Source organism: Schistocerca cancellata, chromosome 1 (genome assembly GCF_023864275.1).
Source record: "Schistocerca cancellata isolate TAMUIC-IGC-003103 chromosome 1, iqSchCanc2.1, whole genome shotgun sequence".
NCBI lineage: Eukaryota > Metazoa > Arthropoda > Insecta > Orthoptera > Acrididae > Schistocerca > Schistocerca cancellata.
Window position 1 is genome coordinate 711,846,519 of NC_064626.1, and position 72,089 is coordinate 711,918,607.

Sequence of the window (72,089 nt, forward strand, 5' to 3'; positions counted from 1 at the left end):
CATATTTCCTTGCAAAAGTGGGGCTACCTCCTCCGAATAGAAGACATGCCTGTCACCACGGTGCGAATTACCGGAGGGAGCGTAGACGTTAATGAGGCGGACTGCGCCAAGTGTGAGTGCGATGCCTCGCCCGTTCGGCAAGTACGTCGCGTCCGTCGCGTCTATGCCATCTCGGAGAAGGATGGCCGTTCCTCCTGCGCCATCACCTACGGGTAGGCTGTAGGTGGTGTAGCCATATAGATCTAAACGCAGCTCGGGACGGACCTCCTGGAGAAGGGCAATGTACAAGTCTGCCGCTCTGATCATGTCGTGTAACATGCGGGTCTTGACAGTGGAGTGGACACCATTTACATTGACTGTTCCCACACGGTATGACTGAGACATATCAAGTGGCGGAGGCATTGTGCCGGTGCAAGCCCACAGTGATCTCACACACCACACAGCCATCCATCTGCATGCTGTGCATTACTGTGCCGTATGAGTCCCTGACTGGCAGAGCCCTCCGGGCTCAATGTCAGCCATGGGCTCTGGTGGAGATAGCGATGTTTGCTGTGCATCATCTGCCTCCATATCGTCTGCCCAATCACCAAGAGACGATTGTGATGTCATTGGGGGCTGGTCGCTTTCACAGGAGCCCACATTTTGGGAGTCGACGCAATGCGCCTCGTTTTCTGGGCCACCAGATTTAGGAGAGTGTTCCTTGTCGTCAGGCACCTTCTGGAGAATGATGCCACTGGAGTCCGTTGCAATTGTGGGCGAGTCAACGAAGTCGATGTCTTCATCCCTGTCCTGTTCTTCAGCTGACAATCGCCTCTTGTGTCGCTTGGGTGATCTTTGCTTTCGGGTCCAAGATTCGACATCCACTGGAGAGCGGGGCTCGACACAATCTCGGTCGCTAGGAACCCCTGTGTCCGATCCCGACAGTGACGGTGGCTGGGTGCCCACGACGCTGCGGTGGGCAGAGGCTGTAGGAACCTCTGCACCGTTGGGCTGCGGCGTCGTCGACGGCGCTGACTCTCCAACGGAGCTGGCAGCGGCTCGAGGAGGTAGCAGGTTTTGATCATCCATCACATCATGTCGTGCCGCCTCCACATATGTTAGCGGGAGAGAGGTCATAGTGGATGGTTGGGGAAGTTCATTGCGGGGCACCAGAACGAAGCGGGGCTGCAGACACTCAGTTCTAACATGGCCCTCCTGGCCGCAACCCGAGCAGGTCGTCGGTTGTCCACCATATATAACAATTGCGCGGCAGCCACCAACGAAAACATATGATGGAACGTGCTTCTTAAGTTCTATGCGCACTTGTCGTACCCCGTTAAGGACAGGGTACGTTTCGAATGTGTTCCATTTCGCCTCTGTGTGGCTCAGAACTGTACCGTATGGCCGCAGCGCATCAACGACTAGGTTGGCAGGAACTTCGAACGGTAATTCAAAGATGCGCACGGTACGCACCCCTAGACCAGCATGGTCAACTCCTACCACGCTCACGTTACCGTCTGCGTGACAGAAGCGAAAGCCGTTTGCAGAACGTTGGAGTAATCTGTCGCAGGCCGCTTCGTCGATCAGTTTGAGGTACACTGTGCTGGTTACAATAGACAGATGAATTCCTATCAGTTCTTGTGGTTCTATGTGCATGATGTCTCGTAGAAACCGTTCAATTTCATGGGCCTTCGGTCTCGTGTACGATGCGTCGAACGTTAGTTTGATTGTAGCTTTTCGATATCAGAACGCCATGTCGGGTCGGTACAGGTACTATATGGCAATACAACGACGCGACCGCGCGCTAGCGGGTAAACAACACCTGCGGAGCACTGCCCGGCGCGCCGAGCCCGTCCGCACGGTATCATGACTGAAAGCCGACTGCCACTCGGCTGCCGCCGCTTCATGGTAAAAACGGCCACGCACAGGTATATATTTGACCACCGAAATTATCTTTCGAATTTCTCAATGACGCTTGAGAAGTACGCGCTACTGCTTACACAATTTGTTGTCCTAATGGAGTACTACGAGTGTACGAAGCTTGAAGTAAATCCGCGTTCCGAATGTCATGGCCTCCCCTTGTGAGTTTTCCAGGCTAGCAAATGAGAAGTAATACTCAAAATGGTCCTGAAGTCAGCCAGTAGTGTGTGTAATGTTACGAAACAATGTTTGTATAGTGTGTGTAGTGTGTTTAGTGACAGCTAGTAAGAAATGAACGAAAGTGTAGCGTTAGTCTTTCAAATTACTGTATTAAATGACTTATTTGTAAAACTGTATGCTAGGGATAAACCGAAAGAGATAGCACTGTTTCAAAAAGATTGGTTTTGAATTCGTGAAGATGGAGGTTCCAATCTTTATCTAGCCACCCTGATTTAGGTTTCTCGTGGTTTCCCTAAATTACTTCAGGCAAACGTCAGGATGTTTTGTCATTAGTGGACTTTTAAGTATGTAAATGCCTGTATATGTAAATTATTTTATTTTTGTTGTTAGTTAGTTATTATACCAAAACATGTCGAATATTCTTATAAAGAGATCTATGGTTGAATAAAACTGCTACTAATACTTCTACTTGCCTTTGCATGGGTGGAATATTCTTTGCAGGCTCATTTACGTGGGCAGGCCCTCATGCAAGCAACTGAGAAAAATCCTGTATTAAACATACCTCGCAATTTCTTGATTTCCTTGCCATTTCTAGGCTTGAAAGTTAGATGAGAAATTTAGAAACTGACATATGTAAAAATGTCAGCCCTTTTAGTGAAATGTTTATATTTATTTATCTATTTATTTTTTGAGGGAGGGGGAAGTAATTACGTGATCGCTAAGCCTCCCTCCCCTCACCCCTCTCCTGGATTCGCCCCTGCCCTCAATAACAGGCAACGTGCATCCACAGCATTGCAGCTCCTAGCCTCCACTTCCCTCCGTCACCCCGCCAGCTGATGCCACGAGGCGTTTTCTAGCGATGAGTCGTGAAGCGGCAATGAACGACCCACGTCGCTGCAAAGGTTACGTCCCAATTCCTGCTCCCGCTGTTCAGGTCAGCGTTGCGTGTGCCTGCCGGCGACAGCTGACGTAAATCACGGCGTGCTCGTGACGCAGGCCGCGCTGACATCACGTCTCAGCAACGCCCTCCAGCGCAGCTCCGCAGAGGACGCAACGACCGTGGTTCTCCCCATCTTAAGCTACTAGACTCGCCTCCAACGGAAGCATCTTTGTGCAGCAGTGGTACGAAAGTACAAATATGCTTTTAAACCCTATTCCATTATTGTTGTTGTTGTTGTGGTCTCCAGTCCTGAGACTGGTTTGATGCAGCTCTCCATGTTGCTCTAGCCTGTGCAAGCTTCTTCATCTACCAGTACCTACTGCAGCCTACATCCTTCTGAATCTGCTTAGTGTATTCATCTCTTGGTCTCCCTCTACGAATTTTACCCTCCACGCTGCCCTCCAATACTAAATTGGTGATGCCTCGATGTCTCAGAACATGTCCTACCAACCGATCCCTTCTTCTAGTCAATTTGTGCCACAAGCTCCTCTTCTCCCCAATTCTATTCAACACCTCCTCATTAGTTATGTGATTTACCCATCTAATCTTCAGCATTCTTCTGTAGCACCACATTTCGAAAGCTTCTATTCTGTTCTTGTCTAAGTTATTTATCGTCCACGTTTCACTTCCATACGTGGCTACACTCCAAACAAATACTTTCAGAAACGACTTCCTGACACTTAAATCTATACTCGATGTTAACAAATTTCTCTTCTTCAGAAACGCTTCCCTTGCCATTGCCAGTCTACATTTTATATCCTCTCTACTTCGACCATCATCAGTTATTTTGCTCCCCAAACAGCAAAACTCCTTTACTACTACTTTAAGTGTCTCATTTCCTAATCTAATTCCCTCAGCATCACCCGATTTAATTCGACTACATTCCATTATCCTCGTTATGCTTTTGTTGATTTTCATCCTATACCGATCTTTCAAGACACTGTCCATTCCGTTCAACTGCTCTTCCAAGTCCTTTGCTGTCTCTGACAGAATTACAATGTCATCGGCGAACCTCAAAGTTTTTATTTCTTCTCCGTGGATTTTAATACCTACTCCGAACTTTTCTTTTGTTTCCTTTATCACCAATTTATAACAGCGGAAAGAAATGTTCACTCATCTTCTAAATAAAAGCACGGTTTCCGGGCTTTCATTTGCCATTAGGAAGCAAGTCAAAGCTCTAAGTGCTGGATGAGGAGAAAGTCGCAGAGCGGCGTTTCAGGACTATGAGGAAGTTGATCAATATGCTCTAGCGAGATTTTCTGGCTTTCTGTAGTTAGAGGAAACGTGTTATCGTCGAGAGAAGGAAAAAATTATGTCAGAACCTTCTGTAGTCCGTTTTGACGAGGAAATCAAAGTTTTGGAAGCGTGTCGTTATCACCATCCTGCGTCTTATTGGTTCAAGACTGATAAAATATAATAATTCATGCACGTTTCTGTTCTCAGAATATTATTGCAATGCTTTTCACTTGAAATCGCGTGTAATTAACATATCTGAGACGATAGGAGGCGGAGTTAAATGAACAACAAGGATGCCCCTGGTTGAACCGTGGTCGGGACTTGTTACTGAAGCACAAAATCTATTTTTTCTTAGCAGTGGTGACATAGGATCTCATTTACATTTCCTTTCCGCGTAGAGCATTGCTAAATCGCGCGCAGATGTCACACACTGTTCTTTTTATATGTTTGTCAACATTTCAGGCGCCAATGGAGCACAAAGATCACGGTGTTCACTTTGTATCATCACAGTATTGAACAACGTCTCCCTGATACGTCTTGACGTTTTGTGTGAAAATACGTGATTTTCCTCACATCGCCTTCACTCGGCTAGGTGTTATGCAGCTTTCATCGTAAGCAGTTGAATTATTTTCCTAAATTCAATGCATGTCGAACCTTCTCTTAACTGATTGCGATAGGACTTTATATTTAACAAATTCCCTTTGAATTATGGTGCCTTCCGTAGAGAATGACGGTTACATCTCTGACCCCACAATTACACTGGTGTTACGTTTCATTCACACTCATCATAACTGACTGTGACATAAACAAAAAGATACAGAAGACTCGTTGCATTACGAAAGTTGCAAGGTATACGTACCAGTTGAATAAATTAAGAATATGCTCTGTAGTAAGTACTAGCAATATCTCACTCTGGCTCTAGCCAGTACCACGAAATTATTCGCATTTGGGAAAGGAAAAATTGATGTGCAGTGGAGTTCATAAACGCTGTATTACGTTTTCGGCTCTTCTGCAAGTTCTCATTCGAATAATAAACTACCTCTGACGTGAGCGAAGGAGAGTGGAACGTGAGCGAAAGACAGTGGAATGAAGTGGGTCACAAACGCCTTGGCGGTGCTGAAGGCCGCATGAAAGTGCCGTGGAGTGTGAACCATCCGCGATTTGTCTGTTGGCAATGAAAATGAATCTCAGTTGAAAACTGGTGATATGTATAAGAATTAATGAATTTTTTTCAGCTCTTTGTATAAACGCATGCAGCAATACCTCATACTCTCTATAGTTCTCTAGGTATACTTTCCTTCTTGGCGAAACGAGACGTCGAATTAACAAATCTGTTGGGCTACTAAGTTTTTCAGGACGAAATCCTTACCAATGATGACGTAGGAACTCATTTATGTTTCCTTTCCGTGTAGCCGGCCGGAGTGACCGAGCGGTTCTAGGCGCTACAAGCTGGAACCGCACGACCGCTACGGTCGCAGGTTCGAATCCTGCCTCGGGCATGGATGCGTGTGATGTCCTTAGGTTAGCTAGGTTTAAATAGTTCTAAGTTCTAGGGGACTGATGTCCACAACAGTTAAGTCCCATAGTGCTTAGAGCCATTTGAACCTTTCTGTGTAGGGAATCTCCGGAAAACGTGCAGGTATCAACCTCTGTTCTGAAACTTCCTGGCAGATTAAAACTGTGTGCCGGACCGAGACTCGAACTCAGGACCTTTGGCTTGCGCGGGCAAGTGCTCTACCAACTGAGCCACTCAAGCACGACTCACGCCCCGTCCTCACAGCTTTACTTCTGCCAGTACCTCGTCTCCTACCTTCCAAACTTTACAAAAGCTCTCCTGCGAATCTTGCAGAACTAGCACTCCTGAAAGAAAGGATATTGCGGAGACATGGCTTAGCCACAGCCTGGGGGATGTTTCCAGAATGAGACGAGGTAGGAGACGAGGTACTGGCAGAAGTAAAGCTGTGAGGACGGGGCGTGAGTCGTGCTGGAGTAGCTCAGTTGGTAGAGCACTTGTCCGCGCAAGCCAAAGGTCCTGAGTTCGAGTCTCGGTCTGGCACACAGTTTTAATCTGCCAGGAAGTTTCATATCAGCGCACACTCCACTGCAGAGTGAAAATCTCGTTCTGGAACCTCTGTTCTCTTTGTACGTCCATCAACATTTCAGACACCAACAGCATACAAATATCGTAGTGTTCTAGCGAATGAGTACAATATTGAACAACGTGCCCCCGAAACGTCTAGAAATTTTGGGCAAAAATCGACACACAATGACCGAGTCTCTAGATTTTATCAAACAATGTAATACACCTATCAATAACCACCTTTACCGTAATATTCCTTCTGATGCATTTGAACTAAGTTTGTTTTGGCAATGCGGATTACTGCTGGATTTGATAGTTTATTCGAAGGTGATTCATCTTCTGTTTATAACGCTCTTCGTTCTCGTTATTTGTTTAATTCGAGGCCGCGCGGGGTAGCCGCGTGGTCTGGGCGCCTTGTCACGGTCCGCGCGCCTTCCCCCGCCGGAGGTTCGAGTCCTCCCTCAGGCATGGGTGTGTGTGTTGTCCATAGTGTAAGTCAGTTTAAGTTAGATTAAGTAGTGTATAGGCTTAGGGACTGATGACCTTTGCAGTTTGGTCCCATAAAACCTTACCACAAATTTCCAAATTTCCAATTTTAATTCGAGTCTTAGTCAGACCCTTGCTCATCAATGAGTGATGGAGACCGAAAGTTCTTCATGATTGCTATCCTGGGCAAGGTCCTAGTCGAAGTGCTCTGTCGTTTCCCTAGTCTTACCTGCTACACAGTACATGTCATAGATGGATACCTGTATCTTATAGGTGGTTATGACAAATATTTGTGCTGTGTAACATTGTGATTGGGTGTTCCTATGGATGAGAAATGGAATGAAGACAAGCGTGCCAACTAATGTTGGCATCGGCCTACGTCTATCAGATAGCATCTCAAAGCTGCGGAGATTAGCGTCCCCATCCGGCGGACGAATCACCATCAATGCTTTATGAAAATGCCTACTGACACATCTGAAATTTAACCTGGGAAATTTACTCACATTCTAGTGGTCAAATATTGTGCGTTGCACCCCTCCAACCTTTCCGAGCAAATACAGGCGATGCAAATTTCGTCCATCGTTAGCGAACTAGGCGGTTAGCTCCTGATCGATGGCTGTCGCACCACCTCGCTGAAACGTCCTGGGTGAGGGGCACACCTTTGTTTTGCTATGGCGTGATAAATACTTCATTAATCTGTAAATTATGAAACTGCTTAAGGTAATAGACCTCTGTGTTCATTTTCGCTTCAATCTCGCAACATAAAGGAGAGTTAGAATTTAGCGTGTTTTTGACAATGAAGTTCAAATGGTTCAAATGGCTCTAAGCACTATGGGACTTAACATTGAGGTCATCAGTCCGCTAGACTTAGAACTATTTGAACCTAACTAACCTAAGGACATCACACACATCCTTGCCCGGGCGGCCGTAGCAGCAGCGCGGTTCCAGGCTGAAGCGCGTAGAACCGCTCGGTCACAGAGGCCGGCGATAATGAAGCCAATAAAGACGTAGCAATGGTTGGAACAGGACGGGGAAAGTACTGAAGCGTATGTGTGATTGATAGAGATGTCTTAAATCCCAAATTAGCGTAACCAGAATGGAATATAGCCCCGGCACTAGCTAATACAAGAAGGTTACAAAAGTCAAAGGATACATCATAATTTTTTGTCGGACCTCCTTCTGCACGGCGTAGTGCAGCAACTCGACGTGGTGTGGACTCAACAAGTCGTTGGAAGTCCACTGCAGAAATATTGACCTATGATACGTCTGCAGCCGTCCTTAATTGCAAAAATGTTGCTAGTGCAGGATTTTGTGCACGAACTGGCCTCTCGATTATGTCCCTTAAATGTTCGATGGGATTCATGTCGGACGATCTGGGTGGTCAAATCATTTGATCGAGTTGTTCAGAATGTTCTTCAAACCAACCGCGAACAATTGTAGTCTGGTGACTTGCACACTGTCATCCAAAAAAATTCCATCGTTGTTTAGGAACATGAAATCCATGAAGGGCTGCAGATGATCCCCGAGTAACCGAACCAACCATTTCCAGTCAATTATCGATTCAGCTGGGTCAGAGGATCCAGTCCATTCCATGAAAACACACGCACCATCAGCTTGCACAGTGCCTTGTGGACGACTTGGCTCCGTGGCTTCGTGGGGTCTGCGCCACACTCGAACCCTAATATCCGCTCTTACCAACTGCAATTGAGTCTCATCTGACAAGAGCACGGTTTTCCAGTCGTCTAGGATCCAATCTATATTGTCACGAGCCCAGGAGAGGCGGCCGGCCGGGGTAGCGGCGCGGTCTAGAACGCCCTGTCGCAGTCCGCGCGGCTTCCCCCGTCGGAGATGCGAGTCCTCCCTCAGGCATGGGTGTGTGTGTTGTCTGTGTTGTCCTTAGCGTAAGTTAGTTAGATTAAGTAATGCGTAAGCTTAGGGGGGACTGATGACCTCAGCAGTTTGGTCCCATAAGACCTTGCCACAAATTTCCAATTTTTCCCAGTCATCTGCTGCCACAGTCCATTACCGGAAAATTTCGTCGCACTGCCCCAACGGAAATTTCGTCTTACGTCTCACATGATTTCTGCGGTTATTTCACGCCGTTGCGTGTCTGTTAGCACTGACACCTCTACGCAAATGGCGCTGCTCTCGGTCGTTAAGTGATGGCCGTCCACCACTGCGTTGTTCGCGATGGGAGGTAATGCCTGAAATTTAGTATTCTCGACACACTCTTGACAGTGTGGATCTCGGAATATTGAATTCCTTAACGATTTCCCAAATAGAATGTCCCATTTTTCTAGCTTCAACTACACTCAGCGTTCAAAGTTTGATAATTTCCGTCATGTGGCCATAATCACGTCGGAAACCTCTGCACATAAATCACCTGAGTACAAATGACAACGCGGCCAGTGCACTGCCTTTTTATACCTTGTATACGCGATACTGCAGCCATCTGTATATGTGCATATCGCCCTACTATGACGTACGTCACCCAGGTGTATGAGGTCTATGCCTTAACATATGTACCACCGAACAAAACGTTATTGTCTGTTCCTTTGAGCATTAATGATAGTCGATACGGAAGGTAGAGCGAGAATGTTGGAGAGAGGGGGATGGGTTGTCAGGCCCTTATTCAGTTCTGCTTGATCGATCACATGAACAGCTCGTTCGTAGTTGCGTTCACAACATGTGTTTCGCTGTGTGTGCTTTACACAAGGCAAAGCGAACTTTTCCCAGGCGAGAGTTATGTGGAGGTATTTCCCTTAACCTCACACCAACAACAAAGCGAATTGTGGCCTAGAAGCCAATGTCGCCATTGACTGAAACTTATGTCATGCCTTTTCTTACAGAAGGCGGCAGGAGTGTTTTCATTACCGTCGTATGCCTAATTCCAGGTCAGCCGACTACTTCCGCTGATATGGTCGTGCAACTAAACGCGCAACGCGCTAGCTTGTGAGTCAGGCAGGTGGGTCAGATCCGGGTTGAATCGGCGCGATGCAGTAACTCCCTGCTGTTGTCCACTGGAGAGCCTGCGTGTGGTTTTTAGGCGGCTTTCCACGCTCGCTAAGCAGATGTTGCGCTGCTTCTCAATCTCTAAATCTAAAAATGTGACACAAACAATTAATATACGATAACACAGAACAAAATTTACGTGATTCACAGACAGATGACACATTGGACTTCCTTTCCTTAGGCTTACTGACGGGTGCTGCTACATGAGGGCATCCGATGACAAAGTTAAAATAAAATAAATTTTCAGAATCATGAACAACTACTGACTTGGTAGTATGGGACAAACGTTACGATACAAAGAACCAACTGCTTTCGCTGACACAAACCATAAGCGTTTTCGTTTGGTAACGAAAGAGTAATGTAGACAAGTGTAACGTGCTGCGAATACACAGAAAGATAGATCCTTTATCATTTAGCTACAAAATAGCAGGTCAGCAACTGGAAGCAGTTAATACCATAAATTATCTGGGAGTACGCATTAGGAGTGATTTAAAATGGAATGATCATATAATGTTGATTGTCGGTAAAGCAGATGCCAGACTGAGATTCATAGGAAGAATCCTAAGGAAATGTAATCCGAAAACAAAGGAAGTAGGTTACAGTACGCTTGTTCGCCCACTGCTTGAATACTGCTCAGCAGCGTGGGATCCGTACCAGATAGGGTTGATAGAAGAGATAGAGAGGATCCAACGGAGAGCAGCGCGCTTCGTTACAGGATCATTTAGTAATCGCGAAAGCGTTACGGAGATGATAGATAAACTCCAGTGGAAGACTCTGCAGGAGAGACGCTCAGTAGCTCGGTACGGGCTTTTGTCAAAGTTTCGAGAACTTACCTTCACCGAAGAGTCAAGCAGTATATTGCTCCCTCCTACGTATATCTCGCGAAGAGACAATGAGGATAAAATCAGAGAGATTAGAGCCCACACAGAGGCATACCGACAATCCTTCTTTCCACGAACAATACGAGACTGGAATAGAAGGGAGAACCGATAGAGGTACTGAAGGTACCCTCCGCCACACACCGTCAGGTGGCTTGCGGAGTATGGATGTAGATGTAGTTTAATATCGCACACACGTCGCGTGGACGAGAACATTCTGTCATTAATTTCATAAATAGTCTGCCTTTCGAAAATCAAAATGTTTTCTTTTTCTTTATTATTTCCACGTACTTGCTTCGACACTTATTCGTCAACTTCCGACAGTGTTATTTTAATTTCTGAAGTTACATGATTTATTGCAAGGGTTTTCAGAGGGTCGCATCCTGTTATGCATTCAATAGCTTGACGGAACGTCGAGTTTTTGGTAATGTTGTGCATTCGTGGGATGTTATTATCCACACGGCTTAACACTTTTTTTCCACTTCACTGTTATCTGGTATAACAAGTGTTCATTTACAAAACCAATCTGGAGAGTCTTATGGCGCCACAATCATCGAATGATATACGACTGTGTTTCAGCAGCTGCATAACATTTGTCGACAAGTGTGGCTCCATATGGGCAGAGTTGTATAAAAACCAAATTTAAAAAAATTGCAAATCATACGTTCCTGCTTTTTTTACAAAATTAGAGAAAAATCATTCGCTGGATTACAAATGTTTTATATTTAGCGCCAAATGAACGGAGAAGGAATAAGACTCAGAGTCTCTTCACATTGTGGGCCATTCGTTGTACTGGGTGGTTGTAATCAAAGTGCAGCTGTTCACAGAGTCCCAGTGTGGACTTCAATTGTCGTGTGGCTGCGCAACTTGATAGATATTCTAATGCATTAATGCGAAACCGACTTACGCTGGAAAAAAAATAGTTTCTATTTTGGCCACCAGGTGCGGATCTGGTGCTGTGAAGCGACAAAGACATATAGAAAACTTCCTATATACAATGGATTAGGAACGGTGCGTAGGCAGGAAAGGTAAAACAGGTGAGAAAGACATGATATTAATATTATTAACCGCCACGAGCACAATCTGTTCAGTGTGAGCACTGGAGACGTCGAGTAGATGCTGTACAGCACCAGATCTGCGCTTCGTGGGCAAAATTGTAACCAACTTTTTTCCATCGTAAATCGGTTCTACAGCGACGCATTAGAATACCTACCAATTTTCGCTGCCGTAAGCTAATTACAGCCCCCATCTGACCTCTGTGGGTAGATGCACTTTCATTATAATCTTCGCTATTTGATAGTCACAAGCATATGTAAAGGGGGTGGTTGGAGGAGGGCTGTCGAAATGGTTCAAATGGCTCTGAGCACTATGGGACTTAACATCTATGGTCATCAGTCCCCTAGAACTTAGAACTACTTAAACCTAACTAACCTAAGGACAGCACACAACACCCAGTCATCACGAGGCAGAGAAAATCCCTGACAACGCCGGGAATCGAACCCGGGAACCCGGGCGTGGGAAGCGAGAACGCTACCGCAGGAGGGCTGTCCATCGTCGGGGCTTCCTGGGTAACGTCACGAGCAACGCTTTTATACTTTGCTGCTCAAATGGTAAAACGGTTAACGTAAAATGGCAGAGATCCGTGATAATTGACATTCCTGCTTGAAATAAGACACCTTTTAAATTGTGGTTTCCTAAGGGGCTGCGTAGACCGCCTGTACAGTATAAGCGTCCCTGTTCATCCTTTTTCAGGATTTCAGTAAATTCAAAAAATTCTTCTTTAACCTCGTACTTAAGGTACTACTGCTACTCATGGAGCAGGTAAGACATTTTATTAGGTAAAATATTGTACTGTGGCTTAATCCGCGCTTTGTTAAGTGTAAATAAAGCGAGCTCCTGTTCCGCGTTCAGACTCCATGTCCGTAGATGTATTCTGCTCACGCTTGACAGACTGGCACCTCCGAAATACTCTCCTGAACGCAATGGTGTCGCCTGGGTCTCAGGTGGCGACTTATTTGGAATGCCACAGTAAATAACAATCTCTTCACAACTGACTGAAACATATAACCCACACGTCAAAAGAAAGGAACAACGCTACTTAACAATTTACGAGTACATCAGTCTTCAAGGGACCATTGAAACTTAACGTACCAGAGCAAAGCCGGAACCGAATAACGTAGTAGGGAGTAGGAGACATGGGTTGACTCTGAACCGCGCGCGCCGCCGAGTTGTGCAAACGCTGCCCGCGTGTGACATCACGCAGCCTTCGCGTCACTTGGACGATAAGGCATGAAATGTATTGCATAACGCAGCCCCTGGTGTCTCGAGTCTGTTATCGCTGTAAACACAAGGCGACTGCAGCAATGGGAAGGACGCGCCGTGTGGTGAACTCGTGCGTTCGACTTGTCAGTGAATTACATGATTGCGTGCTGCCTGTTCTTTCGCACAAGTCTGAAAGAAAAGACTACCGAGCGGAATCCGCAGCTGTGTCGCATACGTAAACTGAAGGTCCTACATAACAGACACCACGCATTTATATAACTAGGTTAGGTTGGGTTAGGTTAGGTTGATTCGCCTCGATGGCAACGAATGCACCACCTTCAATGCTGGTGCACGATTACGTCTGACCTCCTGCGGGAATCTCAGAGTAGCGAGTGTGAAGGACATATGGAGGGACTGCGGATAGGCGGGGCAAGGGGGGAATGTGGGTCGGCAGAGATGCGTGCCGATATAGTCCGCGTAATTGCGAGAAACACTGTGATGCAGTGGTTGACGTAACTGCATAGTAAGCAAGAGATCCCAGATTCGATTCCCGGTCCGGTACACAGTTTCAGTCGTTACCGCTGATTCCGCGTCAAGTCCCAATGCATGTGACATCAATAGTCTTCTAATGGTTCAAATGGCTCTGAGCACTATGGGACTTAACATCTATGATCATCAGTCCCCTAGAACTTAGAACTACTTAAACCTAACTAACCTAAGGACAGCACACAACACCCAGTCATCACGAGGCGGAGAAAATCCCTGACCCCGCCGGGAATCGAACCCGGGAACCCGGGCGTGGGAAGCGAGAACGCTACCGCACGACCACGAGCTGCGGACCATTAGTCTTCTCCTTTGCTTTCTCCCCCTCCTCCTTCAATTTACATATCATTGTCAGTGACTGTTCACCGGCCAAAAAAACAAGAAAACAGGAGTGGTGGTTCCTCTAGACAAAAAGTAAATGTTGTTCCTGTTGTGGTATTTAGTCAGAAGATTGTTTTGACGCTGCTCTATACGTTAGTCTATCTGTGAAAGCCGCGCCGGCCGCTGCGGCCGAGCGGTTCTAGGCACTTTAGCCTGGAACCGCGCGACCACTACGGTCGCAGGTTCGAATCCTGCCTCGGGCATGGATGTGTGTGATGTTCTTAGGTTAGTTAGGTTTAGGGGACTGATGACCTCAGAAGTTAAGTCCCATAGTGCTCAGAGCCATTCGAACCATTTTAACCCTCTGCTGCGTTCAATTCGCTGCCGCCAGTGTGCTGGGGGCCGCAGCAGCTGACGTTTGGTAGAGCGTCCTACTTCATCCCAAAGTAAGGCTTTAAACACTTAGCGGCCGGCCGTTGTGACCGAGTGGTTCTAGGCGCTTGACTCTGGAACCGCGCTGCTGCCATATTCGCAGGTTTGAATCCTACCTCGGGCATGGGTGTGTGTCATGTCCTTAGGTTAGTTAGGTTTAAATAGTTCTAAGTCTAGGGGACTGATGTGCTTAGAGCCATTTGAACCATTTTTAAACATTTCGCAATAATTAATGTGCATGAAGTCAATTTGCTCATTAAGCGCTACAGGTGTTGCACTAATCAGGATTAAAAATAAAAAAAGTTTATAAAGCTGTAGCAGACTGGTATACGGTCGCTTAGATTATGACAGTGAACTTTCAGTTCACTATTCGCCGGGTTACTCTATAAGTGTAACAACTGTTGTATTTCTTAAGAATTTTGAACTTTCTAAACATAAATCTTAAACCATTGGTAATTTGAACCAATTATAATCTAATTTTTTGTAGTAGATCTGAAGACGAGCAGCTGGCCATGAACAGATCATGTGGAAATAAAGGAAAGCGATCTGAAGTCTCAATTTGGACAGTTTTATATATGTAACGATTGCGGACACTCCCTGAGCCGGCCGTGGTGGCCGAGCGGTTCTAGGCGCTACAGTCTGGAACCGCGCGACTGCTACGGTCGCAGGTTCTAATCCTGCCTCGGGCATGGATGTTTGTGATGTCCTTAGGTTAGTTAGGTTTAAGTAGTTCTAAGTTCTAGGGGACTGATGACCTTAGAAGTTAAGTCCCATAGTGCTCAGAGCCATTTTTGAACACTCCCTGAAGACGATGCGTCAAGTTTTGATAAACAAGTCGTAAAACCCGTGAACATGAGCCGTCTGTGACGGCAGTTCACAGGTCAGGCACGGTCGTGCCCGCCTGGAGGCTTAACTGCGCCGCCTCTTCCGGCTGACCGGAAGGGAGACAAAGGGCGGTATTCACTACGCTAGGTATTGTGCAGCGGCGAGCAAGGTTACTGTTGCCCGTGTAAACCACTATGACAGTTCGCCGGCTTTGGTGAATGACGTATTGGACAATTTTATAATTTTTATTTGATTGTCTTGATCGCTAAGTTTTTGATTAAAAATACCCGTTTCGACTAAGCTATACTCATGTTCAGAATCTACCGTAAAAATAAGAGAAAGTTCATATTAGCTACTACATTAAGAGATTAAAAACAAACGCCAGTAGCTATAACAAAAATACTATACACCTCTCATTCTGCTTCACAGCAACAAGTCATAAGATGTAAAAATAACACAAGTCAAAATTGCCATACATGCTTCAACCAGTTATATATAGAATCCAAAGCAATCCTAGACGTCGTTGATACATACATAACGTACCAATTTTATGTCAAATTCTGTCTAAAAATTATCTCAAAAAAGAAAGAGTTCATACAGATGAGGAGAGACACTCGCACAGCTTTTAGCGGGATTCTTGTGTAATGTGTACTACACTACTGGCCATTAAAATTGCTACACCACGAAGATGACGTGCTACAGACGCGAAATTTAACCGACAGGAAGAAGATGCTGTAATATGGAAATGATTAGCTTTTCAGAGCATCCACACAAGGTTGGCGCCGGTGGAGACACCTACAACGTGCTGACATGAAAGTTTCCAACCGATTTCTAATACACAAACAGCAGTTGACCGGCGTTGCCTGGTGAAACGTTGTTGTGATGCCTCGTGTAAAGAGAAGAAATGCGTACCATCACGTTTCCGACTTTGATAAAGGTCGGATTGAAGCCTATCGCGAATGCGGTTTATCGTATCGCGACATTGCTGCTCTTTTTGGTCGAGATCCAATGACTGTTAGCAGAATATGGAATTGGTGGGTTCAGGAGCGTAACACGGAACGCCGTGCTGGATCCCAACGGCCTCGTATCACTAGCAGTCGAGATGACAAGCATCTTATCCGCATGGCTGTAACGGATCGTGCAACCACGTCTCGATCCCTGAGTCAACAGATGGGGACGTTTACAAGACAACAACCATCTGCACGAACAGTTCGACGACGTTTGTAGCAGCATGGACTATCAGCTCGGAGACCATGGCTGCGGTTACCCTTGACGCTGCATCACAGACAGGAGCGGCTGCGATGGTGTACTCAGCGACAAACCTGAGTGCATGAATAGCAAAACGTCATTTTTTTCGGATGAATCCAGGTTCTGTTTACAGCATCATCATGGTCGCATCCGTGTTTGGCGACATCGCGGTGAACGCACATTGGAAGCGTGTATTCACATTGTCATACTGGCGTGTACCCGGTGTGATGGTATGGGGTACCATTGGTTACACATCTCGGTCACTTGTTCGCATCGACGGCACTTTGAACAGTGGACGTTACATTTCAGATTTGTTACGACACGTGGCTCTACCCTTCATTCGATCCCTGCGAAACCCTGCATTTCAGCAGGATAATGCACGACCGCATGTTGCAGGTCCTCTACGGGCCTTCCTGGACACAGAAAATGTTAGACTGCTGCCCTGAACAGCACATTCTCCAGATCTCTCACCAACTGAAAACGTCTGGTCAGTGGTGGCCGAGCAACTGGCTCGTCACAATACGCCAGTCACTACTCTTGATGAACTGTGGTATCGTGTTGAAGCTGCATGGGCAGTTGTACCTGTACACGCCATCGTAGCACTGTTTGACTCAATGCTCAGGCGTATCAACGCCGTTATTATGGCCAGAGGTGGTTGTTCTGGGCACTGATTTCTCAGGATCTATGCACCCAAATTGCGTGAAAATGTAATCACATGTCAGTTCTAGTATAATATATTTGTCCAATGAATACCTGTTTATCATCTGCATTTCTTCTTGGTGTAGCAATTTTAATTGGCAGTAGTGTACTTTACATGAGAGTGACACACATTTTTTCACTTAATTAACAAACTGCTGCAAAAAGAAATATAATGTGCAAATATCCGACACTTGAGAGCGAGCATGACATATGTTTACTTCTCCCAATCGGTTTATCACATCTGTCTGATGTAGAGTGGCAATGTTCTGTTGAAGAATGATTTCTGGTAGCAAACGCAGAACATCTTAACGCTGGAGATGAAAAATAGCTCCAGGTGCCAACTGTTAGAATTCTATGATTTTGTAGCATATTTAGATAGAATGTAACTTGGCCACTGTAGCTAAAGACGAGTGGTGCGCCGACTACGGAATTCATCGAGAAGCCGCTCATGTTCAACTTTGGGCTATCGAATTCAAACCGATTCATGGCGCGCGAGTTGCCATTTCTTAAAACTCGCCAATGCGACTCATCACATGACATAAGACGCGAATTATAATTTAATATGTAGAAATTATTGTGGAGAAGTCTCTCTTAGGATGTTGGATGAGTTGTCTAGGACATCACGAACCGTGCATTTCTGGATACTCATCTGTCCTGACGACATGAGTAAGAGTTTCTTCGTAACGTCTCCAATACAGGTCGATGCCATTCTGGATTACCTCTGATTTCATCATTCCCCTGTTGTGGTTCAACGCCGGCCGGAGTGGCCGTGCGGTTCTAGGCGCTACAGTCTGGAGCCGAGCAACCGCTACGGTCGCAGGTTCGAATCCTGCCTCGGGCATGGATGTGTGTCATGTCCTTAGGTTAGTTAGGTTTAATTAGTTCTAAGTTCTAGGCGACTGATGACCTCATCATTTGAATCATTTTTTTGTGGTTCAACACTTCATGTCTACAGAGGTCGCTGGTCCCAGTAAAGTACGCTGTTGTCAGTAGAAACAGCTGTACCAAGTTCAGGCCGAAAACGACGTTGACACTATCTGGTCGATTTCATTTCGCAAGCACAGCACGCATTGCTCTTTCCTCTGAAAAGAAAACGATCTCATTCGACGCTTATTTTAGGCAACCGAAGCGAACACCCACTTCGCTTATTACTCTTGTACGAATGCCTACACAATACGTTAATGTAGGCTACATACTAGCAAAACCTTTTGAATTATTGTTTTCAGCTACCGTGATTACAAAGAACTAGACCTTCAACATAATTTATCTACGTTTTTTTGTTTATGTTTTGGAATTTCTATCATCCTTGAACTTGAATTTATGTCGCTGTTTTTAAGAATGTATGAAGTAGTCTTTAAGTCCAAGTAGCCCAAAAGGTGGGTGAAGTGGAAGTATGGTGTGTGTGTGTGTGTGTGAGAGAGAGAGAGAGAGAGAAAGAGAGAGAGAGAGAGAGAGAGAAACAGAGGCACAGGAAAAGCAGTGGTAGCTCAAAGTGACCCTGGGTGCAGGTGGTATAACTTCTATATGTGTCGTAGATAGGAATCAGTCTACAAATTGTCGGGCTTGGTGATCTTGGACAGGGCACTGAATTGGATGTGGGCGGGATGAAGGAGGTTGTTGCCAGGGACGACTGAAAGTCATAAATACACAGAAAAGAATGTCATTATTGCATTTTCGGTGTACAATGGGATCCTCCAGGAAGGATGAAGTTGTTCCTTCTGCCGGTCTTGCGGCCGTCGGGGGCGAGTGCCGAAAGTTAACAGATATTCGAAAGGAACAGTGATATTACAAGGCGAAGGCTGAATAACGTCTGTTTGCGAGCAAAACTAGGCCACAAGAGTGACATATGAGACGTTAAATACAAGAGAACGTAATACAGGAACGCCTCTCTGCATGCAGACGCGGAAGGCGATCACATGGTGTCTTACTCCCGCTTTCTGATTCGTCACTGAAAGAATGCTGGGCTGTGCTCTGCCTTCGTACGGGCTCTGTGTTGTTCTTGGACCTCGGTTCATCAATTCAGCACTCATGTAGCGGCAGGCGTACTTGGGTAGAACGATTGGATGTTGAATGTTAACATCTTAACAAGACACGAAAGTATAATACAAATTGTTAATTTGCTGGGATACACGTTACGGCTGACAGGCTGAGGTTATCCAGTCTAGTGGTAAAGCGCGTGCTTGGAAACCGAACTGGTCGCGATATCGAACCCCGATCGGTTCCAGAATGTTTCGTTTGCCTTTGACCTCGCCTTCACCTCTCAGTGATATAAAGATTCGCCAGGAAACTCATGTGGGCCGGATATCACGTTAAACCGTTGCTCCACTTTCTCTAGTGTGATTACTGGGATAGGTCAGGGACACGCATGTCGCCGAAGTGGGGTCCAATAGAATTCTTATAACTACTCTACTGACTTGTCGTTTTAAGATGTTGCTGTGCCCGAACAAAATGTGTTAAATATGGACGAAATATTGGTCATTTTCTACAGAGATTGCACACTTCCTAATTATAAAAACGAGTTTTTTAAGTTGTAACAGACAGACATCAAAGACAGAATGTCGTTATTCGACAATTACAGGTCTGTAGTTTATTCACTTCTGGATCAACTCCGTCAGGAACGTGCATGAGCAAAAACGTGAGTCCGTGACTCACATATCGTCTTTCTATAGGATGTGCCAGCGAAAGGAGTCTCACAGCATTGTAGCACAACAAGCGTCACAACTAGCGACCAAAGTGGTCGAGGGACGATCTGCCGCTGCCGAAGCTGTTCCTCACAGTGGTCCCTAATATCGCGTGCTAAGTGTACTGGAACCCCTTTGTGCTTAAACCACAAGGTACTTCAAATTATTGCCGGCATTCGTTGCTGAAAGTTTTGAACGACATGTTGAAGTAATGTTCCGTTGACGTACCTCTTCAGTCACTCAAGAGGTACGACTCGTACACTGGAAACCATCATTTCTTTATACTAATAGCACACACTGTGCCACCGTAGAAAGTTTTTCAGTAGGGTATCTATTCGCTGAATATGTCGCTTAGTGGCTCCCATAAAGCCTTCCAGAAGTTAAGTACACGTGGGTCTCGTATTTCTTCCAACGCTGGCGCGAATGTGCCGGTCATAGGATTCCATGTAGCCCATCGTCGACATCTACCGTAAGAGTACAACGCCGTTTGCGTTAGTTGAACCTCTTTTACACAGCCTGTAAATTATAGAAATACGAACCAATTGCAACTTCAACCTAATTGTGCAATAGTTCAAATGTTCTCTATCGCACCACCGTTCGACAGAAATGTTGCCTCTGAGAGAAGGGACTGCAAGCCTAGGACTACGAGACGTACAGCGAAACCACACTAGCGCTACTGCTACAAGAGAGTCCAAAATACATTCGCCATTCTTTATTTATTTTCGGCTGCAACTTTAAAAAAGGTGAACTAACTAGAAAATTTGATTCACTGCAATGGTAAGATTGCGCTTGCACACGGTTTGTCCATACGCAGGTACCCTTTGATATCTCAAAAGAGTGCGAAAATCAGCCCTGCCGAATATGCTTTACAGTCAGTGATTCATTTGTTAAGTACAAAAGGGACAATGCCGCAGACCTTTGTGCCATTTATCTACCCTTCAACAGCCGTATTCAGTAAAATTGCAATGAACTGTTACTGTGAAATCTACGGGAGAAGCGTGCCAAAGACGTTAGCAAATTCTCATTCTACACAAAAAATTAAAACATTTGCATTCATTGACGGAGGGCTGAAGATAATTTTTCCTCTCATATCGCGTCTAGTGATGAAACGGTATTTACGTCAAAGTTAAAAAATAGTGGAGTGATGAAAAGCCCATATGTGGACTGGATCAAACCGCAGATGGAGCTCTGCAGAGAATATAAAGGCGCTTGTTCTACCGCACTTAATAGTGTTCTGTGAATACTGGCAAGTACTTAGAAAAACAAGAGAAATGTGTTAATAGGTAGATTTCATGATAAACTTCTGTTGTTAATCTTGTATGATCTGAACTCGGATTTTGTATTTGGATGAACACCACTACGGTAGGGTGGTAGCCGATTTTCTTCCAGATTCTTGTCCCTTTCAAGCTAACACTGCGTATCCAATGAGGCTGTTGTCCACGGGATGTCACAAGCTTATCTTCCTAGAGGGTGTTTCGAGAAGAAACTGAAATCAACATCATTATAATGTTCTGAACTGATGTAGTGTCCCATTATCCGGCTTTCGAGGAACTGGAGGCTGATCTTCGGATGGCGGATTTATAAGAGCTTTACTGTTTTAGAGCACGTGCAGTTGTCCCCGAATTCGTAAGGTATATTGCAAATACAATTTGGGGAGGGGGGGGGGGGCGCTCAGAATGTTGTGAAAACGGCACTACGACAGTAGTCATTTTCATCCTCTTGAAGACTCGGCGCTTATGTGCATCTGTACTCTTGCGTAAAACTTAAGGACGAAAACGACTTTTTCATGATGTGTCACTGCCAAATAACACTTCTCGATGAAATCTCTCCATGCTACTCTATCCTGTGCAAGGTCCTTCATCTCCCAGTACCTACTGCAGCCTACATTCTTCTGAATCTGCTTAGTGTATTCATCTCTTGGTCTCCCTCTACGAATTTTACCCTCCACGCTGCCCTCCAGTACTAAATTGGTGATCCCTTGATGCCTCAGAACATGTCCTACAAACCGATCCCTTCTTCTTGTCAAGTTGTGCCACAAACTCCTCTTCTCCCCAATTCTATTCAATACCTCCTCATTAGTTATGTGATCTACCCATCTAATCTTCAGCATTCTTCTGTAGCACCACATTTCAAAAGCTTCTATTCTCTTCTTGTCTAAACTATTTATCGTCCATGTTTCACTTCCATACATGGCTACACTCCATACAAATACTTTGAGAAACGACTTCTTGACACTTAAATCAATACTCGATATTAACAAATTTCTCTTCTTGACAAACGCTTTCCTTGCCATTGCCAGTCTACATTTTATATACTCTCTACTTCGACCATCATCAGTTATTTTGATCCCCAAATAGCAAAACTCCTTTACTACTTTAAGTGTCTCACTTCCTAATCAAATTCCCTCAGCATCACCCGACTTAATTCGACTACATTCCATTATCCTCGTTTTGCTTTTGTTGATGTTCATCTTATACCCTCCTTTCAAGACACTGTCCATTCCGTTCAACTGCTCTTCCAAGTCCTTTGCTGTCTCTGACAGAATTACAATGTCATCGGCAAACCTCAAAGTTTTTATTTCTTCTCCATTGATTTTAATAACTACTCCGAATTTTTCTTTTGTTTCCTTTACTGCTTGCTCAATATACAAATTGAATAACATCTGGGATATACTACAGCCCTGTCTCACCCCCTTCTCAACCACTGCTTCCCCTTCATGCCCCTCGACTCTTACAACTGCCATCTGCTTTCTGTACAAATTGTTAATAGCCTTTCGCTCCCTGTATTTTATCCCTGCCACCTTTAGAATTTGAAAGAGAGTATTCCAGTCAACATTGTCAAAAGCTTTCTCTAAGTCTACAAATGCTAGAAACATAGGCTTGCCTTTCCTTAATCTATTTTCTAAGATAAGCCGTAAGGTCAGTATTGCCTCACGTGTCCCAGTATTTCTACGGAATCCAAACTGATCTTCCCCGAGGTCGGCTTCTACTAGTTTTTCCATTCGTCTGTAAATAATTCGTGTTAGTATTTTGCAGCTGTGGCTTATTAAACTGATAGTTCGGTAATTTTCACACCTGTCAACACCTGCTTTCTTTGGGATTGGAATTATTATATTCTACTTGAAGTCTGAGGGTATTTCGCCTGTCTCATACATCTTGCTCACCAGATGGTAGAGTTTTGTCAAGACTGGCTCTCCCAAGGCCGTCAGTGGTTCCAATGGAATGTTATCTACTCCCGGGGCCTTGTTTCGACTCAGGTCTTTCAATGCTCTCTCAAACTCTTCACGCAGTATCGTATATCCCATTTCATCTTCATCTACATCCTCTTCCATTTCCATAATATTGTCCTCAAGAAACCCCCCCCCCCCCTTGTATAGACCCTCTATATACTCCTTCCACCTTTCTGCTTTCCCTTATTTGCTTAGAACTGGGTTTCCATCTGAGCTCTTGATATTCATACAAGTGGCTCTCTTTTCTCCAAAGATCTCTTTAATTTTCCTGTAGGCAGTATCTACGTTACCCCTAGTGAGATAAGCCTCTACATACTTACATTTGTCCTCTAGCCATCCCTACATAGCCATTTTGCACTTCCTGTCGATCTCATTTTTGAGACGTTTGTATTCCTTTTTGCCTGCTTCATTTACTGCATTTTTATATTTTCTCCTTTCATCAGTTAATTTCAGTATCTCTTCTGTTACCCAAGGATTTCTACTAGCCCTGGCCTTTTTACCTACTTGATCCTCTGCTGCCTTCACTATTTCATTCCTCAAAGCTACCCATTCTTCTTCTACTGCGTTTCTTTCACCCATTCCTGCCAATTGTTCCCTTATGCTCTCCCTGATTGTCTCTACAACCACTGGTTCTTTCAGTTTATCCAGGTCCCATCACCTTAAATTCCCACCTTTTCGCAGTTTATTCAGTTTTAATCTACAGTTCATAACCAAAGGATTGTGGTCAGAGTCCACATCTGCACCTGGAAATGTCTTACAATTTAAAATCTGGTTCCTAAATCTCTGTCTTACCATTATATAATCTATCTGTAACCTTTTAGTATCTCCAGGGTTCTTCCATGTATACAACCTTCTTTTACGATTCTTGAACCAAGTGTTAGCTATGATAAAGTTATGCTCTGTGCAAAATTGTACCAGGCGGCTTCCTCTTTCATTTGTTAGCCCCGATCCATATTCACCTACTACGTTTCCTTCTCTTCCTTTTCCTACTGTCGAATTCCAGTCACCAATGACTATTAAATTTTCGTCTTCCTTCACTAGCTGAATAATTTCTTTTATCTCATCATACATTTCATCAATTCCTTCATTATCAGCAGAGCTAGTTGGCATATAAACTTGTACTACTGTGGTCCATAAACCACGGACCTTGCCGTTGGTGGGGAGGCTTGCGTGCCTCAACGACACAGATTGCGCAACCACAACGGAGGGGTATCTGTTGAGAGGCCAGACAAACGTGTGGTTCCTGAAGAGGGGCAGCAGCCTTTTCAGTAGTTGCAGGGGCAACAGTCTGGATGAGTGATCTGGCCTTGTAACACTAACCAAAACGGCCTTGTTGTGCTGATACTGCGAACGGCTGAAAGCAAGGGGAAACTACAGCCGTAATTTTTACCGAGGGCATGCAGCTTTACTGTATGATTAAATGATGATGGCGTTCTCTTGGGTAAAATATTCCGGAGGTAAAATAGTTCCCCATTCGGATCTCCGGGCGGGGACTACTCAGGAGGACGTCGTTATCAGGAGAAAGAAAACTGGTGTTCTACGAATCGGAGCGTGGAATGTCAGATCCCTTAATCGGGCAGGTAGGTTAGAAAATTTAAAAATGGAAATGGATAGGTTAAAGTTAGATATAGTGGGAATAGTGAAGTTCGGTGGCAGGAGGAACAAGACTTTTGGTCAGGTGAATACAGGGTTATAATTACAAAATCAAACAGGGGTAATGCAGAAGTAGGTTTAATAATGAATAAAAAAATAGGAGTGCGGGTAAACTACTACTAACAGCATAGTGAACGCATTATTGTGGCCAAGATAGACACGAAGCCCACGCCTACTACAGTAGTACAAGTTTATATGCCATCTAGTACGGTATAAGGTAACTAAAAGAAATACGCAAGGAGACGAACACATTTACTCAAAGACGAAAACTACCCTGAAGTCAGCGCGATTTGTGGTAGTCTTCTGGACATTAAAGAAGACGGTAGATGGTTCTTAATAGGACGAGTGATTAACGCATACGGGAGACGTGTACCCGTACGAGCCACAAAACTGGTAAGGAGTTCTTGTGCTACAGCACAGTAAAGCACAAATCCAACTTCGCCACTTCTCAATCGTTGGGGTATAGGTTGTTTCGGTCAAAGATGCTACATATAGCAATGATTTTAAAGCATTTAATGTTAGAGAGTACTACGAGGTGTAATGACACTAGATGTTTGGATAGACATTCTAAAACGTGAATGCAGTTATAGCAGATATTATATTTTCGATTAACCCGACTTCACCACATCGCAATCGTTGGGGTATAGGTTGTTTCGGTCAAAGATGCTACACATAGCAATGATTTTCGAACAGTTAACAGTAACAGAATACTACGAGTTGTAATGTCATTAGATGTTTGGATAGACATTCTAAAACGTGAATGCAGTTATAGCAAATACATTTTCGATTAACAGTTAAAAGAGACGGGTCATGCATGTTTAAAGATCGCACATTTTGCCTTTAGACAGATAATACTCTACAGCAATGACAAATCGAGCAGTCTCATTCCCGTCTAGGAACAGACTCAGTAGATCATTCACAAATTCACACCAGTAGCAGGTAGTATAAAGAGCATACAAAATGACTGCATTTGTTCCTTCTAAAACAGTAGTTAGGCACAGAGGCAATTTAGACAGTACCATATGTATTGGTGTAGAAGCAATAAGCAAGCGGCCATCAAAAAGTAATGACGTCCCGCAACTTAAAAAAGAGTTAATATTCGTGTTTGATAACATGTAAGTTCAAGTATTTCTACCAGCAACACAATTCCAGTGGCTAGTTACACGTTATCTAAAATCTAAGACTTCTTTTCCTACCACATATCTGACAATAGACCCACAGTTGGAGAAAACCGACAGATGTAACAGTGAGTCAACCCAGACTGTTAGAAAGCAAGTGGTCGTAACCTCTCCCCAAAGAATCGTCATTTACACAATTGTATTGTTCTGCGCCGCAGTGGATAAAATAAACCTTCTTTCCCGGTCTTTTTCTTTTCGTGATCTCTTCCAGATAAGATTAACAGCTCACCGGCCCCAGAAGGGGAACGACCAGTGCTCAGCATATACACTCCTGGAAATGGAAAAAAGAACACATTGACACCGGTGTGTCAGACCCACCATACTTGCTCCGGACACTGTGAGAGGGCTTGTACAAGCAACGATCACACGCACGGCACAGCGGACACACCAGGAACCGCGGTGTTGGCCGTCGAATGGCGCTAGCTGCGCAGCATTTGTGCACCGCCGCCGTCAGTGTCAGCCAGTTTGCCGTGGCATACGGAGCTCCATCGCAGTCTTTAACACTGGTAGCATGCCGCGACAGCGTGGACGTGAACCGTATGTGCAGTTGACGGACTTTGAGCGAGGGCGTATAGTGGGCATGCGGGAGGCCGGGTGGACGTACCGCCGAATTGGTCAACACGTGGTTCGTGAGGTCTCCACAGTACATCGATGTTGTCGCCAGTGGTCGGCGAAAGGTGCACGTGCCCGTCGACCTGGGACCGGACCGCAGCGACGCACGGATGCACGCCAAGACCGTAGGATCCTACGCAGTGCCGTAGGGGACCGCACCGCCACTTCCCAGCAAATTAGGGACACTGTTGCTCCTGGGGTATCGGCGAGGACCATTCGCAACTGTCTCCATGAAGCTGGGCTACGGTCCCGCACACCGTTAGGCCGTCTTCCGCTCACGCCCCAACATCGTGCAGCCCGCCTCCAGTGGTGTCGCGACAGGCGTGAATGGAGGGACGAATGGAGACGTGTCGTCTTCAGCGATGAGAGTCGCTTCTGCCTTGGTGCCAATGATGGTCGTATGCGTGTTTGGCGCCGTGCAGGTGAGCGCCACAATCAGGACTGCATACGACCGAGGCACACAGGGCCAACACCCGGCATCATGGTGTGGGGAGCGATCTCCTACACTGGCCGTACACCAGTGGTGATCGTCGAGGGGACACTGAATAGTGCACGGTACATCCAAACCGTCATCGAACCCATCGTTCTACCATTCCTAGACCGGCAAGGGAACTTGCTGTTCCAACAGGACAATGCACGTCCGCATGTATCCCGTGCCACCCAACGTGCTCTAGAAGGTGTAAGTCAACTACCCTGGCCAGCAAGATCTCCGGATCTGTCCCCCATTGAGCATGTTTGGGACTGGATGAAGCGTCGTCTCACGCGGTCTGCACGTCCAGCACGAAAGCTGGTCCAACTGAGGCGCCAGGTGGAAATGGCATGGCAAGCCGTTCCACAGGACTACATCCAGCATCTCTACGATGGTCTCCATGGGAGAATAGCAGCCTGCATTGCTGCGAAAGGTGGATATACACTGTACTAGTGCCGACATTGTGCATGCTCTGTTGCCTGTGTCTATGTGCCTGTGGTTCTGTCAGTGTGATCATGTGATGTATCTGACCCCAGGAATGTGTCAATAAAGTTTCCCCTTCCTGGGACAATGAATTCACGGTGTTCTTATTTCAATTTCCAGGAATGTATTAATCTAATTACAACCTTTTTTTCCTTGTCTTTAGAGTAATATATGTGCGAGTACTGTCTTAAACATATTTTCATGAATACAAAGTTTCTAATTTTTGAGATGGTTTCTAAATATTTACCAATATCAACGAAAGTTGTTAGATAGTGGCAGTACTGTGATAGCGTGGAAAACTGGTTATGAATGTCTACGTTTTAAAATAATTTTGCTGTTGGTAATGAACTGATGTATGTAATTTCTTTGTTTCTGTTTTTATAACTGTATAGATGGTGTATATATTGGGAGCTTGGTCATGACGTAAACAGCTGAGGTGTCTAACACCTCACGATACCGTTCTGCGTGAAATACGGTCAATGAATACCTGTCGATTGTGACAACACATAACACAGATTTAGAGGATGTTTTAGGATGCTGCATTTGGATATGACACTATGTGTTACATTAGTTGTAGTTTTAAAATATGACACAAGATTGCTGTGAAATGGGTATTATTTTAGTTTTCTGCTATTAGATCTGAAAATGACAAACTGTGGTAGCAATCGGTCGGCTATGAAGAAACAGAATTGATTATGTACAAAAAAAAAAAAAAATTCTTACATTTTATATAGCCTGTGGGCCTTTGCCTTTGATAGTCGCTCACGTTAGTATCTGTACCAGTTTGTTTTTTGTTCCAAATAGTCTTAAGCAGATCATGTTAGTGCTATAAAAAAGGTAGATTTTATGTTGTCGGTCAGGTTGGATCCTGCCTCGGGAAAAGATAACACCTGCGCGAATGATGGCTGGAAGACATGGAGATCTCTCAAACAGATCAAATAGGGATGGGCGAGAATGGAAGACAGCTTAACACTTTGCCGTCAGCACGTCTCGTACAAATTTATTCGCTTGGCGCCGGCAGCGCTAATCCGGATTACTTAGCTTGTCGCCGGCCGTTCTTGACATTATCGGGAGATTATAAATTGTTAAGTTTTACTAATCTCACCGTTAATTCTTATAAGTTCACAACCCTGTTCCCCTACTTTCATAATATTTCGAAGATTTACATGCGTAAATAAACACAACATTTCTTTGTTTCATATATTTGTTTATTTGCATTGTCTTTGGTACTTAGCACTTCTCTTTCGTATGATATGCAGCAAAACAGTCTCCAAGATGTAACGCAACTCCACAAGACTTGCACATTAAGTTTGTTGTTCTTTTTTTGTTTTTGGAACATACATGACAGTTCCTTCGTTTTCGTTTATTGTTTCAGAAATAAGTATTAGCTGGTGTTGCTTTATGTGACCGGAAAGTCTGTCAACCGGATCATGATGAGACGTACGCGATGTAGTGGCAAACCCCAAGTTTTGCTCAGAAGCAAGCCCATGGTCTTTTATCCACGAATCAGGGAATTTCAAATACTGCCATGTACGGAACGCATTAAATAATGCTCAATTAAAGAGGTACATGCAAGCCTTTTCATAGTTTTTCTGTGTGTTGGATAATAACTCAAATACTGGTCTGCCCGATCCACTCTTTTCATGTATTTGTTGTAGTCTAATACACTTCCAGGTTTTTTTATTGCGTAATTGGTTTTTCTAAATTTTCTTTGAGTGTCAGTCAAAGTAGTATTATGTTTTGTAGAGATCATCCGTATCGTGCGAGTACTTCACCTTTCCGTTGATGACAAGCTTCAAACGCATTGATTTCACGCGCTTTAATTTTTCCGGAAATCCTCTATTTTGCTGTATCGTTCCACAAACTCGAATTTTCTTCTCAAGTAACTTCTCTGCAAATTCTACAGTGTTATAATAATTATCCATGTATAGGTGACGCCACTTTCCATAAGAAGGTGTCAATAGTTCCATAGTTCCATCACTGTTTTTGCTAAAGGTTGTCCAGCGCCGGAATATATCTTGACTGAGGAAATGTATCCCGTACATGAATCACACAGCATCCGAAAGAGTATGCCATATTTCGTAATTTTCCACGAATTGTAAACTTTAAAATTTAACCGTCAACGCCAGAGTATCATTCCTTCATCAATTGAGATGTTTTGACTTGGATTAAAGGTTTCTTTAAACTTTTTGGAAAAATAATCAGTTACGAATTGCACCTTGAAAAGCCGGACGGCAATATCCGGTTTATTGATGTTGTCGGAAAAATGTAAAAAACGGTAATATTTGTCTGAATCGGTTGCGGGACATCGTTTTGCGAAATATCGGTGTGTCTATCAAGGGATTCGTTGACCAATAATCATCGATCCTTGCTTTTTTTACAGTTCCCATAAGGATAGCAAATCCAAACCATTTTCTAAATTCGGGCCCCCTAACGTTGGCAAATTTGGCATTTTTTTATCCAGTTTCCTTCTATTGCAATTTTGACTGTAGTACTTGTTGGTTTGGTTGCTAATATATTAAAACAGATCATTCCCAATATACACTACTGGCCATCAAAATTGCTACACCAAGAAGAAATGCAGATGATAAACGGGTATTCATTGGACAAATATATTATACTAGAACCGACATGTGATTACGTTTTCACGCAATTTGGGTGCATAGATCCTGAGAAATCAGTACCCAGAACAACCAACTCTGGCCTTAATAACGGCCTTGATACCCCTGGGCATTGAGTCAAACAGAGCTAGGATGGCGTTTACAGATACAGCTGCCCATGCAGCTTCAACACGATACCACAGTTCATCAAGAGTAGTGACTGGCGTATTGTGACGAGCCAGTTGCTTGGCCACCATTGACCAGACGTTTTCAATTGGTGAGAGATCGGGAGAATGTTCTGGACAGGGCAGCAGTCGAACGTTTTCTGTATCCAGAAAGGACCGTACAGGACCTGCAACATGTGGTCGTGCATTATCCTGCTGGAATGTAGGGTTTCGCAGGGATCGAATGAAGGGTGGAGCCACGGGTCGTAACAAATCTGAAATGTAATGTCCACTGTTCAAAGTGCCGTCAATGAGAACAACAGGTGACCGAGACATGTAACCAATGGCACCCCATACCATCACGCCGGGTGATACGTCAGTATGGCGATGACGAATACACGCTTCCAATGTGCGTTCACCGCGATGTCGCCAAACACGGATGCGACCATCATGATGCTGTAAACAGAACCTGGATTCATCCGAAAAAAATGACGTTTTGCCATTCGTGCAACCAGATTCGTCGTTGAGAACACCAGCGCAGGCGCTCGTGTCTGTGATGCAGGGCAAGGGTAACCGCAGCCACGGCCTCCGAGCTGATAGTCCATGCTGCTGCAAACGTCGTCGAACTGTTCGTGCAGATGGTTGTTGTCTTGCAAACGTCCACATCTGTTGCATCAGGGATCGAGACGTGGCTGCACGATCCGTTACAGCCATGCGGATAAGATGCTTGTCATCTCGACTGCTAGCGATACGAGGGCGTTGGGATCCAGCACGGCGTTCCGTATTACCCTCCTGAACCCACCGATTCCATATTCTGCTAACAGTCATTGGATCTCGACCAACGCGAGCAGGAATGTCGCGATATGATAAACCGCAATCGCGATAGGCTACAATCCGATCTTTATCAAAGTCGGAAACGTGATGGTACGCATTTCTCCTCCTTACACGAGGCATCACAACAACGTTGTATGAATGCTCTGAAAAGCTAACCATTTGCATATCAGAGCATCTTCTTCCTGTCGGTTACATTTCTCGTCTGTAGCAAGACATCTTCGTTGTGTAGCAATCTTAATGGCCAGTAGTGTATAATTTTTCGATATTCTCGACGCTCTGTGTATCTTTGGGAAATATGTTTAGGCCCGTAGATCCTTCAAATTTATTATTGCTCCTCGGTAAATCAAAGTCTGATCACTGTGCACTGTCTTCTTCGACTGATGCATCCGAATCAGTTGGCATCGGTAGCGTTCACTGAATTCTTCTTGGACGTATTTCACTACCTTGTGCTTCACTTTCACGTATTTGATATCCAATGTCTTGTCCCCAATCGACTAAGTCGTCCGGAACGTCAGACAAGACGTCCTCGCATTCATCGTATATAATCGTATCGTCTCTTTCGTCTGCCGTGATGAAAGGGCACATGTACTTATACAAACGAAAAACTTCTTGACATGTGTAACTGAAAGTTACCTGAACAAAACACCAACAGCATGCAAAAGATACTAAAATGCTGTCGCCGGCCACTGAGTGAAACTATGCGCACGACACCACTGTGGTGTCGCCGGACGGCTTAATGTTAATAGAATAGCGTTTACTTCAATCAGAGAGTAGCAACGCGTGTGGTTGCAGCGAAATCCAAACTGCAGACCACATCACACAATGGTATCTAAGACTGACGTATTCAGCTAGTGATCTAAAAAGAGGGAAACGCAAATGCACCCAACGTGGCCAGGTACTGGACTCACGTTGTCTTGCTTCCTATGTTTCATGAACTCGCTGCAGTGGGCTTGTGAGATGTGTGTCTTATGTTGCTCTATATCCTACTTTTCTAGTGTTCATTTTGCACTTTTATATTTTCCTGACATTAAATAAATATGAATTAAATATTTATTCTACAGCTGTAGTGTACATTGCAGAAGGCTCAGGTACGTAGACAGTTCGCTAAACGCTCGCAGCCACAGGTTCCACGCCAGAGCTGGTGACGGCTGCGTGTTGGCCACATGCTTGCGTGCGTGTCCCCGCGAATTACAGCGGCGGCCGCCGGCTGGGAGAGCGGCGCGGTGCCTGGTACAGGCGCGACCTTGCCGTTTCTTCCAGTAGGGGTCGCCCTTGAGCTACATCGCCATACCGGGAACGACTGTGACGCTGTCCTCCGCGATCACCCTTCTGTTTGGAGCTTCTCAACCAAAAACTGAATTTTGATGTAAAGTACCAGAGGCATGAACCAACAACAATGGCCATCATTACATGTAAAAGTGCAGCTGTTGTACAGTTGTCCTACATAATTCTTTCGATTGTCGTGACACTTACAGCTGTGTGGTGCCTGCTGTTCCGATCTGCTCGAAAAAAGTTCGCCGAACGTGTGTGGGAGCAGGAAATCAAAGAATAAGGCACAAGAGACTAAAAAAAGCTTTACTGCAAAATAACAAAAAAACTCAACAAAATAAACGTAGTCTGTTCGAAATTACATCTTCGCACACCTGTGCAATGAAAATGGAAATGAGCGTTTGGCGTCATTGGCCGGGAGGCCCCTTGCGGGGCAGGTCCGGCCGCCTTGGTGCAAGTTTTACTGCACTCGACGCCACATCGGACGATTTACGCGCCGGATGGGGATGAAATAATGATGTAGACAACACAACACCCAGTCCCTCAGCGGAGACAATCTCCGACCCAACCGGGAATCGAATCCGTGCCCGTAGGACGGTAATCCGTCACGCTGACCACTCAGCTGTCGGGACGGACACCCGTGCAATGAGGACCTGTAGCTGGATAACACTGACTACCGTGCGTCGCAACCTACTTGGATCGTCCATGGCAGGCTATTCACAAAATGGTCGAGACGTTGCTGCACAACTCTGTCCCACTCTTACGTCGGTCGTCATGTGGTCATCACATGTGTGAGGAGAGTTCCTACGAAAGACGCACTGCAGATTGGTTCCAAGCAGCTTGAGCTGGCTCAAGTCAGAGCATATCAGAGACCATTCAATTTGGTCGATTTCTACCTCCTAGAGGCAAGTCTTCACAGGGAGGACGGGTTGGCTCGTACATTATTGTCGTGATAGATTAACCAGTCGCCGAAAGTTGAAAGTAAGACTGGACAGCGTGTTGAAGGGTCCTGTTCCAATACAACACAGCCCATCCCTCGAAAAGGATGAGACCTGTGGAACTGCATAGAAGGACATATTGGTTCAGCTTTAACTTAGAAGTAGATATCCTCGGTGTTGCAAAGCAGCTTAAAGCACTTAATAAAGGCAAGTCCTCCGGTACAGATTGTATACCGATTATATTCCTTTTAGAGTACGCTGATATAATAGCTCCGTACTTAACAATTATATGCAACCCCTCACTCGACGAAAGAACCGTACCTAAAAAGTGGAAAGTTGTACACGAAGGAGGAGTAATCTAATGAATTATAAGCCCATATCACTGACGTAGATTTTCAGTAGGACTTTGGAAAATAAACTTTGTTTGAACATTACGAATTACCTCGAGGAAAACGATCTGTTGACACACTGTCGGCACGGATTCAAAAAATATCGTTCTTATGATAAACAGCTTCTTATTCTCACGAAGTAAATAGTACTATCGACAGGGGATCTCAAATTGATTCCATATTTCTAGATTTTCAAAAGGCTTTTGATACTGTTCTGCACAAGCAGCTTATAATCAAGTTGCGTGCCTATGGAGTTTCGTATCAATTGTGACACTGAATCAACTGACGGAAAGTCATTCAGAAAACCAGTAGAAGTATCTGACCTACCTGAAGGAAGTGAGTAGAAGGATAATGGGGACTCAACCCTAATTTTGATATCCAATTGATATCAATAGCTGCTTTGCAACACCAAGGATATCTACTTCTAAGTTGATCTACTGATTAGCCCCAACGCCACCACCACTTACACACACCCACACTCTAACCTCATATGACCTTATCTGCTTTTCTCAGCTGACACATGGGTCCCTGATCGCTCCCCCTCCCTCCCCCTTCCACCATTTCCTCTTACCCCTCTCTCTCCCACCTCCCCTATTGGTGGGAATTTCGAATTTTGGCGGAAATTTAAAGAATGCTGAGAATTTCTTTGTCCAAGGGCTGTGCTGACATCCCACGTCAGGAACTGACGGGAGATTAAAAATGACGGTGCCTTTTCCAGGACTCAAACCCTGGTCCATCCGGACAGAAAGCACATGTGCACCTCCCAAAAAATAGAAACTACGCAGATGCAGGAGAGGAAGGTTAGCATAGTGTATTTTATTTATTTTGGTTGGGAAACTGAAGTAAATATCGATACTAATTACGTAAATAGTCATATACAGGATGTTACAAAAAGGTACGGCCAAACTTCCAGGAAACATTCCTCACACACAAAGAAAGAAAATATGTTATGTGGACATGTGTCCGGAAACGCTTACTTTCCATGTTAGAGCCCATTTTATTACTTCTCTTCAAATCACATTAATCATGGAATGGAAACACACAGCAACAGAACGTACCAGCGTGACTTCAAACACTTTGTTACAGGAAATGTTCAAAATGTCCTCCGTTAGCGAGGATACATGCATCCACCCTCCGTCGCATGGAATCCCTGATGCGCTGATGCAGCCCTGGAGAATGGCGTATTGTATCAGAGCCGTCCACAATACGAGCACGAAGAGTCTCTATATTTGGTACCGGTGTTGCGTAGACAAGAGCTTTCGAATGCGCCCATAAATGAAAGTCAAGAGGGTTGAGGTCAGGAGAGCGTGGATGCCATGGAATTGGTCCGCCTCTACCAATCCATCGGTCACCGAATCTGTTGTTGAGAAGCGTACGAACACTTCGACTGAAATGTGCAGGAGCTCCATCGTGCATGAACCACATGTTGTGTCGTACTTGTAAAGGGGCAGGTAGAGTATCCCGTATGAAATCATGATTACGTGGTCCATTGAGCGTAGGTGGAAGAACATGGGGCCCAATCAAGACATCACCAACAATGCCTGCCCAAACGTTCACAGAAAATCTGTGTTGATGACGTGATTGCACAATTGCGTGCGGATTCTCGTCAGCCCACACATGTTGATTCTGAAAATTTACAATTTGATCACGTTGGAATGAAGCCTCATCCGTAAAGAGAACATTTGCACTGAAATGAGGATTGACACACTGTTGGATGAACCATTCGCAGAAGTGTACCCGTGGAGGCCAATCAGCTGATGATAGTGGCTGCACACGCTGTACATGGTACGGAAACAACTGGTTCTCCCGTAGCACTCTCCATACAGTGACTTGGTCAACGTTACCTTGTACAGCAGCAACTTCTCTGACGCTGACATTAGGGTTATCGTCAACTGCACGAAGAATTGCCTCGTCCATTGCAGGTGTCCTCGTCGTTCTAGGTCTTCCCCAGTCGCGAGTCATAGGCTGGAATGTTCCGTGCTCCATAAGACGCCGATCAATTGCTTCGAACGTCTTCCTATCGGGACACCTTCGTTCTGGAAATCTGTCTCGATACAAACGTACCGCGCCACGGCTATTGTCCCGTGCTAATCCATACATCAAATGGGCATCTGCCAACTCCGCATTTGTAAACATTGCACTGACTGCAAAACCACGTTCGTGATGAACACTAACCTGTTGATGCTACGTACTGATGTGCTTGATGCTAGTACTGTAGAGCAATGAGTCGCATGTCAACACAAGCACCGAAGTCAACATTACCTTCCTTCAATTGGGCCAACTGGCGGTGAATCGAGGAAGTACCGTACATACTGACGAAACTAAAATGAGCTCTAACATGGAAATTAAGCGTTTCCAGACACATATCCACATAACATTTTTTCTTTATTTGTGTGTGAGGAATGTATCCTGAAAGTTTGGCCGTACCTTTTTGTAACACCCTGTAGATTGGGCCTAATTACATAACTATATGCATAGCGCCACACAAGGAGTGCCTAAAATCATAACACAGCTCAAAAATTGGTGATACCATACAACTGGCGATATCTTGCTGGGAAAAAATTTCACAATACCATTCGAAACTAGTGGCAGATGTACTCGAACTCCACCTTTCACCTACAAGTTGGCAGAAAAAAAAAGGCTGAAGTTGGAGGGTCTATGTTTATTTCTTTGCTGGGAAATGCGTTCAACTGATGAGATGCTAGTGTTGGACAGAGAGGAGTTTAATAAATGTATTAGCTGTAAGCATACAGTTGACGACTGTATCTATCGGTGTTTGACATCAGAGTTCGCGACATACATCTCACCCTCCATTGCTCAACAATCACCCTGCAGCCCAGGTAATCGAGGGCAATAGACGGTACCACAACTGATGGAAAATGCTTCACTGATCTAATTACACACCGAAATTGTCGTGAAAAAACCTGACAAGCGTAATCAATGAGACATAATGTAACAATTGTATTGGGGATTGGGAAAAAATCATCATAATAACACAACTACAGCAGAAACCGATCCCAGAAGGTTTCCGAAAGGTGACTGTTGCAGCGATGTCCTCCTTGATGGGCAGTCACGAACTAACCAACTTGGAGAAAGTCTTACCACCGCCCACCCTACCACCGTTCATTCCTCCCTCTCCTCACCATAAGTAGGGATAGAGGCTTGTTCTGCCTTGTCACTGCTGGTCCACAAAGAGATCGTCCTGACGGCAGATATACTGTTTCCAGTCTGCGGAAATCAGTCACATATAGACAAGAAACAAGAGCAAGACACTTCATGACATCTGTTAAATGTGTTTTTCGGAAAGATTGAATCCCCCCCCCCCCCCCCCCCCCCCCTCTCACACCAGAACAACAACGAAATTCCAGAGAACTCTCCAAATCGCTTTTCCAAACATCCACCCCTTTGGGAAACAGGCAGCTCACTGCCTATGCAGACCGCAGCCACCGGAGCAGCCTACAGCCGATCTGGTTGGCGAGTCTTCAGTACAATGTGCCCCGACGAGCGTATGGCTGAGTGGTGAGCAGTATCGACGCTGACAAAAGCTGCACATAAAACAGAAAGTACTGGAAATACGTAGACAACCAAAGTGCATTGGTATAAGACTCTGTCTGGTATACTTTTGTATATATTGTTGAATGGACGTACTGCACAGTCATCTATCTCCATTTACAATGTACACTCCTGGAAATGGAAAAAAGAACACATTGACACCGGTGTGTCAGACCCACCATACTTGCTCCGGACACTGCGAGAGGGCTGTACAAGCAATGATCACACGCACGGCACAGCGGACACACCAGGAACCGCGGTGTTGGCCGTCGAATGGCGCTAGCTGCGCAGCATTTGTGCACCGCCGCCGTCAGTGTCAGCCAGTTTGCCGTGGCATACGGAGCTCCATCGCAGTCTTTAACACCGGTAGCATGCCGCGACAGCGTGGACGTGAACCGTATGTGCAGTTGACGGACTTTGAGCGAGGGCGTATAGTGGGCATGCGGGAGGCCGGGTGGACGTACCGCCGAATTGCTCAACACGTGGGGCGTGAGGTCTCCACAGTACATCGATGTTGTCGCCAGTGGTCGGCGGAAGGTGCACGTGCCCGTCGACCTGGGACCGGACCGCAGCGACGCACGGATGCACGCCAAGACCGTAGGATCCTACGCAGTGCCGTAGGGGACCGCACCGCCACTTCCCAGCAAATTAGGGACACTGTTGCTCCTGGAGTATCGGCGAGGACCATTCGCAACCGTCTCCATGAAGCTGGGCTACGGTCCCGCACACCGTTAGGCCGTCTTCCGCTCACGCCCCAACATCGTGCAGCCCGCCTCCAGTGGTGTCGCAACAGGCGTGAATGGAGGGACGAATGGAGACGTGTCGTCTTCAGCGATGAGAGTCGCTTCTGCCTTGGTGACAATGATGGTCGTATGCGTGTTTGGCGCCGTGCAGGTGAGCGCCACAATCAGGACTGCATACGACCGAGGCACACAGGGCCAACACCCGGCATCATGGTGTGGGGAGCGATCTCCTACACTGGCCGTACACCACTGGTGATCGTCGAGGGGACACTGAATAGTGCACGGTACATCCAAACCGTCATTGAACCCATCGTTCTATCATTCCTAGACCGGCAAGGGAACTTGCTGTTCCAACAGGACAATGCACGTCCGCATGTATCCCGTGCCACCCAACGTGCTCTAGAAGGTGTAAGTCAACTACCCTGGCCAGCAAGATCTCCGGATCTGTGCCCCATTGAGCATGTTTGGGACTGGATGAAGCGTCGTCTCACGCGGTCTGCACGTCCAGCACGAACGCTGGTCCAACTGAGGCGCCAGGTGGAAATGGCATGGCAAGCCGTTCCACAGGACTACATCCAGCATCTCTACGATCGTCTCCATGGGAGAATAGCAGCCTGCATTGCTGCGAAAGGTGGATATACACTGTACTAGTGCCGACATTGTGCATGCTCTGTTGCCTGTGTCTATGTGCCTGTGATTCTGTCAGTGTGATCATGTGATGTATCTGACCCCAGGAATGTGTCAATAAAGTTTCCCCTTCCTGGGACAATGAATTCACGGTGTTCTTATTTCAATTTCCAGGAGTGTAGTATATGGTAGTTGCAAGGTAGTGGAGTGGTGATTTAGCGATGGTACAGAAAGTGGGAAGCCTTCTGCTGTGTCATTGGCTGGTGTTGAAATTACGGAACAACTGGTATATTCTGAGGTATATGACCAGATGGACGTACTCTGCTGTCATCTATCTAAATTCGCAATCTGTTACACTAGTGTCCAAAGTTAAAGCAACAAACAGCTATTTCCCCATCCTGTTGTAACGGCTTCACCGATCACCTTAAAGGGCAATCGATGCTAACGTTAAACATCTGTGAGGAATTTTTGAGAAGGTTGTGAGCGTGAGATGACCTTATGGGAGCAGAACAATCAGACATAAACTACAGCAAACAAGTAGATTAGGAACAGATGTTCTCCCAGCACGAAAGCAAGTTGTATCATTATGTATTAATATCGGTCGTCGGCTTAATTAGGCATTCTTGTGTCAAGAAATGTAATAAAGCAGAAAGCAGTGCTAAGACTAACCTAACCTTCCCTCACACACATTAAACTCTTTCTTTATATCTGTTTATACAACAACACAGTAACCTAGTCTTGCAGATGTACTACTAACTTGGAAGTCAGACAAACAAATGGCCACTGGGATAGCAAACAGTAACACATGCCTCTCAACAACACGTACCTTAAATGAAATAGATGCAGCGGTTAATGGAACTAATCACCAACACACATGAAGCTAACAGCAGTACTAAACAGGGAAGAGCATGAAGTAATTCTGACTTGAATTAGGGTGTCTGTTAATGATCAGACTCTATAGCATCATTGCTTAGTATAGGGTCTCTATGCCTGTGCATTAACCAACTTGCAATACAATAGCTAACACTGTAAATATTTGTTTTTTTAAGTTCAGTTTAAGGCAATTAAACTGAATTCAAATCTAACTATACTGGGTCTGAAGGAGACTTTGCTTTGCTTCATTAACTAACTAGGCTAGCATATGAGAGCCCTTAAACTTTCATAGTTTGAAGAACCATGTTCATTAACAAAACTACACTAGTATGTATGAGAAACCAAAAGAATTATCATCAATAATTATTAATTAAGTAAAGCACAACAAACTATAACTCTTTAAATAATACATGTGCTTTGATAAGCAGTCTTTTAACCTATTCAAAATATAGTTGGCAGTGCAAATGCCAACACAACATTATATTCAAGTTCAAACACTTTTTCATGAAATGAAACACTTATAAAACTTTGCAATTCTGATCAAAGAGCATGAATGTAACAATTAATAATATTTTTCACTCCAGATCAACATTATTGTTCTTTTAACTAACAAATTTATATTTTCAGGCAGCTTTTCAAGTAATGCAAATTATTTAAGAAAATGACTACAAATTTATTTAAAAATGTACTGGAAGTGGAATATTTCTCAAACTATAAAACTGGACTTTAAACACTTTAGCTCCACACATTAGAAAGCAATCGAAACTATTTTTACAGCGGCTGAATAAGTCTTTCCATAATAAATTAGGACACACGGAATTAAATTCACTAGGACAGGATGCCTGTCCAGGTTTGTGATTTGAGATAATCAAAGGTGTAAATGGAGTTTTTAGCAACATCATGATTATTATCAAAATCAACCAAATTTCACATATATCTGGTCCATTTACAGAGTGTCAAATATAAACAATTTAGTGGAAAGCTGGTGTTGCTCGTGACGTAATTTGCAGCGGCGGTTATCATGGTGGCAATGCAGCCATAGCAGTGCGGTTAACCTTGCCCTGTTACACATCTTCTTGGCGTCGGAATTATATTTTTACAGGGGCCCATAAATACTGCCCTTAAGCTCCTCTGACCTCATAACTCCAACAATATGTGCCACAATGATCCGCTACTGCTAGCGAGATGTGAACCACGGCACTGCTCACCATAGACTCCTTACCCGCACAAAGGACGAGTTGCCGCTTGCGCGCCAACCGTACTTTTGCCACTCCGCCAGGCTACTTCCGTAGCTGCCGGGCTTCCCCATATCTTTTACATTCAACCCTACGTTCTCTAACTATGAACCAAGTCATCTACAGTACATTATATAATAATCGTGCCAGTAGTTATTTAAATCCACAAGCACAGTTCAAACAACGTCGTCAAAAGGTTCACACAACAACAATATGTATACATAGTCAAAGAATTTCCATGAGAGATACAACACTCTACATAAGCAACACTACAAATTGACATAGAAATATCGATACAGATACGAAATAGGTCGAAAATAGATATTACATTGTGTCTAATTTACAAGTCATACAAACTGTCAACAGATGTCGTTACGATCGTGTTCTGCACGGAAGATGGCATTCCGATTAACCATGGAGGTAAGAATAAGGGGAGATGGCGCTACGTATCCCAGCCGTACTACGTTTTGAAGCCATGGGGGCGTAGCTCGCTGCCATGACACTCTGACCAAAACATTGCCAGTGTGCTATAGCGCTGCGTGTATTACAGTCGCTAATTGCACTATATACGTATGTAACGTCATCAGATTGGTTGTTTCAAAGTTTTTGTTTAAAATAAAACCTCGTAAAGGCAAAATTCCTCGTTTCTTCTGATTAAAAATAATTTTAATGTAATATTATGAATAGCTAGTCTTCAATGTAAACGATACAATTTTGTTAATTCAGTAATAAACGTGTACCACAAACTAAATAATAGAAACTGAAAACTAAGTTAGCTATACCCTCCCTCCAAAGCCCCATAAATACATCTTGTTTGTAATACGTACTGGGACATTTCAGTTACGTTACACTACTGGGAAACACTGTTCATTACCACCAATATTTACTGAAATACGGTACATAGAATGGCAAATCTACACAGTGTCCTGTTTAGGCCTATACTTTACGCCAGTTAATGTAGTGTTAGCTTTTAATTTGGTACATGATGAAAACAAAGTGAGTTACTCAACACTTCGATTATCGACGATACGTACGTATTATACTGAAACGTGAACTTGAAAACTAAGAATTTAATTCTTTGAATTAACATACCTTTTGCAAATGTTTTGGGTGTGTAGGGAAAACTGATGGTACAGCATTTTCTCGGAGCCTTACTGTTGAAAGGGAAGTTCGGTCTATGTCCTCTTCTCGGAAATGCTGAGAACATATAGTGCTCCATTTAGACGCACGCCAGTTCTTCCTTCTCACGGCATTCTCCCACAGAGCTTTCCGACTTTCATTTTTAGGAAATCTAAAATCATACAGGAGAAAAACACGCTATTGTACAAGTACCGATGTAGCACATGTTCATTCACAATGAAGTTGTAAAATCACACTTAACGAGACAACTTACACATGAAATGTTATTCCCTTCGATTTCGCATCACAACCAGAACGATTCGTACATCCGAACACCACACAAGTCACCATAATAGCGCAAAATCCTTCCAAAAGCGAGCGACAAGCATATGCACACAAGCTTACAGCAGCAATGTTTTGGTCGGATTGAGATGGCTACCCTAGACTTCACATAGCTTCGCAGCTGTGACGTCACGGCGTCTCCCTCTATTCTTACCTCCATGCGATTAACGGACAACCACGTCAGCAATGACGCCAGGGCACCTATCAAGCGGGGCAGTGTTTGCATGGTAGTTCCGCATTCACAATCGCTGTGTACGCAGTCACAGACTGTACAGTGTGTTAGAGAAGAAGCCTACATACACTCTGCTGTCTAGGGCCATAGGAAGAATGGACGCAGGAGAGTCGCAAACTGCGAATCGTTCTGTTGTTTCTCGGATGAGGCGAAAGTTTATGGATACCGAAACTGTATCACAGAGATCAGGACAGGGCCGACCATGTGTGCCATCACAAAGAGTGGACCGTTATTTGGCTGTAAGGCACGGCGGTACCGCATTAGCACTTCACCGAAAGTGGCCTCTGACCTCGCAGCGTCCTCAGAAATGTTGTATCGAGGCAAACGGTGTACAGAAGGTTTCAGCAGAGTGGCCTTTATTATTGGAGACCTGCTGTCCGTTTACCTCTGGCGCGCCTTCACAGAAAGGAATTCTAGAGTGGAGCCATGAACACGCCACTTACATGGTCAAATGGTGGGCCAGTGTTCTTTTCACATATGAGTCCCGATTTGGTCTGGAGAGCACGAGGAACACGACTTCGGTACCCAAACTTTTGGGAAGGCACCGAATCGAGGAGGATCCCTAATGGTGTGCCATGAATTATATTGACCAATCGAACACCTCTTCACGAAATTGTACAGGTGAATCAGCAAGATTTTACTGCTGTGAGTTACCGTGAGGTGATCTTGGGATCTCTCCCGTGCACGCTTGTTGTAAGGTGCTGCGGACCAGACGTCGTATTCTTTCTTTATTTATTTATTTACACGTTAAGTTCCATAGGATCAAATTGAGAAGCAAATCTACAAGGTCATGGAACATGACGGTACATGAAATTACAATATAAAAGTAATAACAGATGAAAATAAAATGTTTATGAACCAGAAAAAAGTCAATCAATGAGTGTAAGTAAACGCAATCAACAATATTACAAGAATCAGCTTAATTTTTCAAGGAACTCCTCCACAGAATAGAAGGAGGAAACTCTTCAGTTTGGATTTGAAAGCGCTTGGATTACTGCTAAGATTTTTTAATACGAGCGGAAGCTTACTGAAAACGGATGTCCACATCTACATCTACATGGATAATCTGCAAATCAAATTTAAGTGCCTGGCAGAGGATTCATCGAACAACCTTCACAATTCTCTATTATTCCAATTTCGTACAGCGCGCTGAAAGAACGAACACCTGTATCTTTCCGTATGAGCTACGATTTCCCTTATTTTATCGTGGTGATCGTTTCTCCCTATGTAAGTCGGTGTCAACAAAATATTTTCGCTTTCGAAGGAGAAAATTGGTGATTGGAATTTCGTGAGAAGATTCCGTTGCAACGAAAAACTCATTTCTTTTAATGATGTCCAGGCCAAATCCTGTATCATTTCTGTGACATTCTCTCCCATATTTCGCGATAATACAAAACGTGCTGCCCTTCTTTGAACTTTTTCGATGTACTCCGTCAGTCCTATCTGGTAAGGATCCCACACCGCGCAGTAGTATTCTAAAAGAGGACGGACAAGCGTAGTGTAGGCAGTCTCCTCAGTAGATCTGTTACATGTTATAAGTGTCCTGCCAATAAAACGCAGTCTTTGGTTAGCCTTCCCCACAACATTTTCTTTGTGTTCCTTCCAATTTAAGTTGTTCGTAATATGCAATATCTAGGTATTTAGTTGAATTTACGGCTTTTAGATTAGACTGATTTATCATGTAATCAAAAATCCAGTCACATAACTGAGACGATATTCCATAAGCATGCAATTTCACTACAGGCCGCTTGTGTGGTACAGTGTCAAAAGCCTTCCGGAAATCCAGAAATACGGAATCGACCTGAAATCCCTTGTCAATAACATTCAACACTTCCTGTGAATAAAGAGCTAGTTGTGTTTCACAGGAACCATATTTTCTAAACCCGTGTTGGCTGTGTGTCAATAGACCGTTTTCTTCGAGGTAATTCATAATGTTTGATCACAATATATGTTCTAAAATCCTGCTGCATATCGACGTTAAAGATACGGGCCTGTAATTTAGTGGATTACTCACTCCGACTACCTTCCTTGAATATTGGTGTGACCTGTGCAACTTTCCAGTCTTTGGTACGGATCTTTCGTCGAGCGAACGGTTGTATGTGATTGTTTAGTATGGAGCTAATGCATCGGCATACTCCGAAAGGAACCTAATTGGTATACAGTCTGGACCAGAAGACTTGCTTTTATTAAGGGATTTAAGTTGTTTCACTACTCCGAGAATATTTACTTCTACGTTATTCATGTTGGCAGCTGTGCTCGATTCGAATTCTGGAATATTTACTTCGTCTTCTTTTGTGAAGGCATTTCTGAATGCTGTGTTTAGTAACTCTGCTTTGGCACCACTGTCTTCAATAGTACCTCCATTGCGCAGAGAAGTCTTTGATTGTTTCTTGTCGCTAACATACGTCACATACGACCAGAATCTCTTTAGATTTTTTGCAAGGTTTCGAGACAAAGTTTCGTTGTGGGAACTGTTATAAGCATCTCGCATTGAAGTCCGCGCTGAATTTCGAGCTTCTGTAAAAGATCAACAATCTTGGGGATTTTGCGTCTGCTTAAATTTGGCATGTTTGTTTCGTTGTTTCTGCAACAGTGTTCTAACCCGTTTTGTGCACCAAGGAGGATCAGCTCCGTCGTTTGTTAATTTATTTGGTACAAATCTCTCAGTTGCTGTCGATACTATTTCTTTGAATTCAAGCCACATCTGATCTACGCTTATATTATTAATTTGGAATGAATGGAGGTTGTCTCTCAGGAAGGCGTCAAGTGAATTTTTATCTGCTTTTTTGAACAGGTATGTTTTTCGTTTATTTTTGGAGGATTTGAAGATTACAATATTCAATCGTGCTACGAAAACCCTGTGTTCACTAATCCCAGTATCGGTTTTGAGCTCGTTATTAACTCAGGGTTATTTGTTGCTAATAGGTCAAGTGTGTTTTTACAATCGTTTATTATTCGCGTGGGCTCATGAACTAACTGCTCGAAATAATTTTCAGAGAATGCGTTTAGCACAATTTCGGATGACATTTTATGCGTACCTCATTAATTAAACATGCATATTTGCCAACATATCGAGGGTAAATGAAAGTCATCAACAACTATTATCGTATGAGTCGGGTATGTGTTTGAAATCAGACTCAAGTTTTCTTTGAACCTTTCAGCAACTGTATCATCTGAATTGGGAGGTCGTTAAAAGGATACTATTATTATTTTATTGCCAACAATGACCTCCGCCCATGCTAACTCACAGGAAGAATCTACTTCAATTTCGCGGCAAGTTAAACCACTTTTAACAACAACAAACACACCACCGCCAACCGTGTTTAGCCTATCCTTTCGGAACACCGTTAGGTTCATCTCAAAATTTCGGGTGAGCTTATATCCGGTTTTAGCCAGCTTTCAGTGCCTATAACGATTTGAGCATCAATGCTTTCTATTAACGCTTGGAGCTCTGGTACTTTCCCATCACAGCTACGACGATTTACAGCTGTTATACCAATGGTTACTGTATCTGAGTTCTTCCTGTGTTCGACCTGCACCCTTTGTGACTGAAGCCCTTCTTGTGTTTTCCCGAGACCCTCTAACCTAAAAAACCTCCCAGTCCACGCCATACAGCCCCTGCTACCTGTGTAGCCGCCTTCTGTTTTTAGTGGACACCTATTTAGCGGAACGCGAAACCCAACCACCCCGAAAGTCGAGGAATCTGCAGCCTACACGGTCGCAGAACCGTCTGAGCCTCTGATTCAGACCCTCCACTCGGCTCTGTACCAGAGGTCCGCAGTCGGTGCTGTCGACTATGCTGAAAATGGTCAGCTCTGCTTTCATCTTGCAAGCATGACTGGCAACCTTTACCACTTATGTTAGCCGGTCGAAACCAGAAAGAATCTCTTCTGATACTCCACACCTTTCTGCATAAGAGTTAAGGAAGTCCGATCCAAATGCAGGCTTGGTTTCTGCCGAGTATCAACTGAGTGAAAGCTGCTTGTTCTTGGGAATAAGCTAATATTGTTAACAAGAAATGACAGTAAGGAAAATATGCATTGAGAGGCCAATGTCAAAATACCCAAGAGGTTCGTGAACTTATACCGCCCGTTTCTGAGCCAAAACATCCTTTTAGAACGAAAAGAGATGCCCCCAAATATAATATCATACGACATAGGTGAATGAAAATAAGGAAGGTACACTAATTTTCGTGTCGATACCATTCCAATAGAAAAAAATGGCAGCATTAAGTCTTTCAACAAGATCCTGAACCTGCGGTTTCCACGACAGTTTAATATCTATATGAACACCTAGAAATCTGAACTGTCCAGTTTCAGTGATCATATGCCCATTCTGTGAAATTAAAATGTCAGGTTTTGTTGAATTGTGTGTTAGAAACTGTAAAACTGTGTCTTACTGTGGTTTAGCGTTAGTTTATTTTCTACAAGCCATGAACATAGGTCGTGAACTGCACTATTTGAAACCGGGACAATGTTGCACACAACATCCTGTTCTACCAAGCTAGTGTCAACAGCAAACAGAAATATTCTAGAGTTACCTGTGGTACTAGAGGCAATATCACTTATATAAATAAGGAACAGGAGTGGCTTCAACACTGATCCCTCGAGCACCTCCCCAGTTGGCTGTACCCCACTCAGACCCACATCACAGCCATTATCAACATTGTCAATAATGACCATTTGCTGTCAGTTGCTAAAGTAAGAGGTGAACCAAAGTAGTAGTTTACGGATGTTTGTAGCGCAATTTTGATATCAAATTGATCAATTAATCATACTGCCCCCACCCACCTCGACCCACCCCCACTGCTGAACACTCGCACCTCCACCAACGGATAACGTCACATGTTTTCTCAACTGCACGTGTGCCCCAGCCCCATCTCTTCCTCCTGCCAGACGGCACGTTATTGATATCAATTTGATAGGCGAATTAATTAAATTGATCATGAGAGGTACTTTGTATGGCGAATAATTTTTTTCCAGCAGTCGGATTACATTCGCCATGTAGGACAACTGGGAAACAGTGGAGGGAGCATAATGCTGTTTTCGAGGAACACTATTGAGAAATGACATTTGAAGCTCACCACAGAGGGATTCTACAGCCCACAATTTACATTTCACGTAAGAACTGCGGTGTTAAAAAACACGATAATAACGCCTATGTTACCATCACCCTGCATAAAAGGCAGTCTTGAGACTAAAGGCGCACATGGTCACTGTTAGTGTTACACTTTCAGGCAGAAATGCTGTCCGAAGTGCTGTCTGCAATTTGGAATTAAGTCTATCCATTCAACCACATATTTGCGTTGGATCATGTAGAGACGTCTTTTAATGACTACAGCCACTGATGAATCATATTCGTGCCACTCTCGTATCTCAAAACGATTCACCTTTTATTTCCGAACCTATCTGCTAAAGATCCCATACATCAAGAACATCAGCGCGTTTTGACCACTTGGTGGAAGTGGGATCATGGAGTCATAGCTCCGCCAAATGTGTACAGTGTGTAAAGCCAGCGCCAAACGAAGCTTTCCCCTGCAACACGAGGTAGTAGAAGAGATATTACGAGCAGTTACAGTGGTGTCTCTTGTTGGGAAAATTAGGAAGACTACATATCATACATGGCATGGAGGAAGGACGAAGATTTTGCGCACATCTCCAAACTACATACAGGTAGTCCAAAGGAGATCTGTGTCTCTCAGGGTGCATTCATGTCAAAGTCGCTTCCACAGACCAGTGTAAAATTTCATCTATTGTACTGTAGGATGACCACATTCAACAGACAATCAATCACACGAGAGGGTTCCATTATTGCTCCTTCACAAGCAGTTTAATACATTGATACATGGTTTTTTTTCGCTTGCAACACACTCAATCAGCATACACCGCCATACACTTTGTTTTTTCTACCGTGACTTAGAGACCCGTGTCAACTGCCGTGAAACTAACATTAACACGTTTCGATCCTCTGTCTCTCACAGAAAAATGAACATCGCTTGGCATGAACTGTACAACTATCACAGCACAGGCTGGTAGAAATAAAACACAGATGCGGTGTATCTCATTGACAAAAATACGGAAGACACCACAACATACGGAAACTGGAAAAGTCTACAGTACTGTAGAGCGTTTCCAACAACTATTCGAAGGTGATTACCTGTACAGTTAATCTCGTCTTCCCATCGACAGGGTAGTGGATGTCTCGGTGCTCCATTTCGAAAACCATTGTGCCTTCATTTTGCAGTCATGTACATGATTAATGTTCCAGTGGTAACCATCACTGGAAGATGCTGTTTACATCGTGCATGAAGTAGCACAAATAAAAAGTGATACTCTTATCTCACTGGTGAAAGAAAAATAAAAACACGTGTAGGGTATCACAGCATATGGAAATAGGATGAGCCTGTAGCAATGAGGAACGCTTCCAAACAACTGAATTATGGTGATGACCACTACATTTAATCCCACGTTTCACAGTGACAAGAAGCAGATATCAATTGTTCCATCAAGGTTTCCTCCATCTCAACAGTGTGGAGGTCAGTCAATCATTATGCAGTAATCAACAGCATACCCAGTGGGTGGTCGGGATTGGAAAGATGCCATTGATGTGGAGCGATGTACTGTAATAAACACCACAGTTGATAGCGAGATCAGTTTTAGCAATTTTACCCAGAACTCGGAGAAAGCAATATCCATCACATTCTACAACCTTTGTAGAAACAGAGTGACCTGAGTTAAGGCTACAGGAGCGTGTTTTGGGCACTCTGTGGAAGTGGGAACATGTTGTCATAGCTCCACCACCCGTGTACGATGTGTAAGGTCAGTGTCAGTAATAGAACAAAGTAAGTTCTACCCCATTCTACATTGTTGTGAAATTTATGGAGGATCCAAGATGGTGGCGATAGACATGGAAATGTCACAATGACCTCAAGGTGGGAAGTTCAAATTTTGGCGGGAAAATAGGCCAGTTGGTCTATCTCCACTAATTTAACCCTCTCCCCAACCCCCTTCCCTCCTCTCCCCCAGAAAATGGGGGCAAGTTCAAATTCCAGCAGGACAATGAAAAATACCACAGCTACCTCCACTAACCTAAGAAAATGGCGGGAAAATAGGTCACTTGGGCTACCTCCACTAAACAAGTCATCTGGCCACCACCTCTTGACGTGAAACAGTCTCAGCCTGTGCTGGATAGGATGGATGTAAGTCTTTATTTTTCTTGCAGTGTTCATTTAAACAATTTGAGGCAGTAGCGCCATGCAGTGTGTTCACCATGAGATCAGGAGTCCAACTGACCTAGTACACAGTACTGCCACCAGAGGGGCCATCGTCCCTCCCATGACGTAATCTAAGGTGACAGTCAAGAGGGGAAAATTACGGGAAAAGGGACTCAACCTTCTCTGGGCTGCTGGAGAGAGGAAGGACTGTACTTTATTTATCTCAAAACAATTTATTTAAGGATGGATTTGACACAGTATGTTTACAAAACACTCACCCCGATATGCTTGAGGTAGCAGTAAATAGTCTATAGACCTATAAAATACTCGTAAATAATGGAGTACACTGATGTGCAGAGACACAAACAACTCATAAATTACCGAAATAATGCAGTAAACAGCATACAGACATGTAAACTAATCGTAGATGACCGATATAATGCACTAAAATGCTTTGCAGACATGCTTGCTAATTGTAAACTGTCGAAATAATGCACTGCACAGCCTACAGCTCTGCAAACTACTTGTTAATCACCGAAATAATGCAGTACACTGATGTACAGACAAGAAAACAACTCGTAAACTGTCGAATTAATGCAATGCACAGCCTGCACACCTGCTCACAAAATAATGCAACAGACATGAAAACAACTGGTAAATTGTTAAAAAATAATGCATGTGTAACGCTATGCAAACGCTCACAACACTCACAACACTTAAACAGCAGAAGATAATGCAGTGCACAAACACTCATTGCATGTAAAATCGCTTTAGAACTATAGTCAACCATGACGTATCAGTGAACTGCCCCCCCCCCCCCTACCTACAGAACTGCAATACACGCATGCCAGGTGACGCGCTCATCCCGGTCCCATGTGCGAGACACCTGTGCAGGGTGCGCACGTGTTTACCGTTGGTGGCGCAATACCTCTCTACCTGTGGATATTGACATCACAGGTCGCGCTATAGGAATCCGTTCCCATCCATCCTAGAATAGCACAGGGTGCATTGTTCCTAGCGATCCTAACGGGCCATGAGAGTTGCGTGTAGCAGTGCATGGGTGCTTACCTACTCAGCGTGGCTGATGCATTGCCACAAAATGTTCGTGCAGCAACCAGGACCTGCTTATGAAAATAGACCAGAATAACACCGGTTGCATTCTTCCTGACTGTCCTAACGACACGTCATGTGTTCCCTTCCTGAAAATCGTGATGTCCTACTGTCAACATACGTCTCAGAAACGTTAAACGTTCTCACCACTAAAAGCCTTCATCATATCCGTGTAGGTTCACGAAAACACAATTAACCATAAAAGCATTATTGTTGTTTGGAAAGAGAGCACTGTATAAGCACAGATGCGAGGGGGGGGAATCAGAACAATTGCGTGAACAGAATTCGAAGTCGTGTCCTAAAGAAGAGAAAAATGGCATGAATTTTCGGTATCTTACAGGTACTGGTCTGCAGATGTCAACTTGCGTGTATCATTGTTACCTCAATAGACATGCAGTATAATGCTGCCTCAATGGAAAAAAGCGACTGTTTCCCTGGTTCCCTTCGCTTCCATGTTGATATTTTCTCGGATCCCTCTTGCTGTTGCATACTTGTTCCCATGTACAAATTGTTCTGTGCCAACCAGAAGACACACAAGTACTTCCTCCATTTCCCCACATTTCGGTGTTTATATTCCTTCAATTTATACATACGTATTTCCAATACGTCGCTCTTTGACGAATGTTGTTCAATTGAGATCGCAACCCCAACGTTTAATTGTAAGTATAGCTATCAAATATGTAGGACGATTCTGCCTAGGCGTTCGGGCGAATAGCGCCGGTGGCCTGTGGCGGGAATAATTCACGTTTCCCACTAACAGTAGGAGCTGCCCGAATAGAGAGGTTTGTTGGATTGCAGGAATGTAGCTGGCTTAACATGGCGTCCTCTAGACGGCCGAATAGCGGACTAATACATAGTATGTGTTGGAAATCGTGGAAATTTGTGAAATTTCAGTATGGACGTGTGTTTTCGCTGGATCATTATTCCCTCCCATGTAAATTGCCCAGATGACTGCTTCTACACATTTCGCGCCTTTATTTAAACATCGATTGCGTCGTGCGCATCTAGCAAGTGAAAGACAGGTGGAAGACAAGTTTGCTGATTCTATAGACACCTCTGATTCTATAGACACCTCCCCCCATGAACCATGGACCTTGCCGTTGGTGGGGAGGCTTGCGTGCCTCAACGATACAGATAGCCGTACCATAGGTGCAACCACAACAGAGGGGTATCTGTTGAGAGGCCAGACAAACGTGTGGTTCCTGAAGAGGGGCAGCAGCCTTTTCAGTAGTTGCAGGGGCAACAGTCTGGATGATTGACTAATCTGGCCTTGTAACACTAACCAAAACGGCCTTGCTGTTGTGGTACTGCGAACAGCTGAAAGCAAGGGGAAACTACAGCTGTAATTTTTCCTGAGGGCATGCAGCTTTACTGTATCGTTAAATGATGATGGCGTCCTCTTGGGTAAAATATTCCAGAGGTAAAATAGTCTCCCATTCTGATCTCCAGGCGGGGACTACTCAAGAGGACGTCGTTATCAGGAAAAAGAAAACTGGCAATCTACGGATTGGAGCGTGGAATGTCAGATCCCTTAATCGGGAAGGTAGGTTAGAAAATTTAAAAAGGGAAATGGATAGGTTAAAGTTAGATACAGTGGGAATTAGTGAAGTTCGGTGGCAGGAGGAACAAGACTTTTGGTCAGGTGACTACAGGGTTATAAATACAAAATCAAATAGGGGTAATGCAGGAGTAGGTTTAATATTGAATAAAAAAAAATAGAAGTGCGGGTAAGCTACTACAAACAGCATAATGAACGTATTATAGTGGCAAAGATAGACACGAAGCCCATGCCTACTACAGTAGTACAAGTTTATATGCCAACTAGCTCTGCAGATGACTAAGAAATGTATGATGATATAAAAGAAGTTATTCGGGTAGTGAAGGGAGACGAAAATTTAATAGTCATGGGTGACTGGAATTCGAGAGTAGGAAAGGGGAGAGAAGGAAAGATAGTAGGTGAATATGGATTGGGGGTAAGAAATGAAAGAGGAAGCTGTCTGGTAGAATTTTGCACAGAGCATAACTTAATCATAGCTAACACTTGGTTCAAGAATCTTTTTAAAAGAAGGTTGTATACATGGAAGAATCCTGGAGATACTAAAAGGTATCAGATAGATTATATAATGGTAAGAGAGAGATTTAGGAACTAGGTTTTAAATTGTAGGACATTTCCAGTGGCAGATGTGGACTCTGACCACAATTTATTGGTCAGATTAAAACTGAAGAAACTGCAAAAATGTGGGAACTTAAGGAGATGGGACCTGGATAAACTGAAAGAACCAGAGGTTGTACAGAGTTTCAGGGAGAGCATAAAGGAACAATTGACAGGAATGGGGGAAAGAAATACAGTAGAAGAAGAATGGGTAGCTTTGAGGGATGAAGTAGTGATGGCAGCAGAGGATCAAGTAGGTAAAAAGACGAGGGCTAGTAGAAATCCTTGGATAACAGAAGAAATATTGAATTTAATTGATGAAAGGAGAAAATATAAAAATGCAGTTAATGAAGCAGGCAAAAAGGAATACAAACGTCTCAAAAATGAGATCGACAGGAAGTGCAAAATGGCTAAGCATGCATGGCTAGAGGACAAATGTAAGGATGTAGAGGCTTATCTCACTAGGGTTAAGATAGATACAGCCTACAGGAAAATTAAAGAGACCTTTGGAGAAAGGAGAGCCACTTGTAGCAATATCAAGAGCTCAGATGGAAACCCAGTTCTAAGTAAAGAGGGGAAAGCAGAAAGGTGGAAGGAGTATATAGAGGGTCTATACAAGGACAATGTACTTGAGGACAATATTATGGAAGTGGAAGAGGATGTAGATGAAGGTGAAATGGGGGAGACGATACTGCGTGAAGAGTTTGACAGCTGAAAGACCTGAGTCGAAACTAGGCCCCGGGAGTAGACAACAGTCCATTAGAACTACTGACGGCCTTCGGAGAGCCAGTCCTGACAAAACTCTACCATCTGGTGAGCAAGATGTACGAGACAGGCGAAATACCCTCAGACTTCAAGAAGAATATAATAATTCCAATCCCAAACAAAGCAGGTGTTGACATGTGAAAATTACCGAAATATCAGTTTGATAAGCCACAGCTGCAAAATACTAACGCGAATTCTTTACAGACGAATGGAAAAACTGGTAGAAGCCGACCTCGGGGAAGATCAGTTTGGATTCTGTAGAAATTTTGGAATACGTGAGGCAATACTGACCTTACGACTGATCTTAGAAGAAAGATTAAGGAAAGGCAAACCTACGTTTCTAGCATTTGTAGACTTAGAGAAAGCTTTTGACAATGTTTAATGGAATACTCTCTTTCAAATTCTAGAGGTGGAAAGTGTAAAATACAGGGAGCGAAAGGCTATTTACAGTTTGTATAGAAACCATATGGCAATTATAAGAGTCGAGGGGCATGAAGGGGAAGCAGTGGTTGGGAAGGGAGTGAGACAGGGTTGTAGCCTCTCCCTGATGTTATACAATCTGTATATTGAGCAAGCAGTAAAGGGAAGAAAAGGAAAATTTGGAGTAGGTATTAAAATCCAGGGAGAAGAAATAAAAACTTTGAGGTTCGCCGATGACATTGTAATTCTGTCGGAGACAGCAAAGGACTTGGAAGAACAGTTGAACGGAATGGACAGTGTCTTGAAAGGAGGATATAAGATGAACACCAACAAAAGTAAAACGAGGATAATGGAATATAATCGAATTAAGTCGGGTGATGCTGAGGGATTTAGATTAGGAAATGGGACATGTAGACTGGCAATGACAAGGAAAGCGTTTCTGAAGAAGAGAAATTTGTTAACATCGAGTATAGATTTAAGTGTCAGGAAGTCGTTTCTGAAAGTATTCGTATGGAGTGCAGCCATGTATGGAAGTGAAACATGGACAATAAATAGTTTGGACAAGAAGAGAATAGAAGCTTTCGAAATGTGGTGGGTAGATCACGTAACTAATGGGGAGGTATTGAATAGGATTGGGGAGAAGAGAAGTTTGTGGCACAACTTGACTAGAAGAAGGGATCGGTTGGTAGGACATGTCCTGGGGCATCAAGGGATCACAAATTTAGCATTGGAGGGCAGTGTGGAAGGTAAAAATCGTAGAGGGAGACCAAGAGATGAATACACTAAGCAGATTCAGAAGGATGTAGGTTGCAGTAGGTACTGGGAGATGAAGAAGCTTGCACGGGATAGAGTAGCATGGAGAGCTGCCTCAAACCAGTCTCAGGACTGAAGACCACAACAACAACAACATAGACATGAGAAACACCTTAGCTGACTTTGTAAATTATAAGAATGATTTGGAATCTGTTATATAACCAACATCAGTACTCGATAGTGTAAATATCGAAGTCCTATTTTGTTCCAAGTTTTCATGTACTTGTCTTCACAGACATGACAATTTTCTAGTTAGTCATTGGTTTACAGCATGCCCCACCTAGCTAAAGTGTCAGGTTTCTAGAGAAACAATTTCCAGTCTATGTCTTCGAAATTATAATGCTAAGAAAGCGATACTGCTGAGTGCTTGATATCGAAAAGTGTCGCGAAAATTGCATGATATTTTGGCAAATCATGTGGAGTTACATATGTCCTTGTAATCGCAAAGTCTGGAGTTTGGTGTAGGAAACAAGCAAGTAAGCCGGTTGGGACCAGAAATGGTGAGGGTGCTGAGGGGAAACGAGCCCCTCTTTGTGCAACAGTTCGGAAGGTGACTTCACTCCACCAAGGGCGCTCTGGTCACGCATCGGAAGGAGATGGCTTGTGACCATCAACTGCGGGAAAATATCTAGTGCTTATGCTGTCTGTGTCATGCGGTCGATAGCTATATGCATGATGCAACAGAGGCGATTTTGTAAGGCACAGAATATGAATTGTATGTTTGCCACATTGGCATGGTATGCGGTGATACATTGCTTGATTGGAGATTCGTTTCACGCCCTAATATTCAAGCTTCCATCCTCAGTGGCAGAGCTCTGCAATTGAGCAAGAGACTCTCCGTATTTGACAATATGTAGGGCACTTATGCAGGATTTAACTGTCAGTTCCATATGGCGATCTGTACAAAATAGTTTTGCCGCTAAAAGTCTTCCCTGCAGAAAGAAAAAGGCAGACAGTGCTTCCACACCGGCAGCATCAGTAATTTGGAGGGTAAATTAAGTAAAATCCAATCAGAATGCTCCATTCATTCACAAGACATCTTTATGTTGTGGCACAGGAACATCTACAAATTGATTCGAACAAGATGGAGGCAGGGTATCTACGGAAAGTTCTGAGAAAGCAACTGTTCAAAGACAAGTTGAAGCACACTGTCCATCTGTGGAGGGGATGTTGTCACTCAACCGCTACTGTGGCATCAGGACATCTACAGACCAGTAGCTGTAAGATACCGAAAATTCCCGCCATTTTTCTCTTCTGTAGGACAGTGCTTCGAATTCTGTTTGCATAATTATTCTGATTTCACCCCATTCGTGCTTAGACAGTGCTCTCTTTCCAAACAAAAAGAATGATTTTATGATTAATGGTGTTTTTGCGAGTGTGCACAGACATGATGAAGGCTTTTAGCGGTGAGAACCTTTAACATTTCTGTCATGTATGTTGACAGCAGGACGTCACGACTTCCAGGAAGGACCATCAGGAAGAATGCAATCGGTGTTATTCTGGGCTATTATATTAAAAAGGTCCTGGTCACTGCGTGAAGATTTCATGGCGATGCATCAGCCCCGCTGGGTAGGTAAGCACGCTTGCACAACTATATACAACTTGCGTGTTCCATTAGGATCACTAGGAACAGTGCACCATGTGCTATTCTAGGAAGCATTGAAACGGATTCCTATAGCTCGATTTGTGACGTCAGTATCCACAGGTAGATAGGTATTGCACCAGCACGGGCCAAAGGTGTCTTGCATATGGGACCGGCATGAGCGCGCTACCTGACATGCGAGCCTTGGAGTTCTGTAGGGGAGGCAATTCGCCAATGCGTCATGGTTGACTATAGTTCTAAAGCGATTTTACAGGAAATGAGTGTTTGTGTGCTGCATTATTTCTAGCTGTTTAAGCGTTTTGAGCGTTGCATAGCGTTACACATGCATTATTTTTTGATAATTTACCAGTTGTTTTCGTGTCTGTTGCATTGTTTTGTGAGCAGGTGTGGAGGCTGTGCAGTGCATTATTTAGACAGTTTACAATTAGCAAGCGTGTCTGAAAAGTGTTTTACATGCCTTATTTTGGTGATCTACAAGTAGTTTACATGTCTGTATGCTGTATACTGAATTATTTCGGTAATTTACGAGTTGTTTGAGTCTCTGTACATCAGTGCACTGCGTTATTTACGAGTAGTTTGCAGGTCTGTAGACTATTTACTACGATCTCAAGTATGTCATGGCGAGTGTTTTGTATTTGTGTAATAAATATACTATGTCAAATCCATCCCTAAATAAATTGTTCCAAAATAAATAAAATACAATCCTTCCTCTCTCCAGCAGCCCAGAACAGGCTGAGTCCTGTGCCTACCATTTTTCCCCTCCAGACCACCAACTTGGATTACATCATGGGAGGGATGACAGTGCCCTCTGGTGGCAGTACTGTGTACTAGGTCAGTTGGACTCCTGACCTCATTGTGAACACACTGCATGGATCTACTGCCTCAAATTGTTTAAATAAACACTGCAAGAAAAATAAAGACTTACATTCATCCTATCCAGCATAGGCTGAGTCTTCTTCACGCCAAGAGGTGGCGGTCAGATGACTTGTTTAGTGGAGATAGTCCAAGTGACCTATTTTACTGCCATTTTATTAGGTTAGTGGAGGTAGTTGTGGTGTTTTTCATTGTCCTGCTGGAATTTGAACTTGCCCCATTTTCTGGGGGAGAGGAGGGAATGGGGTTGGGGAGAGGGTTAAATTAGTGAAGATAGACCAACTGGCCTATTTTCCCGCCAAAATTTGAACTTCCCACCTTGACATCATTGCGACATTGCCATATCTATTGTGGCCATCTTGGATCCCCGATCTTGAATAAATTTGGCAACAGCGGATAGTGGGGTAGGATATACCTTGTTCTACTACTGACGCTAATCTTACACATCGTACACGGGTGGCAGAGCTTTGAGAACGTGTTCCCACTTCCACTTAATGGTCAAAACACACTCCTATAGCATTAACTCAGCTCACTCTGTTTCTACACAGGTTGTAGAATGTGGTGGATATTGCTTTCTCCGAGTTCTGGGTAAAATTGCTAAAATTGGTCTCTCTATCAACTGCGGTGTGTATTTTAGTACATCGCTCCATATCAGTGGCATCTTTCCAATTCCGACCATCCACTGGGTATGCTGTTGATTCCTGCTTAATGATTGCCTGACACCACTCCATTGAGATAGCGGAAACTTTGATGGAACACTAGATATCTGCTACTTGTCACTGTGGAACATGGGATTAAATGTAGAGGTCAGCACCTTAAGACAGTTGTTTGGAAGCGTTCCTCATTGCTACAGACTCATCCTATTTCCATATTCTGCAATACCCTCCACATGTTTTTATTTTTCTTACACCAATAAGATACCAGTATCTCTTTTTATTTGTGCTACCTCATGCATGTTGTAAACAGCATGGTCCACTCCAGAACATTAATCATGTACATGATTGCAAAATGAAGGCACAATGGTTTTCGAAATGGATGGTGGGAAGATGAGATTAACTGTACAGGTAATCACCTTCGAATAGTTGTTGGAAACGCTCTACAGTACTGCAGACTTTTCCAGTTTTCATATGTTGCGATGTCTTCCACATTTTTGCCAATGAGAAACACCGCACTGTGTTTTATTTCTACCAGCCTGTGCTGTGATAGCTGTACAGTTCATTCCATTCTGTGAGAGCCAGAGGATCGAAACGTGTTAATGTCGGTTTAGCAAGATCTGACACAGGTCTCTAAGTCACGGTAGAAAAAACATAGAGTATGGCGGGTGTATGTTGATTGAGTGTGTTGCAAGCGAAAAAAAATAAATAAATAAAACAATGTATCAATGTATTAAACTGCTTGTGAAGGAGCAATAAAGGAACCCTCTCCTGTGATTGATTGTCTGTTGAATGTGGTCATCCTACAGTACAATAGATGAAACTTTACACTGGTCTGTGGAAACGACTTTGATCACGAACCACCTGCTCCAATGAACCAATACCTGTATATTTAATAGGATCGCCACATATGTTTGGGTGATAGACATGAATGCACCCCGAGAGACACAGATCTCCTTCGGACTACCTGTATGTAGTTTGGAGATTTGTCGCAAAATCTTCGTCCTTCCTCCATGCCATGTATGATATGTTGTCTTCCTAATTTTCCCGACAAGAAACACCACTGTAACTGCTCGTACTATGTCTTCTACTACCTCGTGTTGCAGGAGAAAGCTTCGTTTGGCGCTGGCTTTACACACTGTACACGATTGGCGGAGCTATGACACCATGATCTCATTTCCACCAAGTGGTCAAAAAGCGCTCCTGTTGTATTAACTCAGCTCGTCCTGTTTTCCCACGGGTTGCAGACGGTCTTAGATACAGTGGTCTCCGATGTCCGTACAAGTCAGACTTAAATTGGGACGATCCCGTGGACAAAGCTGCAGGAAGGGCCGAGCAGACACTTAGGAGCAGTTACAAGATGCAGAGGGACTGTCTAAAAACAGAGCTGGTGTTCTTGGTGTATGGGATCTTTAGCAGATAGGTTCGGAAATAAAAGGTGACTCGGTTCGAGATACGAGAGTGGCACGAATATGATTCTTCAGTGGCTATAATCATTAAAAGACGTCTCTACATGATCCAATGCAAATATGTGGTTGAATGGATAGAGTTGATTCCAAATTGCGGACAGCATTTCGGGCAGCATTTATGCCTGAAAGTGTAACATTGGCAGCGGCCGTGTATGCCTGTAGACTACAAGACCGCCTTTTATGCAGGATGATGGTAACACAGGCGTTATTATCGTGCTTTTTAATACCGCGGTTCTTACGCGAAATGTATGTTGTGGGCTGTAGAATCCCTCTGTGGTGAACTTCAAACGTCATTTCTCAATAGTGTTCCTTGAAAACAATATTGTGTTCCTTCCATGGATTCCCAGTTGTCCTACTTAGCTAGTGTAATCCGACTGCTGAAAACAAAATTATTCGCCATACAAAGTGCTTCTCATGATCAATTTAATTAATTAGCCTATCAACTTGATATCAATGACATGCAGCCTGGCGGGTGGAAGAGATGATTCTTGACAAGCGTTTCTTTTTTTTTTTCGTTGCGGCGATATCTTTTAACAAAATTTCAATGTCACACCTACGCAGGGCGAGACAAGCTCTCACGACTTGTTTCGTAAACGCTACTGTGATATAGCACCACACTGGTAAAAGTGACCCTGTCTCTTGAATTATAGCTTCTTGTTGTCAAACATTAAATGAATGTGTTTTTTTCCGAGATGTGTGCCAATGGAGTGAAAGATTGTCAGAAATGTCTGTAATACACACGTGCCTGGTAGTTCATTTACCGACACTGAATGCGAGAGACGCTCTCAGGTCATGTAACTTGTTCAACAAGCTGGAAGAAATTGCTTAAAATAGATTTTTTCTTTACTTTGATGACGGTTTCGAAATATCGAGGACATTCTGCTTTACAAATACACACTTGACACTTCATAACAGGTTGAAAGAAGACAAAGACCAGCTACCTCTCCTTCTTGATATTATGCAGGCCAACACTACGGGATTCCCACATTGTCCTCAAGGATCATTGGCTGACTGTGGAGCTCGTTTCAGCTATGACGAACGTATGAACCACTGGTTTATTCTTTGCCACTTCGACGTAAGTCATATTTTCTACATTCACAAAATTGACTGTTCTATTTCGTCATACGGCTGTCGTATGAGCTCTATTTACGAATGTAAATTCGAGGATTGGAACTTAAATAGTGGTAACTATTTATTCACAACCGATACAAAAGAGTTACATGTTTGCACCTGTTACTGTCCTTCAAAGCAGTCACCAGCGTTGTATAGAACCCGTTGCCAGCGATGTGGAAGGCGTAGTATACAGGGCCTGTCCTGTTGATGGTGCGAATGGTGCGGCCTACTGCCTGTCGAATCCCTAGAACAATTCTGATGCGATTGCCACGAAGTGGTTCCTTCATCTTCGGAATCAAATCAGATTCGCACGGACTGAAGTCCGGGGAGTATGGTGGCTGGTACAGTACTTCCCATCCCATCGACCGAGCACAGCAGCCACAGCTTGCGCTGTATGTGCTCGCGCATTGTCGTGCAAAATGATGGGTGGGTTGTGCAGGAAGTGTCGCTGTTTCTTTCGCAAAGCTGGTCGCAGGTGCTGCCCCAAAAACGAACAGTAGTAACGAGCATTGACGGTCTGCCGTGGAGGAACGTAATGCGTTAGGATAACACCATCACAGTCGTACACGATAATCACCATAATTTTCACCATACTGGGGCTCTGACGCACTTGCGACTTCCGCAGCGACCCATAAAGACGCCATTCGTTGGATTGGCGATTCAGTTTCGGCTTCGTGGCATTCGCTTCAGAACTGTTCCATAGATTCGACAGGCAGTAGACCGCTCCATTCGCACCATCAACAGAACAGGCTCTGCTAACGATATGTTACGCCTTCCACATCGCTGGCAACGGGTTCTACACAACGCTGGTGACTACTTTGAAGGATAGTAACAGGTGCAAACAAGTAACTCTTTTGTGTCGGTTGTGAATAAATAATTGCCACTATTTAAGTTCCAACCCTCGTATTTCTTACTACTCGTGTGTAGCAACACCAGAAAACAAAATGAGTGTAAATTTCTAGTTTATTTTGTGTAAAAAGCAACCTGTGACAAGATGAAATGCCTCAGTTGTTCTTTAAATAAGCCTCCAACAGCAGAGACCTTATTGTATGAGATCCATATTGAAAGTCTCTGACGTAGTCAATGACGTTGAACTTCTTCGGCAATCTGGGGGAGGGGGAAGGGGAGAGGGGAAATTTAATGTGTTTCCACAATATTTATCAATTTTTTTCATTACTTAGGATTTGGAACCAAGTACAAAACGTGTTAGTTCATAATAGAAAGACACGATTATTTTCTTCGTAGAGCTATATGGGACAATCAAAAAGATTCCGTTGGGAGGTCGTGAATTGCAGATTCTGCATGCCAATCAGACAAAATCGCGATCAGTACTGAGACAATCATCCCACCGACTCACCCGGTTGAAGATTCCCTTTTGGTAAAACATCGCGTCCTGCTGCGTGAAGAAGACCGTAACTGCCTGTTGCACGTCCTCGTCCATCAGAAATCGTCGACCTTGAAGATCTCTTTTGAGGGGTTTAAGGCTTGATAATCGCATGGGGAGAGATCAGGACTACAGGGCGTATGCTCGAGTGTCTCCCACTTGAGTTGACGTAGTTTCCTCCGTTACGACATTTGCGTTACCACGAAGCAGCAGCACACCTTGTCGCAGTTTTCGATAATGGTTTTCGACAGGCATGCTACTCCATGTTCTCCGATGGATGTCTACTAGTTTTTGTCCATTGGCAGAAGAAAAGAATTACGCCACGTTGGTCCAGCATTTGGTAATAGTGTCGTACAGTTAACGTTTTCACATTTACTGCGCGCACGTCGGAAAGACACGAATGCCGTATTGCCTGCAAGTCGGTGCTTATATACCCGCATCAGACTCGTGCTACGTTGTGTATACGCTGCAGCAACGCCCCCAAACAAACTTTTTGTTCCCTATTTACTTATTAGCCGTAGTAAAGAAAAATGTAAGATTATGGCTTAGTTTACCGCTGACATGGAAATCAATAGAGACAGAGGGCAAGTTCAGGTTTGACAAAGCTGAGGCAGTAAATTAGCTATGGCCTTTTCAAAGGAACTGTCACAGCATTCGCATTTACGGAAACCAGTGAAAACCTAAATCTCGTTGCCGTGTCTGTTTCTTGAGTTACATAAAATTTTCGATATAGTACTTCAATGATGCATTACAAAAAATAATATTTTTCGTGTGAGACATTAACGCATGAATTTGGTAATGGAGTAATGGGTTATTGTCAGATACAATGTAGGACTTTTCGTGGATGGAACGTCAACAGAGGAAACGGCAGCTTTAATGATGCCAAAGGGAAGCGCCATGTTGTATGTCTACAACTAGACGAATGACTTAAGTCGCGGTAACTACAAACTTTTAGCAGGTGACGTCTTAGAAAAGAATGGTAGGTCCAGCAGACTTGTAGATAAGTAGCATCCAGTGCAAAGATTGCCAGCTGACCACCACCAGTCAGAAATATAACATACTGACTGAAAACAGGCGGAAGAATACATCATTTGAACACGAGATTGAGTGACAGCCTCTAACATCAGCCAAAACCGTCAAATATATGGGAGTGTTTATCCGGAGCGATTTAAGATTTAACGACCACGCAGTGAACTTGTGTTGAGTTAGCTGCCAGAGTCACATTAATTTGAAGAATGCTGAGCGAGGGCAGTTTACACACGACTGGGGTCGCTCAAAAAACCCTCTTTCGCCCTGTACAGGAAAACTGTGTGACGGTCTGGGATACTAAATTTAGTTTCGGAAATGGCTAGAGAAGATTCGAAGAAATGATCTTACCTCGTCATGGATTCGTTTAGTAAACGTACGAGTATCATAGCAACCAGCGCAAATGCTACTATCGGAACGTAAACAACGCGGATATGCTCCTGTTTCAATGATTCTAACTGAAAAGTGTGGTTACAGTTGTCATTCTATCTTCCTGAACACCTTAAAAATTTTGGCTTACGAACTGAGTAGCCCTCTTTTTAACATGCAACTCACGTCTCATTCCCACATGCTCACCTAACTGCAACTTGTTCACATCTACTAGCCTGTCGCTGTAAGTCCCTCATAACCATCCACTTCTATTTGCCCATTCTCACTCACTCATTCACCCCAACTTATCGTCGTTATCTTTTTGTGTCTCTCTGTCACTTCCGACTGTTCGAAATGGGTATCTTAGGAATACATCGCAAAAATTACAGTCATTTGCTGTGCGTAGCCGTCTTGGAATCTGCGGCTCGGTTTTGGTGCCCGGAAACAATGTTTTTGAAATGTTCCTCGATAACCGACAAAGATTTTTGAGAACGGGAAGATTTTAGATAGTCGCCTAGAAAATATACCGTTAAAATTTGAGCAATTTGCTGCGTTAGTATTTAGACATTCACTGCTGATGGCGGAAAAAAATACTGAAAAACACCCACCCTTAAACTAAATGGTGCTTCCATAAGCCACTTAAAGCGCACCGAAGACCACATCTAATGCAAAAAGAACCAACGGATTTGCTCCTTTTGTCTAAGCTGCAAGAAGTATGTAATATTCAAAAATTGACCCTGTACTGTAGGATACTTACAGTAAGACAATCCATCTGCTGGGTATACAAACCGTCACTAGGTAAAGGGCTATCCAAAACACTTGACGCTGCCTTTCTACCACCAATATAATTCGAAGCATGAGCCCCTGGAAAATCCCGTCTTTATGCACCGTGTTTTGAAAATGTTGATAGTGGACACTGTCACATGCTTACCAACACACACAAAAAAGTCAGTGGGGGACGAGGCATGGTGTTTGGGACTGATTCACAGAAGAGAGACATTGTAGTGGCGTGTCTGCCATGGAATATCTCGAATAATTTCGCTGATTTCTGAAGAACAATAAAACGAAGCATGGGAGTGTTGCCTAGGAAAAGGGGCGAGACCTGTAAGACGTCAAGTATGAATATTTCGAAAGTCGTTTCCGGTTTGCGTCGCCTAGGGCACGTGCCGTCGCTCGGCCCGTCTCGCCTCGCATTGTTACTAAGTCGGGATGTTAGCATCAGGCAGGTCGCAATCGGTGACGCGGATTCCCTTACGTCACAGCTCTGTTTTTAAAGGCTGGCCACGAAGAGAAGGGGTCTATATTTACTCCATAGCGAAAGCGCAACGTCGTGACCAATGGGACCGCCAACAGCCTCACCCAAGTTTTCCTGCCAGTATATTGCTTGGCAAGGCAGGCAGGTATAGACTCAAAGCAGTCAGCGCTTCTCACGTCGCGACAGCGTTTGAAAAACAGGGAGCTGTGTATGAAAGCTGGCAACAAACCAGAGACCACGCTTAACTGGTAGCTCCAGAGAGTAAAGAAAGACTTGTTGAACATAAATTTCGCTTCTAGTTGCAGCACTGTTGATTTAATGGCCACTATGTTTCATGATGGAAGCGAGTCAATAAATAGAAGTATGTTGTTGTAGGAAAGCTCAACATATAATATAAAATATGTTCCTTTAGCAACACATAAGCGCGTTCTATGGCAAATTACGTAGCTTTTCAAAAAGCGCCAGAAACTGATGGTAACCACTCTACTTCGTCACGCATGTAATACTACATGCTGCTTTTGTCTTTGTATGTTTGAACAGCTTTACTAACAGTAAGAGTAATCAACCCTGCATAAAAAGTCGACAGTACTTTGTTTCAACGACGTCGGCAAAGCCACAACCACTTTTCTCGCTTAGTAACAAGATTATCAGCAAAGAAACAACATGCCGTACGTGGAGCAGTCAAACGAAAATGAGAAGGGTGGAAAAATGTGTAAACTGTTTATTATTTCAAAAATAATCGCCACAACTGTTAATACGTTTATTCCAATGTGAGATAAGACGGTCAATTACTTTATGGAAAAATGTTTGCGTTTGTATACGGGACCGTGGTTATAGCCAGGCGTGCGCCTCTTTGGCTGAACCAATTTTCGACCTCCACGAATGTCTTTAATCACGTTTCCAGATATATGTAACTGGCATGGGGAGAGATCGGGACTGTATGGTGGACGTGTCAATGCTATCCAGAGAAACTTCTGCAGCGTATTCGAAACAGCCTTGACAACATGTGGGGCCGTTCCAGGGCAGTAACTCGTATCCGTAATATTGTATTTCCCGAGTACTGCTCTTTACGACTGCGGTATCCAAGCATCCACCGTCCGTCCAAAAATTTCCGAGACTGATTTAATTTCTGGCATATAAGAGACGTCAGCGCAGTAGCTACGGTGATAGCTTGAACTAACAACAGTGAAGAACAGGTCGCCAGGCGTTACGACCACCTACCTAATAGCCGGTATGTCAAACTTTGGCACGTATAACAGCGGCAACGCGTCATAGTGTTGAAGCAGTGAGGCATTGGTAGGTCGCTGGAGGGAGTTGACCCCACATCTGCTCACACCAGTCACCTAATTTCCGTAAACCCCGGGGAGGGCGGCGATGAGCTCTGACGCCACCTTCCATCACATCCTAGATGTGTTCGATCGGGTGCAGATGCGGAGAGCTGGACGGCCATCACATCAATTGTCACTTGCCACTGTGTTCCTCGAATCACACCATCACACCCTTGGCCTTGTCACATTGTGCATTATCTTGTTGAAAAAATGGAAATGCTGTCGGAAAACACGATCGTCATGAAGGGGTTTACTTGGTCGGCAGTCTGTGTACGATACTACTTGGCAGGCATGGTACCCTGTACGAACTCCACTGGACCCATTGATGCCCATGTAAATGTTCTCCAGAGTGTAATGGAGTCGCCGCCAGATTGTCTCCGTACCGCAGTTCAGGTGTCAAGGTGTAAGTGGGCTGTTTACGTTCTTATATTGCTAACGCCGCCGCCACGTAGCGCTCTATATGAAAATCACTGACTGTGCTGCGTGCAGTCTGTGGCTAGTTTGCATTGTTGTCTGCCATTGTAGTGTTTGGCAGCGGCAGCTGGATGTGAACAGCGCGTAGCGTTGCGCAGTTGGAGGTGAGCCGCCAGCAGTGGTGGATGTGGGGAGAGAGATGGCGGAGTTTTGAAATTGAACTGCTATATATATTATGACTATTAAGATAAATACATTGTTTGTTCTCTATTAAAATCTTTCATTTGCTAACTATGCCTATCAGTAGTTAGTGCCTTCCGTAGTTTGAATCTTTTATTTAGCTGGCAGTAGTGGCGCTCGCTGTATTGCAGTAGCTTGAGTAACGAAGATTTTTGTGAGGTAAGTGATTTGTGAAAGGTATAGGTTAATGTTAGTCAGGGCCATTCCTTTGTAGGGATATCTGAAAGTCAGATTGCGTTGCGCTAAAAAAAAATATTGTGTGTCAGTTTAAGCACAGTCGTGTATAAATTGTTCAAAGGGGACGTTTCAAAGGAGCTGTTCCCCTGGAAGACGACTTATTCGCGCCCTACCATCGGCATGATGAAGTAGTCATCGGGATTCATCAGACCACGCAACAAAAAATGATTCAAATGGCTCTGAGCACTAAGGGACTTAACATCTGAGGTCATCAATCACGTAGAACTTAGAACTACTTAAACCTAACTAACCTAAGGACATTACACACAGCCAAGCCCGAGGCAGGATTCGAACCTGCGACCGTAGCAGTCGTGCGGTTCCGGGCTGAAGCGCCTAAAACGGCTCGGCCACTGCGGCCGGCACCACGCAACACTCTGCCGCTGCGCCAACGCCTAGTACCGTTTTCATGTGCCCATTTCAGTCGTAAGTGCCGATGTCTTGGTGTTAACATTGCCACGTGCATGGGTCGTCGGCTGCGGAGGCCCATCGTTGGGAGTGTTCGGTGCTCTGTGTGTTCAGACACACTTGTACCCTGCCCAGCATGTAAGTCTGATGTTAGGTCCTCCACAGTTCGCCGCCTGTCCCGGGTTTACCAGTCTGCCCAGCCTATGCCGTCCGGCATCTGCAATGAGGGGTGGCCACCCAGCCTCACGACGTCTGTACGTGGTTCACCTTGACTCCGCCACGTGTCGAAACATTCACCACTGTACTCCTCGAACATCCAGCAAGTAATGCCATCACAGTCTGCTCTCGGTCAAACTCAGATAGATCGCACACCTCCCCGTTCTACACACGCACAGCACACCCTCTGGTACTACATGCTCTGTGAGTGTCTGACTAGCAGTGATTCCTCGCCAGGTGAGGCTGCTATCGCCTGGACGGCTTTATATCGATAGCAGATCGCTGGTCACTATGTTCCGTCTGATCAGAGTACGTTCGACAGTCAGTTGTGAGCAGACAGTGTTAAGTAGTGGATGTGCGACCTCCGTGTTTCAGTGCTGTTAAGCCACAAATTACAATGGAGCAACGTCTCTAAATCAAGTGTTCAAGATATGTTTTGGAGAAGAGAAAAGTTTATGCAAAGTTTGGACTGCACGTCTTGAATCCTGAACAAAAGAGAAGACACGTGGACGCCCGCTCTGACTTGACTGAAATGCAAATAAATTCTTTTACGGAAATAATCATCACTGGTGACGACAATTCGTGTTATCGGTACGAATCTACTACAAAACGAGAAAGTGCAGAAACTCACATGAATGGTCAACGATCTCACGACATAACCAACACTGAAGGCAATGTGCCGCGCAAATTTAACAGCATCCGAAAGAGGGAGTTTTCTGACAGTTTGGCATGGCTGTATGAACGTTCTGTGCGTGCACTCAAATGGAAGGGGTGGGGGGGGGGGGAGATTTTGAAGAACACTTGAAATTTTAAAACCACCATCTTAACTCTATTTTTTTTATTACTTTGGTCTCTTAACGTTTTGCACTGGGGGGGTAACTCACGACCAGTCCTCACAGCTGTAATCTGGCTAGGACTTCTCTCCTGCATCCAAACTCCTTACAAGGGAACCTCCCCATCGCACCCCCATCAGATTTAGTTATAAGTTGGCACAGTGGATAGGCTTTGAAAAACTGAACACAGATCAATCGAGAAAACAGGAAGAAGTTGTGTGGAACTATGAAAAAAATTAGTAAAATATACAAACTGAGTAGTCCATGCTAAGATAGGTAACATCAAGGGCAGTGGGAGTCTAGGAGCGCCGTGGTCCTATGGTTAGCGAGAGCAGCTACGGAACGATAGGTGCTAGGTTCAAGTCTTCCCTCGAGTGAAATTTTTAATTTTTTATTTTCAGTTTATGTGACAAACTCTTATGTTTTCATCACTCTTTTGCGAGTGATTATCACATCCACAAGAAAACCTAAATGGGGCAAGGTAGAAGAATCTTTTTACCCATGTACAAGTTAGGTGGGTCGACAACATATTCCTGTCATGTGACGCACATGCCGTCACCAGTGTCGTATAGAATATATCAGACGTGTTTTCCTGTGGAGGAATCGGTTGACCTATGACCTTGCGATCAAATGTTTTCGGTTCCCATTGGAGAGGCACGTTCTTTCGTCTACTAATCGCACGGTTTTGCGGTGCGGCCGCAAAACACAGACACTAAACTTATTGCAGTGAACAGAGACGCCAATGAACGAACGGACAGATCATAACTTTGCGAAAATAAAGAAAGTAAAATTTTCCGTCGAGGGAAGACTTGAACCAAGGACCTCTGGTTCCGCAGCTACTCACGCTAACCACGGGACTCAGGCGCTCCACAGCTCACGTATTCCTTGATGCTTATCTTGCGCAAGGACTACTCAGTTTGTATATTTTACTAATTTTTTCATAGTTCCACACAACTTCTTCCTGTTTTCTCGATTGATCTGTGTTCAGTTTTTCAAGGCCTATCCACTGTGCCAATTTATAACTAAATCTGAGGGGGGTGCGATGGGGAGGTTCCCTTGTTAGAAGCTCTCCTGCAAAAATTTGTCCATTAGCACTCATAGGACAAACGATAAAGAAGGGCACTGTTTTTCCACAGCCTATGTAGTATTTTCAGAATTAACCTTTAACTCTGTGGTCAGCTGTACACCGCTACGATACTTCCTGAGAGATATAGGCTGTGCTGCAGTTATAATACTGGACCCTGCCTTTCGTGATGTTACGAGAGTAGGATAAAGGCAATGGAAGAATGACGAAGTTATTTACTCATTAATCCTAATCTGTGTAAGGGAAGTAAAGCTACGAATACACATGAGAGTTTTTCACTCTCAGAGAGCTTTTGCGTGTAATATGTGCCGTGTAAACAACGCCCAGAGTCAACTCGCCAGCAGTGTCCTATGGTGGGGAACAGATATCAGATAGTCGCACTCCACTAGTTACACCTCTCGTGTTTACGGCAATGTCCATCCCTCATCTCTCGAGAGCTGCTCGTGGTAGTCCTTAGACAAGAAAAACTGTACCGGCACTGTAGGGATACTCGGCGAGTGCTAAGCGGCCATAATGCGTCCAAGATTTGTGCCGTATTTCACAGTTTGTGTGCAACCGTACCTTGGTTATTTATTTTCCTTACTCATGGCATACATTAAATGAAAGTACTCGAGAAACTGGGTGTTTTGAGCCATAACTTGTCGCCTGCCAAAGAAATAGCCCATTTTACTTCCTGCACGAACAACACAAGCAGTTAGCCTTTTAAAAAGTTCTAGACTTAAATAATGCAACGCAGGAAAGAACTTATAAAAACGTCATAGACATATTATACAGAATTAAGAAACTAAAAAAATTGATTGTCACTAAGGAGATTCGATCCTTCGTTAATATGAATGAGAGAGTGGTGTGATATCCCTGTCACATAGACACAGCAACTAACCATTCTATAACGTGTACCGGAACTGTTTGGATAGTTGAGACTACTGTCGCGATGGATACTGTGAAGTGGATTTGAGTGATGATCGGCGATGAAAGAAGCTGCCAGGAAGTGGACTCAGGCCAAAGCTGCGCGTTTAATTATCTTGTACGAGAAAAGTCAGCGTTATATAAGATGCAAGCTTTGTTGGCTGGATGGATACGGTGTTTAACACACCAACAGAAGAAATTTACCAGAATACCCACAATTTAAGGAAGCAAGCACAGTAATTTTGTAACATAGAGAAACAAATGAAGTTATATTTGAAAGTAATCGTTTTGAAACTCGGAGATCTGTCATTTAAGTTCAAGTAACACAGCTGTGTCTATAATTTTTTATGGCGTGGTATTTATTGATTACATTATTGTATTGGGTATTGAAGAACAGACCATCATAAATTTACGAATCGTTCCTTAAGTCAATACAAGAAAAAACGTTCAAATAAGTGTGCGTCTAGAAATGCTTCATTTATTAGACATTCGCTCCATTTGACTTTTGAACGAGTGTAGGTATCAAGACGAGTTCTGGTGTAATGTTATTTCGTCGTAATTGTTACTTTACCAATTAACACTAATGCTAGAAATCTTAGTATCACAAGTAGTCTGTCTTTAACACTAATGGATTAACGCATAATAGTGTCTTACTTGGCAATTTTGGGACCAATTATAAGGACTATTTCTTCCATCTGTACTGCTGTTATTCCCGTAAAATTTCTATAGCGTTGTGGATCTTCCATCACAAGCGTCCCTGTTGTACAGTAGAAGAGTGCAGCACAGAAACGCCTGCTGTACATTTGTGGTAGGCCTCTGTACGTTCTTACGAGAATTTCCGCATAGCACACTCGTGCCCAACCCAGGAAAAGATAATTCAGACAATTCGCCTCTAATTCTAGTGATAGGAATCGGTGAATCGTAACTAACACACTGAACAACAATTATAGAAACGGGAAAATGACAGATACAGCTCGTGTATTTCTTTAATACTGCGAGTTCCAAGATCAGTTCCTCATTCGTAGTAGGAAACCGCAGTTACTCTGACACTGATATTAAAAGTGATTTCACTCAAATTGTCGTTTCTAGGTTGTTGATGAAACCTGAAAAAGCATGTAGGCCTCACAAATTTTGTAGGCTGTTAATGAAATCTGAAACGTATCTGTACCTCAGAAAATTTCTCGTTAGTATCAACTGTACTGGAGATGCAGATGCGAGTATTATAACTGCAAAAGCGAGCTGTAGCATCAGAATCTGTACTTGTAAGAAACTAAACTGTGTTGCAATTCGATTTAGAAACTATAGAAGAATCATTCACATAATTAAAATTACAGAATATATTTTTATATCAAATTTAACAATTGCAATTCGATTTAGAAACTATAGAAGAATCATTCAAATAATTAAAAATGTATAGAATATATTTTTATGTCGAATTTAACAATATAAATATTAATTTCGTTCGTAAATGTCCAAATTCTATGAATATTTGAAAAAGTTCTGAGTTTTCTTCACGCAGTTACTGTAGCTATTCATATTCCTATTATATTTCTTTCTAAAACATCCAGAGTGTCTACGCGAGCTATTTTCTGACTAAATTATTTACCATCACTCATAGAACGAATCTTAAGCGTTTCTAAATTGTCGGAATGAAATTTCACTCTGCAGCGGAGTGTGCGCTGATGTGAAACTTCCTGACAGATGAAAACTCTGTGCTGGTTCGAAACTCGAACTCGGGACCTTTGTATTTCTCGGGCAAGTGTTCTAGCGACTGAGCTACCCAGGCACGACTCGTGACTCCTCTTCACAGCTTGAATTCTTCCAGTACTTCGCCTCCTACGTTCCAAACTTCACAGAAGCTCTGCTGCGAACGTCATGCTCTGAGTCGTGCTTGGGTAGCTCAGTTGGCAGAGCACTTGCCCGCAAAAGGCAAACGTCCCACGTT